This window comes from Glandiceps talaboti, chromosome 8, assembly GCF_964340395.1.
Source record: "Glandiceps talaboti chromosome 8, keGlaTala1.1, whole genome shotgun sequence".
Lineage (NCBI taxonomy): Eukaryota > Metazoa > Hemichordata > Enteropneusta > Spengelidae > Glandiceps > Glandiceps talaboti.
In genome coordinates this window covers 13,382,005-13,454,093 of record NC_135556.1, presented here as the reverse complement: position 1 = coordinate 13,454,093, position 72,089 = coordinate 13,382,005, and the positions used below count along the sequence as shown (strand labels likewise).

The following is a 72,089-nucleotide window of genomic DNA, read 5'->3' as shown; positions in this document are numbered from 1 at the left end:
ATTTATTCATTTTGATGATTATTTTAAAACTAGTGTATTTGTTATGTTGGTTGGAACTAGTATAGGTGCTTGGCACCTGTTTGTCCATTAATTCCCATTACAGGCTATCTTTTGTCGTTATGTTTTGTATTTGTATTGTTTGTTTGTCGGTAGTGTTTTGGTTTGACTTGCCTGTGATGAAGCGTTATAAATAAATAAATAAATAAATAAATAAATAAATAAATAAATAAATAAATAAATAAATAAATGGAAATAATTTGTTTGTTTTTTGTTCATGTGTTTTACAGTTCATAGCTGTTAATAATTTCGATCGGTATTTGCTTGCTCTCTACCTCTGACCCAATTATATGTGAATAATCAAAAAAGTATTCGAGAAAAATAACGGTAAAATCGCGAAAATCGTGAAGTCTCGCAAGAAATAGTGGATGCGGATTTTTACCAACAAAATAATATTTGGTCTCGGTGAATGTAGTGCGTAGGGATCTCAACTGGTAGGCGTTAATAATACACGCAATCCTGAACAAGCGACTGATTTTCAGTACAGTCATATACCACAAAACCGTGTCCACGTTTCCACTTTGGCTTCAAGTAACCTATTTATGTTACAAAATACGTAAAAAGTATCCCTGGCCGTTCAATCAACCTTACATGATATCTCAAAAGCGTAACCTATTAATTTGATCAGATAACTTCCTTTAAATAGAAATTCTACTCAATGTGAGAGAAATAACAACTTTAAGTACTATTAACAGGAAGTGGTAAAACTATATTGACAATAACTGTAATGTATTTTTTATAGTTCTTTTTACATCCTTGTTTGAAGGACAGGATTACATTCGAGCAAATATTCTTAATGAGCTAATGTTTTAATTCGTTGATTCCCCTAAGCATGAGTTGTTCCCGGGGCTTTCTAAATCTAAATAATTTTCAGGACAGTGAGAAGGAAATACTATTTTTGAAATATGCTGTGTACGTGGTGCATGTACATATATACTATTACTCAGGTACAGAATATGGCCCAGAGTAGTCTTCTGTAGAATGCCCCAAGGTTTTACAAAAGCACGTTGTGAAAGGAAAACATCATTTTTCATCTAAATAACCCCTTTGCAGTGTACATACATACATACATACATACATACATACATACATACATACATACATACATACATACATACATACATGGTTAGTTAGTTAGTTAGTTATTTTATTCACTGTACTTTTTTAGAAGTAGATACACAAAACCCAAGGCTATGGTACCGCTAACATAAGTTTAACACACTAAAGTAAAAGTCGATAAGTACAGACGGTCAACCAAAGGCAGATGGTACATAATTATATTACATGTAACAGTTCAGACCTGGAGTCAAAAAACACTGAAAATTTAAACACTTTGGATTTACGACAGTGTATATGGACATTTTCATATATGGATGGGGGACAAGCTATAATAAGCAGTTTGAGATTATCTATGGTCGTAGATTTTAAGAATGTCTGATGAGATTTTGACCATGGTAACAATATCCGTTTTACAGAAAAAGTCTTTTAATGAAACAAAGCTGAAACAAAATACATACATACATACATACATACATACATACATACATACATACATACATACATACATACATACATACATACAAATGTACACTTGTGGCGGAAGGGTAGGTGTTAACACGTACAGGACGGGCAATTTTCAGCTTAAAATATGTAGTGCAGTAGGCTACATTTCGGCGTTTAACATTTTGTAATAAGCAACGAAAATGTAGATTTCGCCAATTGAAATTATTAAACGTTGAGAAGTGTAGCTAAAAATGTATCTGAATATAATAATCAAGGTGTAGAAATGAGGTAATCGCCTAACTTAATTATGATTGATTTGTTGACTAATTAACTATTCAGGAGATTGATTGACAGCTACGTTAACATTGATGTTAGCCATTGAATTGAATGACGTGGCAAGGTCTGCTGACAGTTGTATTTTGTCCATACCACAAACATCATGAAAGAGGTGAAATATTGTAACAATTCGATAACAAGAAGATTGGCATTCAAAGTCTAGTGCAAAATCAATTCAACTATATAAAATTTGCAAATGTTGAAAATACGAATTAAAAAAGTAAATCCATCATCCATTATACCACGGCAGCCGTCTGAAAATCTATCTACCTACCTACCTGCCTGCCTGCCTGCCTGCCTACCTACCTGCCTGCCTACCTACCTACCTACAAACCAACCTGCCTACATACATACATACATACCTACACATACATACATACATACATACATACATACATACATACATACATACATACATACATACATACATACATACACACACACATACATACATACATACATACATACATACATACATACATACATACATACATACACACACACACATACACACACATACACACATACACACACACATACATACATACATACATACATACATACATACATACATACATACATACATACATACATACATACATACATACATACATACATACATACATACATATATATCTTCCCACATATATATCTTCCCACACATGAGTAATGCAGTGTATGAAATCATCGTACAAGTTTCTTCGGTCAGTAGGGGAAGTAAGTGCTTAAATAACCCAGTTCCATAACAGATCAGCTGATCAGAAGATTACAAGCTTAAGTTTCTCATCAATCATACCCATAGAGAGTTGATCCAGGACACTGAAATGACGGTGTAGTCAATATATCCAGGTCATTCAGGGTCATTCCCCAAATCGAATAATGTTGACGTATCGATCATTCCGTAGACTGTAGACGTGTAAGCCAAAGTATTGGTCTTAAGACAGTCTACATAATTGGACCCTAAAGATTTGGGTATTAGGCCCCACAACGTTAAGAATAATTGCAGGGTTTTGTATCTTCAGAATAGTAAGATGTTAGCTAATGGCATGTTAAATGTTTGGTCAAGGCTTCGTATCTGATCAAGATTCAACACACAATGATTGTCACGAGTGATGTTTTAAATCAAAGGTAACCATTCGTAGCTTTAGTGTGTGTGTGTGTCTTTTTCATGTGTTCCCATAACCAACTGAAACAGACATGATCATGATCTGGGGATGCAAGTACATTTCAAATGACGTGGTTTCTTAAACACGTTGAGTATGAGTTAACACTGCTGAAACATGTATAAAATCAAACCCCAATATTAATTTTACCATTCGTTACAGAAACAGTAACTGTACTTAAACTTCTACACACTGTACATAATAGGCAATGTCGCATTCTATCTATTCTGTCTGTTCAATATCAGCACGTGCCTATACAGGGCCGTAGCCTGACCAAATTGCCAAGGGGGGCAGAACTTTGTCTTGGTGCAATCATGCATTTGAAATTTAGAAAAGTGCTAATTTACATAAATTTACATGTCAACGGGTAACCTCACCCATCACATTGGGTAAGTAGGTCGATTTCATTTTTTCACAATGCTTGACAAGGATAAAACAAACCATATATAATGACAGCAAAATATTTCAGTTCGAGTTTAGATAGAACTTATTCAGTCATCTTGATACTATCTCATGCAATTTGTCTGCGTAGCTACAGTTAGGAAATGTACACAATTTACGGTTAAACAAATGGTGTAGTTCCTCGCACCCTCTCTTCTCAAAAAATGTTAAGCCCCGCCAATTGAAACTCAAGCATTATTTTAGCCACCCCTTCTCAGGCTTCTGTCACCTACACTACAGTGGAGATATAAAATCATATGGTACAATGATTGGAAGGAGACAACTCCAAAGGTGAAAAAAAAGAAAGAAAATAAGACAGTGTAGGAGGCCATTTAGAGGCATAAAATATCAAACCATAGACATAATCAAGTACCAGCATTGAACAATTATGCTATGTATTACATATTATCTGGAAGTGTATTTTGTAGTGGTAAAGCCGAAAGATATTATGCGGATGTGCACATGGTATATGACTTCTCCTGAAGTTTAATTTCATTAAAAAAAAAACGAATAAAGAGCAAAACATTTCAAGACTTTCAGACTTTTGATGGCCCAATGGTCGTAAACTTTTGCTCCATTCTTTTTAGTGCACATTGGATATTTAACCTCATTTCATGCTTGTATGCAACATCAGAGTCAAGTAAACCGCTGTATAAGATATTATATAATTTGGAATAGACTCAAATGTCTATTGTTACATGTACTATTCAGAAAATAAAAGAAATATCCTTAATTTTGAAACAAATGCGAAGCCCGCATGAGGATATTTTGCCCATCACCAGAAAAACATATATGGGTAGGTTGAACAGCTTTTTCATTTTTTCTGGTCTAATGTCGTATCTTTCAAAGTAGTTGCCGAAAAGATGTCACATTCAAGGTAAAAAATGGATGGTGCTTTCTCAAATAAGTAACACAACAAAATGATCATTTTCTTTACCCAACTCCCAAAACTGTTATGGCCTCGTTTATGTCGAAACCCAAGGTGAACTCAGTGAATTCTCCTTGTCATTATCATTATAATGAAAAATGAAGTTAGGATTTTGATGTCGAAGGTACAGCTCTGTTTACAAATTCAAGGCCATTCTTTCCATAGCAAATTGTCGCTTCAAAATGAATTGCGGAATAACGCTAGTGTCAGTGTGCAATGAGATAATTATATCAAACAACATTTTATCCAAAGACAACGTCGAACACAATTATTGAAATAAATATCTTCAAATAGTGGATCTTAAACTGCGTACCTAGTTTAATAGTTTTTCAGGGCCATCAAATATTCCAAAAAGAGATCTACCGTTTTATCAGCATGAGATAATATAAGGAACAAGATGTAAATGAGATCGAGCGCATCTTCGGAGTCACGAGTCACTGCATGCAGCAGGCAACCTCATGTTGAACGACTTTTCCGTCTTTTTTTTGAGTTTCACTCTCTGACATTATAATTGCGACTTGCTATCTTCAAATGAAGGAGACTTTCAAGACTACTGTTACTCGCAGAAAATGCACAGTACATGTGCGCACTTCTTTTGTGCTTTCCCGCGCAAAAATATTTTAATTTGCTGCAAAATGTTACAATTTTTAACTGGACATATTTTAATTCAAAGTTAAGCAAGCATACAATAGCGATATAAGATATATATTAGCCATGAGTCAGTGTACAGTCACTTTAGTGAACTATCCATTGAAATCGGGCATGCTAGGAATCACGTAAATAACGATTTTAATAGCATCGCTATGTATTCAAAAAGTAGCTTTTTTTCTTGCTTTTTTTCCAAAATCTCAGGGGGGGCAGCTGCCCCCCTTGCCCCCCCCCCCCCCGCAGGCTACGGTACTGCTATAATTAGCAAAATAAATACACACGTAGATGGACAGTGATTGTGAAACATTTTACCAATTACAATTGGGATAAATAAATATACAATTAAAGTGCAGGGAGGATCAACAACATCAACACTTTGTTACAAATTGAAGAAGAATCTCTCAGTTTGAATGCCGTTAAGAAACACAACGATGTTTTGCGAGTTTTATTTGTTGAGGGAACTTCAATAGGGTCATGATGTAGATGTGTTCGTGCTCCCTGCCTGCAGGCGCGTTCGTGTTCACTGCCATGTAGATGTGTTCGTGCTCCCTGTCGTACAGACTTGTTTGTGTTTACTGCCATGCATATAGATGTGTTCGTACTCCCTGGCAAGTAGATGTGTTCCCTGTCAAATCTGATATTCTAGTATTCTTACTTAATGCATTTCTTGTAGACAAGATACCGGTTATGTGATATGTCCCCTTCCGTTTCATTATTTGTATATTGTGTATTACAAACTCGTGAATAAACGTTTATTGTGTCCAGTTCGCTGTTCTAGATGTCATATCATAGCACTAAGACACAGCTCATATCAAACCAAGACGTGTCATTTTTACAGCTAAAAAAGTTGTTGGTTTAGTGTTTCAATCATGGCAGATACGTTTTTGACACAAAGATAGACACATTTCAACTCTAGATTAACAATAACAGAGACACAACAAACACAGCCAGATCCTTTGCCCAATCACATTAAACACTGATAAGCATTGTTATTCTTTCACAGTACAGTCAAAATAGGCTTCTGATGAAAACAATACACATGGACTTGATGGTTTTGGTGGCTTCAATTGTTTATTTTCTAACTGATAATCAACATATAATATATCAGCTTGACTACTTCTGCATCCCAACATTGTTTCTTTTACTAGAAGTTGTCAGAGTATCTAAAAAAAAATGACATGTTACAAGAGTGAGACACTAAACCAACATAATTTTAGCTGTAAATCAAATCAAAGATGTGATGAGAGTTATCCACATTTGTTTTATTGGATGAAGTGAATTTGCCAGAATGTTAAAAAAAAAAGTAATGTCAATTTTGAAATGCTAGAAAGTATAGGTATTTGATAGCGTAGTAAAAGTCGTAAAATGGTGATAATGACCCTGCCAATGAGTCATGTCGTAAAACTAAGACAACTGCCACTCTTCCATTGAGTTAAACATCGTAAACGTAGTGCCAATGACCACTCTTCATCAAGCCAAACGTGTTCGAGAGCACATAATCGTTAAAAACTAGACATCTTCAAGAGCACATCTTTCATCACGTACGTACACAAGGATACCGTGACGAACATTGATCGTCTGACGGAGATTCCACTATTAAAAGCAGACGACTGAAAAAATACACATGAAGTAGAAAGTCAATGAGTCTGTGTAATTTGATAGACGAACTTAGAGATAAATTATGCTCTATTTATTCAAAGGTAATTCATGCATTCTTCCTTACAGCAGTGCCACATTTATACAAAACACACGCAAATTCACCTCAATCAGCGTCTGGCAATTTCCGCACACTGCCATCTGGACATCAAAAGAAAATCCAATGTTATTTCCCTCTTTATTGGCTGAAATTTGACGTTGATGAGAGAACGGCAAATTGATCATAATACAAAAATAGCAAAAATAATCGTTCCCTGTACGTTTTCCCGCCTTCGTTTTAGGTAAATGATAAACGCAAACGAAAAATTTCATAGTAATTCGTTGATGTGTACACGACTGGAATGGATCAATGCTTACACGTACTGTCAAGAAGAGATGTCGAATAAAAAACGGGAAATCGATGAACAAAGCAGAAACCTTCATGTAATTCAGATTTGTGACGTAATGTTCGTCACAATCCGTTCATATCAAAACCATTTAATCGAATTACTGTAAGTAGAATGACACTCGAATATTCTTTGCAAATTTAGAGGAGCATTAATTCCCACTCCTCATTTAATGATGCAAGAATACTACAGACGGAATGTAAACCAATAATCAGAAGGAGCGGATGGCGTCAAGAATTTTCCTGATTAAGGAGAACCATTCCAAATCATCGGGGTCAAAGGTCACGATGGATCACTCTGTCATAAAAAAGGCATATGACAGCTATCGGTGTTTTTGGAGTGTTTGTTTATTCGTCAACATTTAAAGTATTTTCAGGTTATCAACATTTATGTAAATTATACTTAGTTGTAGAGGTATTTGGAAAACGAGCAAATCAAATATTTATTTGTACAAACATCGCTCACATTCTTTACAACTCGAGTCGGCCGCGACGATCGATGAAAGATAGGGGACGTGAACCACGATAATGTCGTCGTAGGCGTAGATACGATATCCAGACTCGTTTGCCGGTTGAATATACAACATTTACCGTACGTAATGCAACGACGAGACAGAAGTAAGGACTCATTCATTAGCTAACATACTGTGACATTTCTCTCTTTTGTCTTAGGGATTCGATATTTAGATAGGATTTTAATGTGATATCGAATTTCGATTTACCTGATTGTGCTTGAATAACTCGACTGAAAGATGTTTTACCATTTGAATGAATCGCTTGATCTACCCTGATAATCATCGAATCATTTCTGTTGTTAGCCTACTCAGAAAATCGCCATCGGCTCCCTCTACTACGAACACAATGTACATCACCTATGCCTAGACATAGTGAACGCGAGCAACACATTTCAGTGATGTGAATGGCGTCAAAAGTACCCTCGAGTTCAAAGATGCAGTTATTCATTTCAGCTTTTAACTATTCCTACTGTAAACGATGTGTGTATTTTGCTCTTATTGCAGTTCTCATCATTGTGCTGATCGCAACCTCGGCTGGGCAGGAGAGCTCCGGTAAGTGGAAAACCTCATTTGTTTAAAATGTGAAGATACCATATCACATTAAAGAAGAAGGTTTTTCCTCATTTATCATTTGTTGGCACATGGTATGTCAGACAAATAGTGGTAAAGTACACACTCCCTTTTAAGACAAAGACATTTATCTTGCCAATGGATAAACATATATGCCCTATATATATATATCCTGTAATTTTCCCCAAAGAAATGTACACTTTAAAAGGAGTCTGCAACTGTGCATATGTAATGAAAGAGATTCAGTGTCTTGCTGCATATATCACCTATTAAACGAGGAGTCAGTGTATAATATATCAAAACAAGTGCCAATTAAGATGAAGTACTCAACATTTCTAAATTTTGCTGACTAAGGGAATAATATTTCTTTGTCAAGCATGTTGATCAGTGTAGTTCAACATGCATTCCTCAAATCAGTGGTTATTTTCAAGAAAACTTAATTCAATAATATATCATTTCTATAATAACGAAATAATACGAACTTTTCACTGCAAAAATCTTTGAATCAATAGCATATTGCTGATTAAGAAAAAGTAAAATGCTTTTAAATGAAAAATCATCTGTGTCGAAAAATTTCAGTCAACATTTTTTATGTACAATCATATTTGGAACAAAGTTGTAAGCCATATTAAAACCACATCACCCTTTCACTACAATCTTACCTTTAATTTAACAGAAGTATCAACAAAGTTCAAAGAATCTTCAATCTTTCAAAACTAGCTGGTTTATTGCTCCAAGGTAAACGATATGGTGTAACGAGGTGTATTCCAGGTTTAGTTTATTTTCATCACTACACATTATTACATATGGGGTGGCGATGACAAACCGTAACACCATATCCCAAAAGAAACAAATGAGTGTGATGAACACAGCTTACAAGATGAACGCAGAACAAAAGCGTTAGAACACAGGTTACTTTTAAAATACACTAGACATAGCAAATGTGACCTTCGGAAATGTTATCTGTGAAAGTTGGATCTTAAAATGGTATCCCGAGATGTTTGAGAGTGTTTTATCTAACGCCGATAGCGCTACATGTCTAGTGTTAACACATACACATACACATAACCGTATCCGTGGGGTGTGACAAACACCGCGTCTTGACTTTGTAATAGTTCATTAACACGTACACCCTTCAGATTTATATGGATAATCTGATCGCAATCTTTACACTTTCGTCCACATTTCGGTCACACTAGGAGAAAAAATTATTGCGTTTATGTACTGTAGATCAATTCCGTTTGTTTGGATTCAGTTTGAAAGTTCTGTCCATGTTTGTCTTACTTTATTTGACAGTGGGTTAAGCCCTTACAGATGTATAAGATTAACTTGGCATAATGTAAAAGGAGATAGGTTGATGGTCTCCCAGGATGGTCTTAAACAAATTCACCTAATGTAAAGGTTGCTAAACAGTTGAATAACGTTCACACATTCAGAGGTCATTTTCAAGTCACCAAACAAAGTTTCAATATGTTATTTTATTATTTCGATACAGAGTTATCTATCGATGGTATGGTTTGTTTTCAATTCCTTGATTAGTTGGTTGTTGGTTGGTTGGTTGGCTGGCTGGGTTGAGTCTCTGACTGACTGACTGACTGACTGACTGACTGACTGACTAACTCATGACCGACCGACCGACCGACTGACTGACTGACTGACTGACTGACTGATTGAGTTGATTGCCTAATAGAACCGTCAAATATTCATAACGGGGTGACCGATCTATTTAGCAATCAATCAATACATATAAACTACAAATTCCTTTGATGTAGTTATTTTGCTGTTGTTGTTGTTGTTGTTGTTGTTGTTGTTGTTGTTGTTTGTTTGTTTGTTTGTTTGCTTGCTTCTTTGTTTGCTTTTCTTGTTTATCTGATTGATTGCCATGCTATACTTCTAAGAAACAAAACGTGTCAATCACAGATTAGTCCTATAGCTACCGGAAGTTTATAACATAAAGACTTCAACTGTATGTATCAATCTATGGGTGTTGCTACAACGGTCATCGTGTCGAAGAAATACCAAACAGCTTGTTTCTTGGTGTAATATATTTGTCGTTCAATCATCAGCTAAAAGTCTGTGGAGCCTAGAAACAAACCAGACAGTTTTCCAAAGTAATGCATTTAGCTCAGACGTCAAACTAATGCTTCAATTTGACGTCAATTGAATTCCCGTCTTTTATTTATGCAGATTGGTTTCCACTGAAAATTGCATTTTCTATGATCAATTAAGAATGTTTTATTTATACCATTAATTAAAAGAGCATTTGACCCCAAGAATGTATATGTATTGTTTTTGTTGTTGTAACATAGAATACTACAACAATTGCTGACTTATTTACTAAATCAAAGTCATGGAAATTGCATGCAATTTGGTAAAATCATCTGTATTAAGTACTCAGTTGACTTCACTGCTCTAGCTCTAGAAGAAGGAACATCAGGCCAAGTTTGAGGCGTTTCATATGGCTGGGATCCTACTGAGATCACGGTTGACCGAGGTCAAAGATATCATATCAAAGAAACCATCTGAATGATGAGCAAGCGCAAGCAAAGATCGATATGTGGTATTCTAGCTATGCACATGAGATGTGTTTTTGGTTTGCAAGATTTGCAGACAAAAATGGAGCACTCTTGCCCACAGAATAGCAATGTTTATATCAACGGTTCCATGTCCTTGACTTGTCACACTGACCTTGATATTGTGTCCCAGTAGACCTTCTTAAGGATGGGTTTTTTAATGAGCTAAAGTAGCAGAGAAGTTTGTTTTAATGGCCATCTTATCCAATGCAGTTTCTGTTTCAATATTATTTCTGTTTGTCAACAAAAAAGAGATGGTCTAGAATTATGAGTTTTTGCATTTTTCCAATTAATTATGATTGAGAGGGGGGTATTATTATCACATTACAATCCTTAAAACATTGACATTCAACATTCATGCATACATACATACATACATACATACATACATACATACATACATACATACATACACACATGCATGCATGCATGCATGCATGCATGCATACATACATACATACATACATACATACATACATACATACATACATACATACATACAAAATATATAACGGTGCTAGGAGTGTAGTACAATGAAATGCATATGGAACTTGTAAGTCAGTCCGTATAAATAGATGTAAAATCCGACGATTCGAATAAAAATTCTTTTTCAAGGTATTATCAGCGAGCTTAAGACATGTTAGGTAAACACCTGAACACATCTTAATATTAACATTTAGATGTGTTCAGGTGTTTACCTAACATGTCGTAAGCTCGCTGATAATACTTTGAAAAAGAATTTTTATTCGAAACGTCGGATTTTACATCTATCTATACGGACTAACTTACAAGTTCCATATGCATTTCTACATACATACATACATACATACATACATACATACATACATACATACATACATACGTCTGTGTCTGTCTGTCTGTCTGTCTGTCTGTCTGTCTGACTATTGTCTATGTATGTATGTATGTATGTATATTGTGTGTGTGTGTGTGTGTGTGTGTGTGTGTGTGTGGTCATAAACTTTTAACACATCATGTTATGTCAATATATTATACGATGACGATGAGGATGATGATGATGATGATGATGATGATGATACATTTGAGCAATCGACTAATTCTGATTATCGGTCCTTCACCTAGGCAACTGAAGATAAATCAGTCTACATTATGGACTTAATATGATAAGTAATTTGATAAAAGATTCATTATACAAAGACACTGAGTCTTCATCACGCATCTTGACGTTCATCTTAATTAGTTTAAGTAAGATTTCCGAACCTGACTGAAAAAATAGATATAAGATAACGCGAGCAACACACAGTCCTTGTCAAAGATAATTTAATGTCAGTATTCTTACTAGGCATTTTACTATAAAATCTAACGACGGTATTTTATGACCACTTTTGATAATTGCATCAATTTCTGATAGAGCATCGTAAAAGTCTTGAGTACTAAAAATATGAAAACAGGTAGTCTGCACTGCTCTTGTTAGCCATTTTGTCGATTTGGACAATTCTAATACATTAAATATCATGTTTGTAAGTTTCGTACTAAGGAATAATAGCTCTGTTTATTTAGATTTGCAAAGGTTTGTAGTTAATATGTTTCCTATATACAGATATACTATCATTTTAATGTGGTTTTCAATATGTGTTTTAACGACATGGACTTTCCAAAATATCACTAGGCAAATGATCCCATTTATTATAGTTTATCCTTTATATTCATCCGTACACTAAGCTGAAATTTCAAAACATTTAATGCGAAGATCTGTAAATTTACAGTTGTATGTGTAACTATAACCCCCCGCATCCCAAACAAATTAAGTCTCTCTTTCAAAGCCTGTATGTACGCCTGCCTGAATGTAATCGGTACTTCTCTGCAAAAATCATTTGGATCAACGACTCTAACTACTTTAGTACAGAGTGGCAACATTAAGGAAAGCAAACTTACGAAAGTAGGACGCTAAAATGGCATTTTAATGTGAATAGACTGTCTAATAGAAATTGCAATATGCTATTTGCTTAAACAACCAGAATTAAATAATGAGACAAATTTTCTCCTGTTATTGACAGTTTATGTGATGTGTTATCTAATTTATCCTATACGGTAAACACAGCTGTTTAATATTTGTCTCTCTGTCGGGATTCCGATCGCAAGTGAGTGACAGTTATGCCCTAATGAGTTTGTCCAGCAGTGCGAACTCGTCGTGCTTGTGATATGTGGCCATGGTATACAATGATTCAAAGTGGATGGCATCAAATGGTGATTTATCTTGTCTGAAGTTGCAAATCCAATGCATCATATATAAATAGTTCAACAGCCAAAATTGGAGGCAAAATTATACGTTCATCAGTCGTCATAATGGCTACTAAGTCGTATCCTTACTTCTGTATTCAATCATGTTACCTTTCTACTTTTTGTTCCTATTTCGAATCACACCATAATATACAATTTTGTATTTATACCTCCTTGAAATGGAGACGTTGAGACGTTGTTACTTAAAATGTAAGGATGGTAAATTGAGACATTAAAGCTTTGTAGTGATAGATTTGGTACAATTTCAAACAACCTCAGCTTCGTGAATTTCGAATTTTTACGAAAATGAGTCTCTCATGTGAAACTTTGACTTGTTTTGGCATTTTAGCCACAGATAATATCAACAAAATGAATTGTAATACCGAATATAGAGTACCAGGTGGTCTGTCACATATTTCCGTTCAGTTGTAAGGAAATAGAATCCGATTACAAGTGTTTTGAAAAGAATAAAGATTGTTGATCAGAAATGGTTCCAGTGTCCTCATAGATAGACTCGATGAATAGAGAACTTGCAAACCCGCCATCTTGAATATCCGGAATGGTGCATTGTGGGAAATACGATGTTTAATATGAACTTATTTCTTTTTTAAGCAATCTCGTCACATTGTTTGTAACCACAAATAATCTTCGTTACCCTGACAATTGTAGGAGGGTTATTCTATCGATCGACTAAAGGTATTACAAAAACTATAGATAATACTCATATTCAATCCCATAGTTCATTGTATCTGAACATGCTCAGTATGGACTGCAAGTTCCATGTTGACTCATTGGCCATTCCTGTGAGTCCGATATAGTGTGATCAAATTTGACTTGATTAATAGGTGAATGTTCTTTTTACCTCATTTGTATTGTTCCACAAAGTATGATGCCTTCTCTACCCTCACTAAGTGTACTAATAATGGATGGTCGTTAGGGAGTAGAGGTATGGGATTTATCAAAGGAGTTTCTACCAAGAATCGTGACATAATGATTCTGATAAAATGCTAAAATACCGACAAATAATTGCAAGAGGATTATTGCCAGGTTTTATTCCCGCCCTGATATTGCTATTCGTCTGCTACTTTGATTCACTACGGAATGCTGACAGCTTTTAAAGTATGATGTGTCTCGGAAACCAATTTCCAAAGTTCATAAAATCGTTCTACACTTTGCCATATGAAAGTTTGTTCCAGACACTTTTGAAATTATAAAAGAGACTTCATCATCTTGTTTTCGATAATTGTGATCCTTTGATTTTCTCATCCATCCATAGTGTTCAGACAGTACTCAACGGCCACAGTCGCTTTCAAAATTATTCAACTTTCATACCACTTTGACATCTTTTTCCAAATTTATTTTCTTCACCGAAATAACTGCAAAAGCTAAGGATATTTATTTTTGAGGCATACACAACGTGAAAGTGGTCAATTGATTGATTGGTTGCATTAATTGGTTGGCTGATTGACTGACTGACTGACTGACTGACTGACTGACTGACTGACTGACTGACTGACTGACTGACCGACCGACCGACCGACCGACCGACCGACCGACCGACCGATCGATCAATCGATCGATCTATCATCGGTGGATGGATGGATGGATGGATGGATTGCTGGTTGGTTGGTTAGTTGGTTGGTTGGTTGGTTGGTTGGTTGGTTGGTTGGTTGGTTGGTTAGCTGGCTGGCTGGCTGATTTATTTATTTATTTATTTATTTATTTATTTGATACATTTCATCCATTCATACATGCATTTATACATTCATTCACTAGTTACTTGATATATTGGTCAACATAATATTATTCTGTATTGTTGTCTGGAGTTACACAATATATACATTAATTTTTCATCTCCATAGTTTTTCCTAAATTTCGACAAATACTAACATAGGGAATAGTCTTGTTCAACAGCCTGTCAAATTTATTGCAGAATCTTTCTTTGGAGCTCATATCCCGAGCCATACTACATAATTTAATTCCCTATGTATGTATCATTATCCATATTTGTATAATGTCATAAATATTTCATATCAGTGATATTACTGTTTTTAGGTCTTCATTTGTGGACAACCGATGAAGATAATATGATAATGTCAGCGAAATACGTCAATGTAAAATAGTTTGGTCGAAAACAAGCTTAAGCCCTACAGGAGTGATGTCTAATCCGATCGTGTGTGTGTGTAATGCAACCTTTTCAAGTCTAACCTGATAAGGTATTACGAAGAAAAAATAGAGCATAACTTGATCTGACAATATTGTAATGTGATATCCGAAAGAAACAAAGCCTTACTAACGTCATCAAAACAAATGGAACTCGAGAGCCTTTCAAAAATATGTCTATTCTAACAACTCTTGCGTTTTCAGACTCAATAGTGTTTATCGCATGCAATGAAAACAAGATGGCGTTCAGTGATGACAGTGAGGCTATGACCAGTGATTGTCTGCGTATTTTATGTTGCATACTTCAGAGGTCACCTTGCTGGCTCAATCGTTTTAGCCTGGATACAAAAGCAACGCCTATCTTTATTCTCAGGGTCAAAAGGCCTGTCAACTCTCCGAATCATATCAGGTATACACGTCAATCGGTGTAAAATAGAACTCTTATTTTTACAAATAAATTAGTGTATATTATTTGAAATTTGGCAATGGTTTTGCAACGGACGAGAAATTTGCGGTACACAACGCTGTAAGAATGTACAAATAAAGTTTACGTAAAGATCATAGAATGCTATGATAATTTTTGATGTGACTATTCCCAGTATGTAGAATTACATAGAATCGGTGTAGTTGTCAAGGAAATGGTGAATGGCAGCAACAGGAAAAGTATTAATAGGATGTAATACGGTTTGGAGTCTTTTATTTAAACTTAAATTTTTGCTACCTTATTTTCAATTTTGTTAACAACCTTCCTATGATTTCCTACTTAACATTGAAGTTATTCATTTTAGGGAAGTAGCTCATATGTGGCTCATAAAATGTTATATGTCTTTCACTCAACAATTTATTGTAGTATTGTTAGTAGCTAGCCTACCTGTAGACTTGAAGAACAAACGCTAGTACGCTATTTCTGCTATCGTAACTGTCATTTTGATTTTTATGAATTTTCGCTCGTCCTTCCAAGTATACTCTGATTCTTCAGTTACGCTGGTCTCGAAAGGCAATGGGCGACTCTGTTAAGGCTTTAACCACATTTTGTTTTGACAAATCAGTTTATTCGCATGATTTTCAAATGAATACTTTACATTGTACGAGATAATATGTATTTTGTTTATTTGTTACACACATAAAAAATGAAACTAAAAGAAACAACATATAAGACAATATAATTATACACGACAGGATAGTGAATATAAAAATAAATGATACTAAAACGCGCTGATAATGTGATAAGTGTGAGTAAGTGGTAGCTGGAAGTAAAACTAATATGTCTCAAGCCACCCACAAGAATATATAACTTTGAAATGCAACTGGACAGTCGTATGAACCGGGGGTGTCACTACTGAGATATCAACTGTAAAGGCCTAATACAAAAATTTGTGTGGTTCCGATTATGCTCAATTTTGAATAGGTGGGGTAGGCAGATTTTTTTAATTATATATTGTGTGTGTGTGTGTGTGTGTGTGTGTGTGTGTGTGTGTGAGTGTGTGTGTGTGTCTAGTTTAGGATTTCCAAATAGTCTCTGTGTTGTTTATTTCTTCCTATCAGATGTACAGCCATTATAGATTGGAAGAACAGTTTTATTTTGTCAGTTTCCACATCCACTATTTCTCGTGAAATTGTTTTCTCAAATACCTAAGAAAATGTTTAGGGTCGGCAGTGAAAAGCTAGGAGGGGTCGGGCAACCGGAACCAAACAATTATTTTTTTAGGCCTAAACAGTCGAAATCAAGACGCCGTAGAATGTATACCAGAACATATGTAGGCAAAAGTGTGACCCATATAAACAGTATGACATGCTCCAGATTAAAGAATCGCCATCTGAAGTTAATAAAGGGCGAATGCATTCATGTGTACCGAACCCTGACAACACACGTCGCCGTTATGCCTATACATAGGGCAAACCTAGGAGAATGTAATAAACATATGGTATTATTTATCTTATACGTTACACAACCAACGGGGGTGACCTAAAATAAGGTAGTAACGCCACCATCCTAAGTGTCAAATTGGTTCAACACTGAAGTAGTATACCTATCGGCAAAAGGAATCATACTAAACGACAATTGTTGACAGCATCTACCGGGCTATTTACAATCCTGTATAATTTCCAACCAGAGCACGTTGTAGTTGGATATTTATCTTCTTTTATTTCCGCTTTGAGACCCTTTATCTTTGAAGACGTTTGACATCAAAGATGGCCGCTTAACGTTGTCTCTGCTTAAATTGTCGGGATTATACTTGATCAAACGAATTATGCAGAAGGTGTCTCTGCATGAAGAAGATTACAGTGCATAAAGTTTGATATAATACCAACTGCAGATATAATCTAATGTTACTTTCTACACCCTTGAGTTTAATTTTGTGAATTTCTTAAGGTAGTCGAGACCCTTTACAGTTGACGCTACGAGTAGACGAATATCTCCAGAAATCTGTTTGTATATGTTATGATGAAAATAAATACGCAGTGCACGAGTTGTACAAAATGTTATGCTATCCACCTGGGAATGTTGTTACGAGACACTGCTAAAAGTATTCACGAACGCTGTCCAGCTTGCTGTCTGGCTTGAAAATACGAAGTCGCAATACTACTTTGAAATATATTCCATGTAAACCGTCTTAATGAATTATGAATAAACACTACTGAAATCAGTTGATGGGATATTCATACTTTAAGGAGTAAAAAATTTGATTGATCATTTTGCATATTAAAATCTATTTTTGGTTTTCCTACTTGATGTACGTGATTACGTGTATGTTACACCAAAGTAGATCGCTGAATATTCAGCTACAACATATGGCACTTTGGCTTCAAGAAATGCCTCGCTAATAGGCCATTCCAGACTGCAAACAGGAAATTGAGAATACAGCGCCCTCGTTCAAATTGGGGGTATCATCACCTCATAATACTATAATTTCTAAAGAGCTTTGTCCCTTTGTATTCTATAGAAGTGTAAATCAGGGATGCTTTTCATATTGTTCAGACATCAAGGAAAGCAGAAGTGTTTTATGATTAACCGAGTAATCTATACCATGTACACCCCAAGGTACACACAGACAGGAAGTAGAGCGCCACCATGGCAAATTTTGGAAAGGCCTATTAGGATATAATAGAACTATGAACTAAAGTTAACAAACTAACGGTGACGAATTTCACTGAAAATCAAACTTCTTAAAATCATTCAAATCTTTGCCATAATTATGGAAGCTTACTTCTCGCCCTTTTGAAATAATAAAAGAAATTTGGGGGTTCCGCCGTCTTCCAGAGATATAGGCAATCTTTGTATTTACCCACAGACTTAACTCGGTATTCGGCAGCCATGTTGGATTCTAAAATGGCTTAAGCTGATGACATATTGACCCCTATTTCAACCATTTGTACGGTGACCCCAGGTTCTTTCCTTGATTTTAACTGCTATAGTTTTCCTAATCAAAATAATACTAGGTAGATAGCAAACGTTTAAACTGTTTGCTGTCGTTGTGTTGTCTATCCTTTAAAACTGGTGATACACATATAGATAATCCTGCACTTGTTTTTCAAATCATAAATCATAACTCGCATCTATCTTCCCGAGTTAACTGTCAAACAAGATGTCTCTCGAATCCTCCGGTGAATTAATTTCATTGTTTGTTACATTCTGCATTCTGGTGTAGACGAGTCGCGCATGCGCATATGTGTGTTACAGAATCATTGGAGGGGGTTTAATTGAAGTACTCACAGACCAGACTTCTTTCCTAGCTGATTCCTTTCATCTCTTTCAAGTCTTTTTTAATTAGAGAATGGTAGCGTTTCATCTGCATTACAGATTGTAGCCTGTCGGCTTCAATCAGCCAATCTGTCGCACATAAATACACAAGCAATCAGCCCGTCTCACCATTACAACAGATTGTGTTTGAGTTTGTATATTGATGCCATACTAGAATTTGTAGGTCATGAATGCACTCGGCATCAATATATCTTCCCCGAGCCTTATAAAAAATATCTTGTTTTTTCACCCTTGAATTAAAATCATTTTTTGAGAAATCGAAATCATGAAACATTAATAGTCCGTCATCATATGATGGAAATCTTCATGTAGGGAGTCACGTCTAAACCATAACCAATGATTTAGCTTGTGACCATGAAATACGTTAGTAATTAAATGTGCCTCTCCATGATTCTAAAATATCAACTGGAAACTACTCCCAGCTGTCTGCTTATCCAAAACACCACTCGTCCATTATCCAAAACACCTGTCCGTTATCCAAAACACCTGTCCGCTATCTAAAACATCCTTCATCACGTGGTCAGTTCGATACAGGTCAGAGCAAAGGTTAACGATAAAGTATTACCATATACTATGATTTGCAGGTGATGACCAAGCACCCGTGGACTATGTACCAAAAGGATACAGAATGCTGCCAACATGCGGTGGCACATGGCAAGGACCAAGTGGTGACACTATAGCCTCTCCAAACCATCCACACAAGTATACAAACAATGCCGACTGTGTTTACATAATCAAAGGTACGTACAGTAACTTTTTTTGAAATGTTCACTTATCGTCTGCCTATAACGCGTGATACATATATGTTGCCAACAGTCATTTGAAACAGTCACATAGCCATAACACGATAAAGAATTGAAGCCTTCAGTAATTACACAATTTTCTTTTTCTAAAACATGGCCCCTCCGTCTTTTTAATTATTTCAAACGTGAAATGTCCGACGTAAAAATAGACACAAGTCCCACAATCAATGGTAAAGACTCGATCCTGCCGCTGCCACAGCATTGATAATTTTAAAGCCACTGGTTGTTGTCTACTATACTACTACCACCACCACAGTGAATGTGTGTGAAGGCACTGCATTAATTAATTCCCGTGATTGGATCTACTTGTCAGAGCTAGCTGAAGGCCAGATAGAACTCCCAAAGACCAAACGAGCATATTACCAACATTGGACCGAGGTCAACACCCCCTTTACTCTACATTGCACCCTCAATATCTTACCACACTGTTCTCAATCACTCCTGTGAGACCAACTCATCTGCTAACACCACAACTAACAAGTAATTGATTAACTGCACAGTTGTCAGATGTGACGGTACAACACCGATGATGTGACGTGGTAGAAGTGGGACATCAAATATCACAAAACAATTCAATGAGTCAAAGTAGAATTTTATCCTCTCCTAATTCCGTTTCCTAAAATATAGCCTCTCCGATAACCGAGTTCTAAACTCATATCCTCCCCTCCCATTCCCCTGCCCCCCCCCCCCGGCCTCCCACCTGTAATTACTGAAGGCTCCCTAATGTTTCGAAATGTTCATGGCCAAGGTCTTTTCCAAAGGGTAACACATGTCGTTATATCTCAGTCTACTATATATTGCAATGCCCACATAGTGATTAAAGAAAATATGGAATAATCACTGTCTTCTCCCGTCATATGACTCGTATCTTTATGTTAACAAATATCATCTTGGTGGCTGCTACGATTTCATTTCTCATCATGTTCATCGATCATATCTCAGAACGACTCATCATTATCATCTGGGGAAAAAACACTTACGATTAGAATGATGGGCATGATGAATTATAGCGAACAAACATCCATAAGCGCACAATGTCACACAAGCTCAACAAACGAACATCGTTCATTTAGGTCAAACCCCATCTCCCCAACCCCTTCCCTCCCTCTAAACGAACGTTCACAAGTACGACATCAAAAGTTTATATATTATGTTAACTGTGCTGAACACTGTAGCGGTCACACCACTATGATCGATCGATGTAATGTAAAATACTACTAGAAACAGGGCACCATATATCTCAAATTATAATTAAATTTTGATCAACTTAATAACATCTCAGTAGTAAATACAAAAGCTTTTATCGTTGAAGGAGTGAGCCTCCCGTCGAAATGGGGTTAGAAGTGCGAAAATGAAGTTCCGCAATCGCATTGACGCCAGACCCCTCTCTCCTAAACGAATGAAGTTCGATTGAGCTTCTGTGACATTGTGCGATAGTCCCTTTACTATAGAATTAAAGGACGCGACGACCTTCATTTTAATCAAAAGTCCAATTTACCCGTCTCCCTATGATAGTACACTTTAAAATTGTTGCAATACACGACTTACATTTGGCATTTATTTTAAGTCACTATTTCATCCAGTCTGTCATATACAACGTGACATACCGGCCTATCAGCCAGCACTCACTGTTTTGTTGTGTTGAATAGCGCGCGCAGTCACAGATAAAAACTGGTCTTACAGTCTAAATTTAACCCTTTCCCTTTGACCTTACAGCTGAAAAAGGTCATATCATACGACTTACTTTTGCCAGTGGATTCACTATAGAGTCTTCCGATTCGCAAGAATGTTCTTTCGACTACCTGGAAATTCGAGATGGCAGGTGGGGGTTTACTCCCCTAAAAGGTAAATTTTGTGGAAAATCGCATCCTTTCAGCATAGAAACGACAGGCAGGTATCTATGGATGAGGTTTGTGACAGATGATACCGTTGCGGAATCTGGGTTCATTGCCAATTACGAATTCATTCCAGGTAAGGGTGTTATTTGGATGTTTCAAATTATTTGCTAAAGTTTCTTTCACACTCATAATCTAGTCTCACTTTTGTATAATCTTAAATTGTGACAACACGACGGCATGCGCATGGTGTTGAGTAGTGGTGGTGGTTTTTGGGATGAATAAAAGTTTATGTAGTGCATTGTGTTGGAACGCGATTTGTTCCTGACATGCGCATCGGACGATTATTGAACTTTAAAAATGCTATTTTTTCATACTATATCATTTGGATTTGACAAAGATCTCTAAGTTCACCTTAGTTTGGCCAGTGATGATGCCAAGATATTTATTTTAAAAAGACATTATTCGCTGAGCAATGTCCATATTCTGTGGGATTTGAAATGCTGCGTATACATATAGATAAAGGTGACCGCATGAATACAGTAGGTAATTCCGACATATGTACCACCAACATTCTTCCAAAAAGATGCATAGACGGAGATGGCTACGGGTTTTATTACAATATGTCGAAAAATATACTTTTATCAAATGAATGGCCTTGTAACATTGAGATTTATAATGTTTTTATTGTATTTCATACTTTCCAGTGAATACATCTGCAGCAAATCGTCAGTCAGGTTCGTAATCATATAAATGTAATTATAATTGTTTGTGTGATATCACGTATTTTATACGTACTTTGGTTGTCTATAAATTGCTGAAAATCTCATTACAATTCTAGTTGTCTCGGGTGATGATATCGATACTATAACTATACACACACGGAGCTTACTGACGACAGTGAAGTCAAATTTCTGTCGACGATAGTCAGATATCTGACGATAGTAGTCAATTTTCTGACGACAGTAGGCAAATTTTTGTCGACAGTAGACAGCTTGCTGTTGTAAAAACGTCCACTGACAGAGACATGTATATTCATGTATAAACAATAAACTACTTCCTTGGGATGGTAATACCCCTTACCAACATAATATAAACGCACGGGACGTAACCAGTTGACTACATATGAGTACGAACGTGAGCGGGTGCGATTATGTTCTGAATTCGTCAAGACATGGGGTATACCAGCCCCCAAGAGGTGGTTTATTGATATTATATTATATTACATTACCTTACATTACATTACATTACATTACATTACATTACATTACATTTTAGGACAGGACATTAGAGGACATGTCGACAGGACAAGACATTACAGTACAGTACAGTACAGTACAGTACAGTAACATCACATCACATGATTCACATACTATATTATATTATATATTATATTATATTATATTATATTATATTATATTATATTATATTATATCTGTATACACGAATTCTTATCAAGAAAAATATGTGGTTGATTTGTTATAGAATGTATTATCGAGATAGAAGGCACTGAAGGCGAAATCAATTCTGTGTCAGTACATCGCTCTAAGACATCAATAAATCTGGACTGCACATGGCAAATAACAGCACCTCTTAATCACAAGGTACGTTATATGCCTGGACATGTGTTGTATACCACAAACAAGCCAGGTTGAACGCTCTACTTACAACAACAAAAATAGAAAAGATATACTCTCAGCTGGTCGTTCTGCGTCACGACAATTGCAACTTACATCTACCTCATTGGTTCTGCGGCCCTCGAAATATGAATCAAACATTCCCAATCGCCATTCTTTTACCGTATTTTTTATGAATTATATATGCTAGAGGGGGTGTATTTTAACTAATTCAAATGACGGTGTTCAGTCAGCCCGAAAAAAAACCGCTAGTGAGCTAAATGTTGTTTTCACCACACATAGAGAATCGTAGAAACAAGTCCCCTTAGGTCAGTCGTATTTTCTTGGCTGAATTTATACCCAAACAGGTATTAAGAAATAAAGACCAGAAATAGTCACATGCTCACAATGTTTGAGAATGTAAAGCTGACTTTACTCTACGTTTATTTCCTAATATTGTTTCCTTCTTTTGGTTGTTGCAGCTACTTCTAACTTTCGATAAGTTCACTCTGGATCGACCGAATTTTTGTACTCAAAATAGAGTGGTAATATACGACAGAGTGAGTGTAGAATCATATCAGGTGCAACAGTATTGCAGTGGAACAGCCCCCGACGTGATGTCAGAGAGTAACCGTGTCTTCATCAGATACAACACAGGACCTAATAGCGAAGAAAGTAATTTTAGTTTACACTTCACAGCTTTCACTGACCGTAAGTAGAATAAACTATTTGCCTTCTTTTCGTCTTGGGTGTGTATTTGTGAGATATCTACTTGTACAATTCATACAATAGCTAATTAAGCAGAAGGGTGCATGTATGTTTACAGTTGAATATTCGCCATGTATGTGTATATGTATGTGTTTGTCTCTGCCTGTCTGTCTGTCTGTCTGCCTGTCTGTACATGTAAATATGTTATTTGCTGTGTTAGCACACATGCATAAACTTATGTTTCTTCCACATTATGGTTATAAAACAATATTAAACTTACGGTGGGTTAACGCCCTTTCACAAACTTTATGCCCTGATGAGAATACAATCCACTGCAGCCTTTGTAAGCATTCACATGGCAACATCTATACTACCAGGTGCCCATTAACCGATTCACAATTGATATATAATGATCGAATAATCTGGAAAAAGAACACATATCAGGGAAATTTAAATGGTTCTTTTTGCCCAAAGAAATTATTTGTTGTATATATATTTATCTGTGAGTGTGTGTGTGTGTGTGTGTGTGTGTGTGTGCGTGTATTTACGCCTGACTCTATTTGTCTGTCTGTCTGTCTGTCTGTCTGTCTGTCTGTATGATTGATTGTAATTTGGAACATCTTTACAAACACTGACGTCCCCGTTCTGTTTTATTTGACAGTACCGTGCAATGCTTCTTATTTTCAATGTGGGAATGATATGTGTGTAAACAATACCTTGGTATGTAACAATCGACAGAACTGTTATCACTATGCTTGGGACGAAAAGAACTGCCGTGAGTATTTTCTTGTGCTATCGGATTCTTTTGAGGGCGCACTTCACATCATCATTGTACATGTACATGTATAACGTTTGTGGAATCCTCGTCTCACTAATAACTAAACTTGTGCAGTCCGTCAATTTAAGACTAACATAACATATAAACATTCTTACATCTTGTCTTTGCAGAAGCGAGTGCCTGTGATAGCAACCCTTGTAAGAACGGTGCTTCATGTGTGTATAATGGTACACGTCATTATTTATGTGAATGTCCCGTTGGTTTCCATGGTGATAACTGTGACGAACGTGGTAAGGTCTAAAACATATACTAGTGTTTTGATAGTGTACCGGACACATGGGAGTTGCTATCACAGTGCTAAACATCCAGACAACCCATACCACACGACACACGAACACAGACACGGAGCATGTCGCGTGTCTCTTTTATTATAGTTGCATGATTGTTCATTTTCCAGGGTGCCTTCTTTCTGTATGGAGTGGCCTTCTTTCTGTATCTCTGATCTTCAACAGGAGTGACAAACAATGCATGATACAGAGTTTGTTTTTAATATTTACTTTGGTATTTCTATTCACAGTTTCCTTCTTGCAAAGGCGCTCATCATTCCATGATCCAACCACTCATCATTTGTTCATTTCTTCACCAACCATAACATCGTCAAAATATTAATTTGTTCATTTCTCTCCACGTCATTACTTCGTCAGATTATTCATTGTGTTAATTTCTTCTCTTCCCACCTCATCCATGGAATATCCACAGAATATTAACTTGTTCATTTCTCCACCATCACTACATTCTCAGATTATTTATTTTTGTTCATTTGTTCGCCCATCGTAACATCATCAAAATTTTAGTTCATTTTGTTTCATCTCTCTCCCCATCATTAATTTCATCTCCTTTTTACCACATCCACGGAATATTAACTTGTTCATTCTTCATAACAATATCGTCAAATATTAATGTGTTCATTTCTCTCCACATCATTACATCGTCAGATTATTCATTTGTCCTTTTATCAATTCTGCTCTATGATTTGTGGTGTTCCCTTTCTCTAGAATTGTTGGTGTATGGGAAACAAGTCACTTGACTACGCTTAACACCCTACTACTACCACCCCACCCCCACCCCCATCCCCATCCCAACTACGTATGCCATTATCTCCACAAGTCGCTAGTATATAGTTATAGATTGTTGGGTATTTGGAAATACTAATAATGACGGTTTCTTAATTTTCATCAAATTTTCAGCCAAAGAAGGTCAACGTTCACCTCTGATGGAAGCTTATGCAGGTGCGTTGTTTGGAGCGTTGGCAGGAATGATTGTTTTAATCATAGGACTGGTCATCATCATTTCTTGCCGTAACTCTTTGCGACAAACAAAAAGACGGGCATCCATACTCGATTACCGGCGACGAAGCTTAGCTGCACTTAGCGCCGGTTTGGGATCTCAGACCGATGGGACCCAACATCGTCTGAGTTTGCCAGGAGAGTTCAGCGGAACGGCTCTTAATCGCCACGGTAGTATTCGAAGCCAGTACACTGACCCTGGAGAATATCACGAACTTGACAGTTTCACTGCTAAACTTAATCAGTCTCGGAGACCTTCGAGTTCGAGTCGACGATCTTCGAGTCCAACACGAAAACTTCCGAATTCACATGGATTTAATTGTCCACAACCAACAACACTGCAGGTTCCTTTGAAGAGCGAACGGACTCCAAATGCTGTGACAGAAAACCAAGTTCCAGCGGAGGACAGTATAATCCCACCACCGTTTACCTACGGAGACAGATACGACCCTGTGCCAACAAACTACAACACACACCCTGGAGGGACCTACCCACCTTCTTCTGGTGGGTCGTTTGGCCAGTATTCGGCCCAATACTATGAAGCTGGCGACCAATATTTCGGGAGAATCGACACAGCTATATGAGACAGCACCTTTGGAGCAAATAAAATGTGTCTTCCATCCAATATACTGATAACTAATTAAATTACAATCATAATATTTGTTGTAAACACTTATCAACTACAGATACGTTATACTGTAAAGATGGGGGAACTAATGGGGGGTACGTCAGTTCTACCATCAATGTAGTGGTAGCGGGTTATTTATATGATGCAAACATCGGACGACCACAAAGGATAATTGACTCGAGGGAATCGCCAATTAACTGTAGAGACTTGAACGACAATTTGGTAGCAAGTCATTTTCCAACATTGACAGTCTTGTAGAAAATCATGATTCTTTTTTTTTGAACAATTGCAATAATTCATTATAGCTTTATGGTGTGATAACAAGCCAAGCTGTAGAAATGTGAGTGCCTTCAATGTGATATTCCGTTTCCTCATCTGATTACAGTGAAAAATGAACAAGCAGCAACAAGAGAATGGGCTAAACGATAGCTTAAGGGTAACCCTATTTGTTTCCTGTTCATCATTACCCGGCCGACACAAATTTTCAGATCCGATATCAAATTTTAAAAAAAAAATAGTTTCGTCCGCCCTTGATATTTTACTGAACAACGCCGTCTCTGACAAGAATAAGCAAGTGTTTGGACTGTCGACGTCTACAATTAAATCGTAGCGGTGGCGACGACATTTGTTCATTTCTTTCGTGACGGAAGTTATTCAAGTAGGGTTTGAGAACATGCCAATTGTGTAGAGAAGCTGGGAAAGGGTTTGTTACCAGGGAATCCAAAAAAAAAGAAGATAGAGAGGAGGAAAAGCACAGACGGAGAAACGTGAAGAAGATGATTTTTTTTAAAAGACCGACCCACAGTTGCTATGACAAAAGTAATGGGAAACATAAGTTAAAAATAGGGACACCCTAAGATATAATAACGGTCGATATGAACCTCGTGTCAAAAATATCCTATTGTGACTGGAATCCGAAAAATCAAACCACGAGTTTAAAAATTAACCAATCCAAACAACATGTGAATAAGTTGAGAGCATTCGACTCAAACTGCAAAGTGTCAGTCTGGCTCACTCTATAATTGATGGCGCTGTTTAAACCTGTACTAGCTGTAACTGGATATGATTTTTTTCGATCAGACAGCCAATACATTTATTGAAAACTCTTAAAATACCAAGATATATATTGTTTAAGTCTGTTATTTGTCTTTTATTTAATCTATAAATAGTAATAACATGTACTTGAATCATGATTTATTGGGTCGCTCATATTTTGGCGTTGACCCAAAACCTTTTAATTGGATACAAGCATTACACTATATTATGTGTACTGCTCAACACAGTGTTTACCCATAGGGGATTCAATACATCTGATGGTGAACAATCATTACAAGTAAGTCATTTTATCTATTAAACAAAACAGTTTCAAAAAACGGTCACATTGCTGCTATTTCAGCTATTTGTGACGTCACTGTGGGAATCATCTTAATTATGACATCAGGGATTATTTTGATCATTAATTTCGGACTCGGCACACTTAGGCATATTTTGATAGGAGGTTATTTTTATCAACAATTTCTACATAGTTACGCTAAAATACTATTGTGGCCTTTTCATTTATTGCTGCTCGGTTAATTTTCATTCTGTAATTCGCTTGAGTTTTGTCGTAATACAATTTGACGAAACTGTTACATGCATTATAATTGAAGAGCTTAAATGTGATTGTGTCCAGATGAGTTTCATTTACAACTGTGCTAAATACGCATGAAGTTATCTTAACATAAATTATAATTTTGAAATAAGGTAGGAGGGGTAGATGGTCAACCTGGCAATCATTCTCTGCACAGTCTGTGAACTTGATAATTCAGACTCAGTATTTTTATCTAAGTCTCATTATCTGTTGCTCTTGGCCATGATGAAAAATCTGCATAAATTAGCATATTTTGAGGTTACAAAGAATACATTTCCGTACATGGCTAACTAGATCACACCTAGCTTATTTGACCAAATAAGCATATTTTTACGCATCGTGTGAGTTCAGCTTCGACACATGGTATCCATGGGAAACACTGAGTTTTAATTACTGGGTTCGCAGGCTGTGTGGTTAAGCTAGCATTAAGGAGAGCTGAATGTCAAATACCACATTTCCTGGACAAAAATGAAATGGAGTAGATATTGATTTCAGTTTTAGTTTGGCGTGTAAAGTTCAATATTAACGATATTTGTATGTAAGATATTCCACATCACTAAACCGTGTTATATATCTACGGAAGGGGTCTATTTATCAGTGTGCAAATATAATAAGTTATTTATGGCAAAAACGAGCAATCAACTAATATTTTTTTAAATGAAGATTTATTGGGGGTTTTATATTTTGAATTATACGGCGTGTTTGAGTGGGTAATTATAGAAATAATTCGTGTATTTTGTGCAGTATTGATTTGGCTTTGTCTAAGTAAGTAATGATTTGATCATTCGAAGTCATTCGACACCATCATACTGTTTTCCAGAGCTTCATGATATTGCAATTCCACCCATTTGTTTCAAGGGTTCAATTTATGACTATTTACATACAGATACATAACCTACCTGTAGACTTAAAGGACTAACGCTACCACACTGTTTCTATCCTAACTGATATTTTGATTTGTTGAATTTTCACTCGTCCTTCCAAGTCTGCTATGATGCTGGTATTAAGCCACGTCCCACCACACACATTTAATGTGTGTAAAACATTAATGTAAGCTTGAATAAAAGCTTATATAAGTGTGCCGACCGGTCACATTTCTATATACTTGTTCTCATGACGACACCTAATTGTGGATATACCATGTGACCTCATTGCGCGATTTAAATGTGGCTAATTATGTATTCGACCAATCACGTCCTATGGTGAAATGCCATTCGATACCAACATCACTGACGAATCATAGTGTTCAAAAAATGAAAATGTCAGCTGGGATAGCGGAAATAGTATCGTAAAGTTAATAGTCCTTTATGTCTACAGCTAGGCTAACATACACACAAAGTTGCAGAGAATGTGTAGATGGAGTGGCTGAAATTTCTGTATTTACAACTACTCTCAAGAAGATACCCAACATCATGCCAGATTTTTTCCACAACAATAAAATAAAAATATAATGACCTGATATAAAACGTGGTGTGGCTCAATATAAATCTTAATCACGTTGCTACATATTATGTCTGCTGGTTTGCCAAAAGAAATGTACTAACGTAGTCTCTCTTCATCGTCTGACATGACAAAAATCTTACCAACTAAAAAGAAAAAATGCTCGGTCCAAAAAGAAATAGATGTAAAAAAGTTGAAGTTTCAGATGTACATGTAAGTCGTCGCAAAATTGTCTGATCAGAAATTGTTATATTTTCTTTGCGTGAGGTACCATCATTATCCTTTGCAGATTTTAGCCAAGTCATATATATACACAATATATAACAATATATACAACAATATATACTTTGTTAGCTATGGCCATGTCAACCGATTAAAAGTAAGAACTGTCTTTTGTTAGACCACAACACGTAGCAATAGCAACGTTAAAGATTATTCTGTATAAAATAACCCCTGCAACAAACTTGAAAATTGTGCTTTATATGTCAGTTAATTCAAAGCTAACTACTGAACAGCACATGATAAGGGTGGCCCTATTTTTTTCTTTTTCTCATTACCCGACCAACTCAAATAGGGAACTTGCAATCCAGACTGAGCATGCTCAGATGCTCAGACGCAATGCGCAAAGGACCATGTGATTATCTGTGGTTTTCGTAATACCTAATCTGGAGCTACTGATAAAATTAATCTCTCACAATTGCCAGGGTAACTATGAATTGATTATTTTTGGTTACAAACAATGTATCAACATTGTTTATAATACTAATTGATTAGTATTTATTATCATATTTCCCATGCTGCAACATTCAACATGGCGGATTTGCAAGTTACCTATTTTCAGCTCCTACATCAAAATAGCAAAAAATATTTTCGCCTGCCTCTAATATATTTGCGGAACAGCGCCCTCTCTGACAAGAATAAGCAAGTGTCTCGACTGTCGACTTCATCTTTCTACAGTCATGGCGGCGGCGACGACGACGACAACGATTGTTCACGAACAGACCATTTCTTTCATGACAGAAGTTATTCAAGTAATGGAGGCTTTCGAGAAGCACTGGGTTTGTGGTTTGAATAAATTAAAAGGCTGAGAAACATGAAGAAGATGATTATTTTTTACTGTCTTTTTTTATTCAACCGACAGACCCATACTTGCTTTGAAAATGTAATGAGAAACAAAACCAATAAGGTCACCCTAAGTAAGTAAAAAAAGGCAAGTATTTCCGCAATTGTGTATCTTAATTTCACTTCGCTAGTTTTAGTTTTACAATTCCATTCAGTCCTTTTTTTCCATTTACTTTCTGTCCACCTATTCTGACGTTTCTTATTAACCTTTCATCAAGTTTCATTTTCACTAGTTCCGTTTACTAATTTTCCCAGTTGATTTAGTACATTTCATTCATATCCACTGGTATTTATTCGTTTTTAGATTCATGGGGAAGGTCTCCTTTGTGCAGGGCCGACGCACCTCATTGGGAGCAAGTTCTTGTCATTTTACTTGAAACACGAATTTCCTAGATCTTCCTATTGTTTTCGCGTGCAAGGGGTTGATGACTTCATATGGGAAATGGTTTTCTTCTCAGTTAATTATAAAATCTAGCCTGCCGAAGATTTGTTTCAACTTACCTGGGTTCCTATGTATGTTAAGTAACCCTGGCTTAAACGTCCAGCAAAGAAGAAAACTATTGTGTAATATTAATTTTACTCTGTACATCTCGAGATATATAACCTGTAACCACAAGAACTTTCCCTTCTGGTGTGCAGAAACATTTATGGTGCAATTGCAAATTTCTTCAAGTTGCACAAGTCTCTTTTAAAGTGATTGAATTATATACCGTCACTGGGTGAATTCTTCTTGTTTTATTTGTAATAAGATGGGCGAATGTATTGCTCGGTTCGAACAACAAATATATCACAACTTGCATGGGTTTCAAGAATTAAAAAAAATGCAGTAAAATTCATAACATTTAGAAAAATTACCTAAGCTTTTAACGAAAATCCCAAATACATGTGTGATGTTATAGATGACCTAGGTCAAAGGTTAACTTGTGTGCCAAAATGCATTTAAATTAGTTATCTGAATCGAGTTGATCAAAGTCACTGTTTTCTATAAATAACATTTATGGTGCAATTAGCCATGATCTTTCATGGCTAAAATGAAAATAAAATATATGACAATTCTATAAGTTAAACTCTGTGTGGCATCGTTATTATTCATTTGTGTACGTGTCTGTGTACGTACGTCCTCTAATGTTGATACACTTCATTCATTATAGTGGTTCATACGTCTAATATATGTGTAGTAGAGGCTGTGCATGTGTATGTTCGTTTGTGCATGTGTGTGTGTGTGTGTGTGTGTGTGTGTGTGTGTGTGTGTGTGTGTGTGGTGAACATATCTGATTCATTAATATTCTTACAGCTTGAATCTCTTTACCTTCCACAATAAATTTCTTTATAATACTTTTTATAAGATTTCTAATGCCACCGTTCAGACGTCGTACCATGGAAGTAATCTTCTTTATAGCAGTCTTATGTGATCATGTATATTACTATATATCTTGCATTGGTCAGATCAGTTTTGACATTGATCAGTTCTCTGGATTGCGCGATTGTGCCTGTGGAGTTATCTTTCTGTAGTCATATTCACCGTTCAACTCTGTCAACAATTTCCTTCCACTGTTTTCTATTCTGCGGTATATTTCCTCCACCAAGTCTCTTATTTTCTTCTCTTCTCTCTCAAAACACTCATCCAGTGACGCTGACATCTGTTGCACAATAATCTCACTGGTTGTAGCTTCATCTTCTTTCAACCTCATCTTCTCCAACATCTTTACTAAGTATCTCTTGTAGTGATCAGCGGTGTCTGACGACAAAGACATGACCTTGTGTTTAGGTTTGGAATATTAATGATCAACCACTGTACACTCAGAACAAACTGGATCTTCACAGGTATCACAGTTGTTAGGCCTAACTACTGGGACTCATATATATTGACATGGTATTGTGCTAAGTATGTAACACGTTACAGTTGATACTGGACACTGCACCATGCCATATGGCTACAATATACATTGGTAGTTTCCAGATGAAACCAACGTCAGTTAATGCAATGTCTACATAGTGAAAAACTGTACTCAATCGTTAAATCATACAGGTGTTGTACAGAGTCAGTAAGGATGCAAGGTGGCAATAGTTTTTACATGCAAATTAATTAATAATACTCTTTTTTCTTCGAATTGCCTTCGTCTAGGTTTCCGTAGTGTAGTGGTTATCACGTTCGCTTTACACGCGAAAGGTCCCCAGTTCAAGCCTGGGTGGGAATATTTCTTATTTTTTGCAAACCCGTCTAAAACTCAGGGTGTAGGATAGATAGCTTATTGCTTTAAAAATCACTCGACTATATAGGTTAGTGAAGTAAAAAAAAAAGCACACATTTTTATTGCACACAAAACTACATAAATTCTACAAACACGGTAAATAGTTTGTTCTATAGCAAGACAGAGATATAATGTTATTCAGTGACTTTATAATTCACGTAATTCAAGGCTCCATAACATTTGAGCACATATTTCAAGTATTTTTTTAAAACTGTGACCGTATAGCGAAGTTTCCGTAACACGCGAAAGGTCCCCAATTCGAGCCTGGGCGTAAACAAACATTTTTTATTTAGAATATATATTAATAAACAATATCAGAATAGTTGTAATTTCATAAAGATTTAATCTTATATCATTAATTCTGATATTGTTTATTTGCCATTTGAAAATATAAGCTGATTTGGCATTTCAAGAAGATCTTGTATAAAAGAGATGACATCTTTTAGTATCATGTTCCTTTGAAATGTTAATTTTATCTATGGCTTTTATATTCCATTCGTATATTCTATTCAATGTTTAAACAGTTGTTGACCATTCTTTCCCATCCTTAGTTTTCATTTTTAATTCTCTTTTTATGAGTGCACGTGGAAAGCCAATTCCAATGCATTTGCATGCAGATGGCAATTAGGTGTATATTATAATATCACTGTTTGAGATGTGCAAGAAATAACATTAGTTTGTTAACTGACCACGGGTGTCAATGTCAATGTCAATGTCAAGAGATCAAAAGTCAAAGGTTCACATTATTGACACTTCTCTGAATCTTATGCTCGCAACTGTTAAATGCTGTTTGTATTTCTCTGTATTTGGCATCACTGCAATCAATGTGCAACATGACAACAAAACATACTTCTGAAATCAGCAAAGGATTGTGTATGTTTTCTTCTAAAACGTAACACCTAAAATATTTCTTGTCACAACATATACCTTAAAACATTTGTACAACTAACTTACAAATAATTTTACATTCTGTCAGTAAAGCAAAAGGAAACAAAAACAAACATTGTCCTTCCTTCTCATTTCGAGTGGAATCTCTATAAAGCTACTGATTCTTGCTTGGTAATGAAATTATTAGAAGGAGTCAAAGTTAATAAATTCAAACAACGATAACTATTCTCAAAGTTTCTCTTTTAATCAATGAACTCTAACAGTTTCCGTAGTGTAGTGGTTATCACGTTCGCCTAACACGCGAAAGGTCCCCAGTTCGAGCCTGGGCGGAAACAGGTACTAATCTTTTAGATAAATCGCTTCATAAGAAAAATGTTGTACTGGTGATGAATTCATCCAATCAAATGGTACCAGGATTTCATAGATTGAACAAACGTACAAGTTTGAGAATCTTGTTTTAATAGTCTCACCAATCTTTATATTGTTAATTTTCCCTTTGTGTCGAGGTTCAGCGAAAACTGTTATGTATTCGTGACATTGAACAAATATTCACATTATATCAGACTCTGATCATGAAATGATAAATCATTTTATAGGTACAGCTACTAGCATTTACGATTTGACAAATGGAGCAACTTTGATGTAATAGTTTGGGTCGTCCAAGTTAGAGAGAAATAATGCCAACCTCCCATTTGTAATGTATATATATATATATATATATATATATATATATATATATATATATATATATATATATATATATATATATATATATATATATATATATATATATATATATATATAAATGAGTGGACGTACACAGATTAATACTCTTCTCAACACGTAATAAAGTTTACGAGAGCACGCCATCCACGCTAAAACTTTCGACAGTTAGACTTGACAAGTACATGAACTGTAAGACATTACGTATTAAGCCTAACATTAAGTGCTGATGTGTTAGTAAGGGCATCTTACCCTAGACATTGACTTTAGGTTGACCCCCTGGTTAAATTTGTTTCTTTTGTATATGTAAATCAGTGAGTGTTTATGTTTGTTTCCTTCGCATTTTGAAACATTGGCAACAACATAAATTTCCGTAATTGTTAAGTATTGCACCACGTGCCACAGATACAACAGAACAACTTCGCAACCAAAAGCTTTCAAAATTGAAAGAGAAATAAAAAAGATGTTTCCGCCCAGGCTCGAACTGGGGACCTTTCGCGTGTGAGGCGAACGTGATAACCACTACACTACGAAAACTGTTAGAAAAATGTTCTCAGATCAGTAATCATATTTGTAGTGTACTCATTTAGATCTAATCGTGTCATTACCGAACAAGGAAATGTCACTGGAACTGAGGCAGTGAGGGGGGGGGGGGGTAGTGCAATTAGTTTTTGTTAAATATTTAAGTTACCTGTTCAAGGGAATGTTTAAATATAGTTACTTTTAAAGATTAAAAGACATTTTATAGATATTTCGAACAAGGATACTGCGCAATATTTAGCTAATGGGTGAGTTTATTTTTTATGAAGCAAAACAATTTTCGTAATGTAGTTGTAAAGTTCGCCGAAATTCTCAGAAATCGTCGATCTTCGAAATCATGACAAATTCGAAAATATGAGGCCTACTTTGACAATGGAAATGTTTTGTGATCTTATTCGAGTGCAATTAAAAGTTTGTTGCACGATTTGCTGGTTGTGCTGACGACATTTGACAAAAGGAGGTAAGTGAAGTATTTCGCATATTATGAACATGTTTCGGTTGCATCGATTCTCTTTTGTCGTTGGTTTATCATGACTTACAGCGCATCTCTCTCTCTCTCTCTCTCTCTCTCTCTCTCTCTCTCTCTCTCTCTCTCTCTCTCTCTCTCTCTCTCTCTCAACAATATCTTGCTTCATTTAGCTTGAAGGAAATAAACCATTTAAACAACAACAACTAGCCGCAGACACGTGACGACTGGTGTCTGTATTTAATGTATGTACGGCATGTGCATATTATTTCATTTCACTTAGACAAAAATTTTCATCTAATCTTGCTATCTTAAAGTGTAGCATTTCAACTTTCTCTCGCCCTTTGGTTCCGTTTTTTTATAAAACACGGAAAGTGAAAAGCAATCTGCAACGCGCTGTAGTAATGTATGGTAACACCCAACTATTATAAAACCATATTTGTACTATGGTCCCATCATTTCAGCGTTTGCCAGAATGATGTATATTGCAACGTAATTTCAACAATGTAATACACAATTAGATAGTCACACGTTGGGAAAATATTACTTTTTGAATGATACATGTGTTCATAAGAATTTAATACGTACATATTGTAGGAGGTAATTTCCAAAAAGTATTGTAATAATATCAATTTTTATTAATCTAAAGGAAACCTAACTATGTATCGGCGTTTCCGTAGTGTAGTGGTTATCACGTTCGCTTTACACGCGAAAGGTCCCCAGTTCGAGCCTGGGCGAAAACAGTCGCAAATACTTTTTGATAAAGATAATAAAAAAAATTGTGTGATTTCTGTTACATTCAATTTTAGAATAGGTAGGGTAGGTAGATTTTTTTTTTGATTTTTTTATATATATTTTTTTCATATGTGAGTCTCTAGTTCAGGTAGTTATGTTTTCCGTTGTTTTCCATATGATCTCTGTGTTATTGGTTTCTTCCCATCAGATGTACAGCCATTACATATTGGAAGAAGAGTTTTATATTGTCTTTTTAATTTGATGCCAGTTTCCGCATCCACTATTCCTTCGCGATTTTATTTTTTTTTCTCGAATATTTCTTAACAAAAGTTTAGAAAGACTATGGTAACCGGAATTTTTTAGGCCTTAGCACAATAATAATGCAACTAGGATCGAGATGCATTTTATCAAGAAATATAGAACCCATATCTGATTCAGTGGAAACGTGTACGTACCGAGAATGGAAGACTTCTGAAGTTCTTCACCAGATCACCACTGATGTACTGGCTGTAGAAAATCCCTGACATGTAGATGGACTTCAATCAATGGTAGCTCATCAATCGATATTATATGTACGTAATAAGTATCCAAAAGCTTTGACAAAAAGTCTTATTATTGCTGACAGCTTCATTAGACGTAATGCGACGTGGCACATTCGACAGCACTTGGCTTTCGCGTTGCCACGGGTAATATTGATCTCGCAGAGTGTTTGACATCAACGCGAGACTTCACGATTACTGTTCATTCTGGATCACAGAGATAATTCATTAAATATAGTTGGGTGAAGAGTAACAGAATATGTGCCGGAAATGTATCCTAAAGTAATTTGACCACGATGTCACAAAGTTTTTGTGGAGTTCTATAAAACATTCGTGATTCGGTTACTCATAACTTCACCCAACTATGTTCGATTCCACTGAATCTATTCTAAAACACTCTGCGATATCAATATTACCCGTGGCAACGTTCGTCCCTGGTTCGATGAATCGTCTCTGTGTTCCAGAATGAATACAATTCGTGAAGTCTCGCGTTGATATCAAACACTCTGCGAGATCGCTATTACCCGTGGCAACGCGAACGCAAAGTGCTGTAGAATGTGTCACGTCACGTCACGTTCCATATTCTTATTTCTGCTATCGATTTGTATCGTGTATTATGTACAGCGGTATTATAATAATATTATATTATCACCTTGACGTAGCGTCAAATGAAGCTGTCGGCAATAATAAGACTTTTGTTTGAATCTTTGGTATAAATTATATCGATTGAGCTTCCATTGATTCAAGTCCATCTACATTTTCAGGGAAATTGATTATCTGAAGCAAGTTTGTCAGTGGTGATCGAGTGAAGAACTTCAGTCTTCCATTCTCGGTACGTACATGTTTCCAGTGATATAGATTCTATATTTCTTAATAAAATGCATCTCGACCTACTTGCACTATTATTTTGCTAAGACAATGAAAAAACCGTATTTATCAAAAATAAATCTTTTCAACTGTTTCCGCCCAGGCTCGAACTGGGGACCTTTCGCGTGTAAAGCGAACGTGATAACCACTACACTACGGAAACTTCCACGAATACTCAATTTACAAAAAGTAGCATAGTCATTTGATTTTCGGATATATGTAATACCTATTAGGGGAATCGTGGAAAGCAATGACAATTTTGAACGTTTTGACTCGTATTTCGAACACAGCAGAACCAGTGACGTAGACACGCGTTGTCATGACACAGACGAGGTGTTGTCGTGACGTAGAACGACCAGGGTATGTATATTCCATTTGTTCAACTTGGCTTGTTCATGGTGTAATAGTTCGACTCTGCTTCCATTCAGCAAGGCCTTCATATATTTGATATATCAAATGAATCTACTCTAATATTGTACACACGGCAATTCTTGATCATTGACATTGCGTAATTCATTTTGATAGAACATATTAATCAAACACTGGAGAATTGTCATATTTGCCTGTTTTCTTCTTTGCTCCTAACTACTTTATTGTCGGGCAATGCTCTTATTAGGGTTGCGGCTCATTGAATCCTAGGCCTTGAATCCTAGGCCCTGACCTTATATAAGTTGTTATGTTTCGCCTATAAAACACTACCACCTCCTGTTAAATTGGCTCTACCCGGGGCATAGGATTCAATGAGCCGCAACCCTAATAAGAGCCTTGTCTGGTAATGAAACAGTTAGGAACAAAGAAAAAACAATGCGAATGTGACAATTCTTCAGTGTTTGATTATGTTTTATCAAAATGAATTACGTAATTTATCAGCCATCACGGTGTACAATATTGAGAGCTAACAAATTTAAATCGTTTAAAAAATGGTCCAGTTGCAGCTGTAAGGCGTTCTCCCCTGTGTTTCCATGGTTATCTTATTACCATGTCAATTATGCTATCTGTATGGTGACATCTAGTAGTCTGTGATGATATAATGGCCGAAACAATACAATATTACTTAAACTATGGGACCATCATTTAAAAGAATGTATTGCAGCGTGATTTTGAAATGCAATACAGATAGACATTCATGGGAGATATACTATTATTCAGTGACTTTATTATTCGTAATTCGAGGGGCCATAACATTTGAACACATATTTCAAGTAATTCTTAAAACTGTGACCATATAGGGAAGTTTCCGTAGTGTAGTGGTTATCACGTTCGCCTAACACGCGAAAGGTCCCCAGTTCGAGCCTGGGCGGAAACATTCAACCAAAACATATTTTATTTAGAATATCTATTAATCTTGAAATTACAAATTTGGAAATATAAGCTCATTTTGCATTTCAAGATCTTGTATAAAAGCGAGACATCTTTTAGTATCATGTTCTTCTGAAATGTTAATTTTTTCTCTTACTTTTATATTCCATTCGTATATTCTTTTCAATGTTTTTAATCAGTTGTTGACCATTCTTTCCCATCCTTAGTTTTCATTTTCATTTCTCTTTTTCATGAGTGCACGTGGAAAGCCAATTCCATTACATTTGTGTGTATATGTATATTATAATATCACTGTCTGAGATGTGCAAGAAATAACATTACTTTGGTAACTCACTATGGGTGTCAAGATCAAAAGTCAAAGGTTCACATTATTGACACTTCTTTGAATCGTATGCTCGGATAAATTGTCAAATGCTGTTTGTATTTCTCTGTATTTTGCATCACTGCAATCAATGTGCAACATGACAGCAAAACATACATTTTGAAATCAGCAAAGGATTGCGTATGTTTTTTCTGAAACGTAAAACATAAAATATTTCTTTTTTTCAAAATATACCTTAAAACATTTTGTATAACTAACTTACAAATATTTTTACATTTTGTCAGTAAAGCAAAAGGAAACAAATACAAACGTTGTCCTTCCTTCTCATTTCGAGTGAAGTCTCTATAAAGCCATAGTTTCTTTTTTGGTAATGAAATTATTAGAAGGAGTCAAAGTTAATAAATTCAACCACGATAACTATTCTCAAAGTTTCTCTTTTTATCAAAGGGTACCAGGTATTTCATAAATTGAACAAACATGCAAGTTTGAGAATATTGTTTTAGTAGTCTCACGAATCTGTATTTTATCAATTTTTGTTGTCGAGGCTTAGTTACATTGAACAAATATATTCGTGACATTGAACAAATATTCACATTATATCAGACTCTGAAATGCTAAATAATTGTATGGGTACAGCAACTAGCATTTACGATTTGACAAATCGAGCAACTTTGATGTAAAAGTGTGAGTCGTTCAAGTTGAAGACAAATTATGCCTACCTCCCAATTGTAATGTAAATGTATTAATGAGTGGACACAGATCAATACTCATCGACATCTACTTTACATTCAGACTGGATATCAGGAAACATTTCTTTTCTCAACACCTAACAAATTGTACCAGAGCACATTATTCACGCTAAAACTTTCAACAGTTCGACTTGACAATTACATGAACACTTGTATTGTAAGACATTACGTAATAAGCCTAACATAAAGTGCTGACATGTTTAAGTAATAAGGAATCTTACCCTAGACATTGACTTTAAGTTGACCCCCTGGTCAAACTTGTTTCTTTTTTATATATAAATCAGTGAGTGTTTATGTTTGTACTGTTTCCTTCGCATTTTGCAACATTGACAACAAAATAAATTTCGGTAATTATTAAAATTGCACCAAATGCCATAGCAACAACAGAAATCTGTAAACATTCTAACTGTGTAAGCAACCAAAACCTTTCAAAATTTAAAGAGAAAAAGAAAAGATGTTTCCGCCCAGGCTCGAACTGGGGACCTTTCGCGTGTGAGGCGAACGTGATAACCACTACACTACGAAAACTGTTGGAATAGGTTCCCAGAAAGGAAATTTGTAGAATACTCATTTCGACCTAATCATGGTGTCATTACCGAACAAGGAACTTGATTTGGTTAATAGAAATGTCACTGGAACTGAGGCAGAGAGGGGAGGGGAGTGCAACTAGTTTTTGTTAAATATTTAGAAGTTGCCTGTTCAAGGGAATGTTTAAAAATAGTTACTTTTAAAGATTAGAAGATATTTTATAGATAATTCGGAGAAGAATACTGCGCAATATTTAGCTAATGGGTGAGTTTATTTTCTATGAAGCAAAACTATTTTCGTAATGTGATTGTAAAGTTCGCCGAAATTTTCAGCGATCGTCCATCCGTAATCTTCAAAGTCATGACAAATTCGAAAATATAAGGCCTACTTTGATAAAGCGAATGTTTTGTGATCGTATTCGTGTGTAATTAAAAAATTATTGCACGATTTGCTTGTTTTCACAGAAAGGTTTCACTGTGCTGAAGACAGTAATTGACAAAAGGGGTTCACGATAGTATTTCGCATGTTACGAATATGTGTTTCAGCTACATCGATTCTCTTTCGTCGTTGGTTTATCATGACTTACAGCGCATTGCTCTCTCGCTCTCGCTCTCTCTCTCTCTCTCTCTCTCTCTCTCTCTCTCTCTCTCTCTCTCTCTCTCTCTCTCTCTCTCTCTCTCTCTCTCTCTCTCTCTCTCTATCCTAAAGTAATTTGACCACGATGCCACAAAGTTTTTTGTAGAGTTCTATAAAACATTCGTGATTCGGTTACTCATAACTTCACCCAACTATGTTCGATTCCACTGAATCTATTCTAAAACACTCTGCGATATCAATATTACCCGTGGCAACGTTCGTCCCTGGTTCGATGAATTGTCTCTGTGTTCCAGAATGAATAGAATTCGTGAAGTCTCGCGTTGATATCAAACACTCTGCGAGATCACTATTACCCGTGGCAACGCGAACGCAAAGTGCTGCAGAATGTGTCACGTCACGTCACGTTCCATATTCATTTTTCTGCTATCGATTTGTATCGTGTATTATATATGTACAGCGGTATTATAATGATATTATATTATCATCTTGACGTAGCGTCAAATGAAGCTGTCGGCAATAATAAGACTTTTGGTTGAATCTTTGGTATACATTATATCGATACCAGTGATTCAAGGCCATCTACATTTTCAGGGAAATTGATTATCTGAAGCAAGTTTGTCAGTGGTGATCTGGTGAAGAACTTCAGTCTTCCATTCTCGGTACGTACATGTTTCCAATGATATATTTCGTGATAAAATGCAACTCCACCTCCTTGCATAATTATTTTGCTAAGACCATGAAAAAACCGTCTTTATCAAAACTAAATCTTTGCAACTGTTTCCGCCCAGGCTCGAACTGGGGACCTTTCGCGTGTAAAGCGAACGTGATAACCACTACACTACGGAAACTTCGCTGAAGATGGAACTTTTCCGTCACTTGAAATAACAAATTTGATTCCGCTTGTCTTTTCATTGATATGTCCTACACGTGCTTTACTGTAATAGAAAACATAAAAAATAGACCGCCTATGAAAATCATTTATAATTCATTATCTTTCTCCTTTATTCAGTTTGACAGGTATGAATCACACACAAAAGAGATGTTTCGTGCATTAAGACAAAACATAGCAAACTGAACCATTGAGCTAATAGGTAACACTTTGCAATGTTGGCGTCTTCTTCACAAAGCACTTACTAATTGCAATGTTGTCAAGTATCACGAACAAGTCATATGAATCTACACACTTTCACATTTATTGGGGGAAGTGCAAGAAGGCGCTTGTCACTTCTCCTAATTATAATGGTTATATTCTTATTTTTCAATAGGTAATATCAGATGCAGTCACTTTCACATGCACTTCGAATACTATTATAAAGATAATTCCTCAGTTACAGTATATTTTTGTTTACTTCGACTCTTCGCATGTATGAATATGATATTGATAACATCTATTACGAAAACACTACCCGGGCATAGGATTCAATGAGCCGCAACCCTAATAAGAGCCTTGTCCGGTAATGAAATAGTTAGGAACAAAGAAAAAACAATGCGAATGTGACAATTCTTCAGTGTTTGATTATGTTTTATCAAAATGAATTACGTAATTTAAAAGCCATCACGGTGTACAATATTGAGAGCTAACAAATTTAAATCGTTTCAAAAATGGTCCAGTTGCAGCTGTAAAACGTTCTTCTCTGTGTTTCCATGGTTAGCTTGTTACCATGGCAGCCATGTTATCTGTATGGTGACATCTAGTAGTCTGTGATGATATAATGGCCGAAACAATACAATATTACTTAAACTATGGGACCATAATTTCAAATAATGTATATTGCAGCGGGATTTTAAAATGCAATACAGATAGACATTCATGGGAGATATACTATTATTCAGTGACTTTATTATTCGTAATTCGAGGGGCCATAACATTTGAACACATATTTCAAGTAATTCTTAAAACTGTGACCATATAGGGAAGTTTCCGTAGTGTAGTGGTTATCACGTTCGCCTAACACGCGAAAGGTCCCCAGTTCGAGCCTGGGCGGAAACATTTAACCAAAACATATTTTATTTAGAATATCTATTAATCTTTATGAAATTACAAATTTGGAAATATAAGCTCATTTTGCATTTCAAGATCTTGTATGAAAGCGAGACATCTTTTAGTATCATGTTCTTTTGAAATCTTAATTTTTTTCTCTTATTTTTATATTCCATTCGTATATTCTTTTCAATGTTTTCAATCAGTTGTTGACCATTCTTTCCCATCCTTAGTTTTCATTTTCATTTCTCTTTTTCATGAGTGCACGTGGAAAGTCAATTCCAATGCATTTGTGTGTAGATGTATATTATAATATCACTGTCTGAGATGTGCAAGAAATAACATTAGTTTGGTAACTCACTATGGGTGCGGGTGTCAAGATCAAAAGTCAAAGGTTCACATTATTGACACAAGTTCTTTGAATCGTATGCTCGGATAAATTCTCAAATGCTGTTTCTATTTCTCTGTATTTTGCATCACTACATTCAATGTGCAACATGACAACAAAACATAAAGTGCTGACATGTTTAAGTAAGGAATCTTACCCTAGACATTGACTTTAAGTTGACCCCCTGGTCAAACTTGTTTCTTTTTTATATGTAACTCAGTGAGTGTTTATGTTTATACTGTTTCCTTCGCATTTTGCAACATTGACAACAAAATTAATTTCGGTAATTATTAAAATTGCACCAAATGCCATAGCAACAACAGAAATCTATAAACATTCTAACTGTGTAAGCAACCAAAACCTTTCAAAATTTAAAGAGAAAAAGAAAAGATGTTTCCGCCCAGGCTCGAACTGGGGACCTTTCGCGTCTGAGGCGAACGTAATAACCACTACACTACGAAAACTGTTAGAATAGGTTCCCAGAAAGATTTGTAGAATACTCATTTCGACCTAATCATTGTGTCATTACCGAACAAGGAACTTGATTTGGTTAATAGAAATGTCACTGGAACTGAGGCAGTGAGGGGGGGGGGGGGGGTAGTGCAACTATAGTTTTTGTTAAATATTTAGAAGTTGCCTGTTCAAGGGAATGTTTAAAAATAGTTACTTTTAAAGATTAGAAGATATTTTATAGATATTTCGGAGAAGAATACTGCGCAATATTTAGCTAATGAGTGAGTTTATTTTCTATGAAGCAAAACAATTTTCGTAATGTGATTGTAAAGTTCGCCGAAATTCTCAGCGATCGTCCATCCGTAATCTTCAAAGTCATGACAAATTCGAAAATATAAGGCCTACTTTGATAAAGCGAATGTTTTCTGATCGTATTCGTGTGTACTTAAAAAATTGTTGCACGATTTGCTTGCTTTTATAGAAAGGTTTCACTGTGCTGAAGACATTAATTGACAAAAGGGGTACACAATAGTATTTCACATGTTACGAATATGTCGATTCTCTTTCGTCGTTGGTTTATCATGACTTACGGCGCATTTCTCTCTCTCTCTCTCTCTCTCTCTCATTTAGTTTGAAGGAAATAAACCATTTAAATAAACAACAATTAGACGCAGACATGTGACAACTATGTTTTGGTGACTCTATTTAATGTCTGTACGTGATTAGATCGAAATGAGTATTCTACAAATTTCTTTTCTTGGAAACTTTGTGTAACAGTTTTCGTAGTGTAGTGGTTATCACGTTCGCCTCACACGCGAAAGGTCCCCAGTTCGATGCCTGGGCGGAAACATCTTCTATTTTTCTCTTTAGATTTTGAAAGCTTTTGGTTGTTTACACACTGTCATCTAGAATTCTAGAACACTTTTGGTTAACCCGTCTGTTATTTTGTCCGAGGCGCAGCCGAGGATAAAAGAACTGATGGGTTAACCAAAACTGTCCGAATAAAAACAGTAAATGTCCGAGGACACGTACTATAACGAAGTTATACTGCGAATTTGGCGAGTTTTGTAGTTTTCAAGCGACTTCCTCCCTGGCAATGAACGCAGCAGCACGTTATGTAAATTACAATTGATGGGACTGTTTTACAACACGTTGTCATTTGCTTGAATTGAGAACACTGAGTTTAGCCAATCAAAAATAGAACATTTTAGTTTAACAGGTGGTAGTATTATAATTAGACACGCGTGTGTATTCGGGTGTGGCAGCATTGTGTCTCGTAGTCAGACACCACAGTCGAACCGTCGTCGAAGTGTTCGTTCCCTCGTCTCGTATTATGTCGCTCCAAAAGTCTGTAGTCAATTGGAACAGGGAATATTTTCTATCCCAGGTCGACGTAGATGATGCTGAAGATTTTAAGTTAACTGACATACAAAAAGAATTTCGGTTTCTACCTCCGGTTGACAACACCAAAGTGGAGGAATACCAGCCACTCGCAAGGCGACACGATGGGGTGTTACTGTATGGAAAGAAGTGCAGGTAGGATCTACCCTACGTCTTTCTGAAAGCGGTTCCTGTGAGACTGTTGAATGTAACACTGCATCGAAGGATTCGATTGTTGAATCGTCACCAGTTACAATAAATGTAGTCAAAGAGAACACGAAGATTCAAATTACATTTTGAATTGTGTATTGTATTTTCATAATGACTGGAATTAAATGCACTTCACCTGGTTTCGAGCTTCTTTGTTTTCATTGGTTGTGTACTCCTGTCAGATTGTTTCTTTTTGTATTACCTCGTTAACATTGATATATTCCCAATTGTTGAGAATAACTAAACTGCGGACTCTTTCTTTCTTTGGGTTAACTTGGTGTGGACTCTTTCTTTGTTTGAGTTAACTTGTAGCGGCCTTTTTCTTTGTTGAAAGCAGTCCGATTAACTTGAATTTATAATTAATGAGTGAAAAGTGTACGGTAACAGAAAAAGAGAGCATGGTTTGAACAATAGAGACGAGCCAAAAAGTTGTATAACTGTCGAAAGCTGTAGCATGGATGACGTGCTCTGGTACACTTCTTGAGACTATTAAAACAAGATTCTCAAACTTGCAGGTTTGTTCAATCTATGAAATACCTGGTACCATTTGAATGGATTAATTCATCACCAGTACAATATTGTTCTCACGATCCGAAGCGATTTATCAAAAAGCATCTTAACTGTTTCCGCCCAGGCTCGAACTGGGGACCTTTCGCGTGTTAGGCGAACGTGATAACCACTACACTACGGAAACTGTTGGCGTTAATTGATAAAACTTTGAAAATAGTTATCGTGTTTGAATTTATTAACTTCAACTCCTTCTAATAATTTCATTACCAAACAAGAAACTAGTTTTATAGATACTTCACTCGAAATGAGAAGGAAGGACAACGTTTTGTTTTTGTTTCCTTTTGCTTTACTGAGAAAATGTAAAATTATTTGTAAGTTGGTTGGTTGTACAGAATGTTTTAAGGTATATGTTGTGACAAGAAACATTTTATGTGTTACGTTTTAGAAGAAAACATACACAATCCTTTGCTGATTTCAGAAGTATGTTTTGTTGTCATGTTGCACATTGATTGCAGTGACGCCAAATACGGAGAACTACAAACAATATTTTGACAGTTTATCCGAGCATACGATTCAAAGAAGTATCAATTGTATCAATTGAAGCTGTGACATTTGATCTTGACACTCATGGTCAGTTACAAAAGTAATTTCTTGCACATCAGTGATATTATAATATATATCTGCACACAAATGTATTGGAAAGAGAAAAACTGAACATTTCAAAAGAACATGATACTAAAAGATGTCTCACTTTTATACAACAACTTGAAATACCAAAGCTTATATTTTCAAATTTGTAATTTAATATCACTGATGTGCAATGCAAGATTAATAGATATTCTAAATAAAAAATGTTTGGATGGAATGTTTCCGCCCAGGCTCGAACTGGGGACCTTTCGCGTGTTAGGCGAACGTGATAACCACTACACTACGGAAACTTCGATACATAATCACAAAATTACTTGAAATATGTGCTCAAATGTTATGGACCCTCGAATTACGAATTATAAAGTCACTGAATAATAGTATATCTCCCATGAATGTCTATCTGTATTGCATTTCAAAATCACGCTGCAATGCATTATTTGAAATGATGGTCTTATAGTTTAAGTAATATTGTATTGTTTCGGCCATTTATCATCACAGACTACTAGATGTCACCATACAGATAACATAATTGCCCTGGTAATAAGGTAACAATGGAAACACGGAGAAGAACGTCTTACAGCTGCAGCTGGACCATTTTTGAAGCGATTTAAATTTGTTAGCGCTCAATATTGTACACCGTGATGGCTTTTAAATTACGTAATTCATTTTGATAAAACATAATCAAACACTGAAGAATTGTCACATTCGCATTGTTTTTTCTTTGTTCCTAACTATTTCATTACCGGACAAGGCTCTTATTAGGGTTGCGGCTCATTGAATCCTATGCCCCGGGTAGAGCCAATTTAACAGGAGGTCGTAGTGTTTTATAGGCGAAACATAACAACTTATATAAGGTCAGGGCCTAGGATTCAAGGCCTAGGATTCAATGAGCCGCAACCCTAATAAGAGCATTGCCCGACAATGAAGTAGAACTTAGGAGCAAAGAAAAAAACAGGCGAATATGACAATTCTCCAGTGTTTGATTAATATGTTCTATCAAAATGAATTACACAATGTCAATGATCAAGAATCGCCGTGTGTACAATATTAGAGTAGATTCATTTGATATATCAAATATATGAAGGTCTTGCTGAATGGAAGCAGAGTCGAACTATTACACCATGAACAAGCCAATTTGAACAAATGGAATATACATACCCTGGTCGTTCTACTTCACGACAACACCCCGTCTGTGTCATGACAACGCGTGTCTACGTCACTGGTGCTGCTGTGTTCGAAATATGAGTCAAAACGTCCAAAACTGTCATTGCTTTCCACGACTTCCCTAATAAGTATTACATGTATCCGAAAATCAAATGACTGCTACTTTTTGTAAATTGATTTTCGTGAAAGTTTCCGTAGTGTAGTGGTTATCACGTTCGCCTCACACGCGAAAGGTCCCCGGTTCGAGCCCGGGCAGAAACAGAAGTTGGAAACATTTTGATGACATTTCATTCGCATCTTATTGTATACATGTAACGTTTGCAATTTTAGGCTGTTGCCATGACACGTGACTGTAATACACTATCTGTATGTATCGTTTATGTAGTGTTTTCGTAGTATATGTTATCATATTCATACATGCTAAGAGTCGAAGTAAACAAAAATACAGTATACTATAACTGAGGAATTATCTTTGTAATGGTATTCGAAGTGCATGTGAAAGTGACTGCATCTGATATTACGTATGACAAATAAGAATATAACCATTTTAATTAGGAGAAGTGACAAGCGCCTTCTTGCACTTCCCCCATATATGTGAAAGTGTGTAGATTCATATGACTTGTTCATATTGCAAATTAGTATAAAATGCTTTGTGATGTAGACGCCAACACTACAAAGTGCTATTAGCTCAATGGTTCAGTTTGCTATGTTTTGTTTTTATTTGTTTTAATGCACGAAACATCTCTTTTGTGTGATTCATACCTGTCAAACTAAATAAAGGAGAAAGATATTCAATTGTAAATGATTTTCATTTTTTTTATGTTTTTTATTACAGTAAAGCATGTGTAGAACGTATTTCCAATGATTGAAAAGACAAGCGGAACCAAATTTGTTATTCCAAGTGAAGGAAGAAAAGTTTCATCTTCAGCAAAGTTTCCGTAGTGTAGTGGTTATCACGTTCGCTTTACACGCAAAAGGTCCCCGAAAGGTTCGAGCCTGGGCGGAAACAGTCGCAAATACTTTTTATTAAAGATAATTTTAAAAAAATGTGTGGTTCCTGTTACATTCAACTTAGAATAGGTAGGGTAGGTAGATTTTTTTTTTCATATATATATATATATATTTATATGTGAGTCTCTAGTTCAGGTAGTTATGTTTTCCGTTGTTTTCCGTATGGTCTCTATGTTATTGGTTTCTTCCCATCAGATGTACATCCATTACAGATTGGAAAAAGAGTTTTATATTGTCTTTTTAATTTGATGCCAGTTTCCGCATCCACTATTCCTTGCGAGACTTCACTTCGCGATTTTATTTTTTTTTTCTCGAATATTTCTTAACAAAAGTTTACGGTCCGCGTGAAAGACTAGGTGGGGGTCGGGTAACCGGAATCAAACATTTTTTAGGCCTTAGCACAATAATAATGCAACTAGGATCGAGATGCATTTTATCAAGAAACATAGAATCCATATCTGATTCAGTGGAAACATGTACGTACCGAGAATGGAAGACTTCTGAAGTTCTTTACCAGATCACCACTGATGTACTGGCTGTAGAAAATCCCTGGCATGTAGATGGACTTCGATCAATGGTAGATCACCAATCGATATTATATGTACGTAATAAGTATCCAAAAGCTTCAACAAAATGTCTTATGACAGCTTCATTACATAATGCGACGTGGCACATTCGACAGCACTTGGCTTTCGCGTTGCCACGGGTAATATTGATCTCGCAGAGTGTTTGACATCAACGCGAGACTTCACGACTACTGTTCATTCTGGATCACAGAGATAATTCATTAAATATAGTTGGGAGAAGTTATGAGTAAGAGAATATGTGGCCGAAATGTATCCTACAGTAATTTGACCACGATGCCACAAAGTTTTTTGTGGAGTTCCATAAAACATTCGTGATTCGGTTCCTCATAACTTCACCCAACTATGTTCGATTCCACTGAATCTATTCTAAAACACTCTGCGAGATCAATATTACCCGTGGCAACGTTCGTCCCTGGTTCGTTGAATTGTCTATGTGTTCCAGAATGAATAGAATTCGTGAAGTCTCGCGTTGATATCAAACACTTTGCGAGATCACTATTACCCGTGGCAACGCGAACGCAAAGTACTGTAGAATGTGTCACGTCACGTCACGTTCCATATTCTTATTTCTGCTATCGCTTTGTATCGTGTATTATATGTACAGCGGTATTATAATAATATTATATTATCATATTGACGTAGCGTCAAATGAAACTGTTGGCAATAATAAGACTTTTGGTTGAAGCTTTGGTATACATTCTCGGTACGTACATGTTTCCAGTGATATAGATTCTATATTTCTTGATAAAATGCATCTCGACCTACTTGCATCATTATTTTGCTAAGACCATGAAAAAAATCACCTTTAACAAAAAGGATACTGTCGACTGTTTCCGCCCAGGCTCGAACTGGGGACCTTTCGCGTGTAAAGCGAACGTGATAACCACTACACTACGGAAACATCGATACTTAACGACATTTCCTTTAAATTAATAAAAAATTATATTATTACTTAAACAATACTTTTTTGAAATTATCTCCTACATTTCTACGTACTAAATTCGTAATGAATCCGTAAATATGTTTATCATTCACAACGTAATACTTACCCTACTCACGACTCTCTAATTAAGTATTACATTGTTCAATTACTTTGCATCTGAAATTATAAGGATCCTTATAATAGTTGGGTATTATCACACATTACTACAGCGCGTTGCATATTGCTGTTCACTTTCGGTGTTCCATGTCACAAAACAGGAACCAAAGAGAAACTGGAAAGGCTACACTTTAAGATAACAAGTTTGCATGAACTAATGTACCACATACGTATATCGTAAATACATTAAATGGAGACACCAAAAGAGAGAGAGAGAGAGAGAGAGAGAGAGAGAGAGAGAGAGAGAGAGAGAGAGAGAGAGAGAGAGAGAGAGAGAGAGTGAGAGAGAGAGAGAGCGAGCGAGCGAGCAATGCGCTGTAAGTCATGATAAACCAACGACGAAAGATAATCGATGCAGCCGAAACATGTTCGTAACATGCGAAATACTATCGTGAACTCCTTTTGTCAAATGTCTTCAGCACAGTGAAACCTTTCTATAAAAACAAGCAAATCGTGCAATATTTTTTTTTAATTACACACGAATACGATCACAAAACATTCGCTTTATCAAAGTAGGCCTTATGTTTTCCTCGAATTTGTCATAACTTTGAAGATCGACGATCTCTGAGAATTTCGGTGAACTTTACAACCACATTACGATAATAGTTTTGCTTCATAGAATATAAACTGACACATTAGTTAAATATTGCGCAGTATTCTTCTCCGAAATATCAATGAAATTTCTTGTAATCTTTAAAACTAACTATTTTTAAACATTCCTTTGAACAAGTAATTTCTAAATATTTAACAGAAAAACTAGTTGCACTACCCCTCCCCCTCACTGACTCAATTCCACTGGCATTTCTATTAACCAAATCAAGTTCCTTGTTCGGTAATGGTGTGATTAGATCGAAATGAGTATTAAACAAATTTCTTTTCTTGGGAACTTTGAGTAACAGTTTTCGTAGTGTAGTGGTTATCACGTTCGCCTCACACGCGAAAGGTCCCCAGTTCGAGCCTGGGCGGAAACATCTTTTATTTTATCTTTAAATTTTGATAGCTTTTGGTTGTTCATACACTGTCAGGTAGAATTTTTACAGATTTCTGTTCTTGCTATGGCACATGATGAAATACTTAATAATTACAGAAATTTATTGTTGTCAATATTGCAAAATACGAAGGAAACAAACATAAACACTCACTGATTTACATATATGAAAAAGACAATTTTGTGAAGGGGGTCTAAGGTAAGATGCCTTACTAACACATCAGCACTTAATTTTACGCTTATTACGTAATGTCTTACAGTTCATGTACTTGTCAAGTCTAACTGTCGAAAGTTGTAGCGTGGATGACGTGCTCTGGTACACTTTATTACGTGTTCAGAAAGAAATGTTTCCTGATATCTATTCATGACTGTAAAGTGGGTGTCGATGTATATTGATCTGTGTACGTCCATTCATTTATACATAATTATACATTACAATTGGGAGGTTGTCATCATTTCTCTCTAACTTCAACGACTCAAACTATTACATCAAAGTTGCTCGATTTGTCAAATTGTAAATGCTAGTAGCTGTACATACAAAACGATTTAGCATTTCATGATCAGAGTCTGATATAATGTGAATATTTGTTCAATGTCACGAATACATGACAGTTTTCGCTGTGTCTCGACACAAAGGAAAAATTAATAAAATAAAGATTCATGAGACTCAGACTATTAAAACAAGATTCTCAAACTTGCACGTTTGTTCAATCTATGAAATCCTGTTACCATTTGATTGGATTAATTCATCACCAGTACAATATTTTTCTTATGAAGAGATTTATCAAAAAGTATCTTAACTGTTTCCGCCCAGGCTCGAACTGGGGACCTTTCGCGTGTTAGGCGAACGTGATAACCACTACACTACGGAAACTGTCGGAGTTTATTGATAAAAAGAGAAACTTTGAGAATAGATATCGTGTTTGAATTTATTAATTTTGACCCCTTCTAATTATTTCATTACCAAACAAGAAACTGTAGCTTTATAGACATTCCACTCGAAAAGAGAAGGAAAGACAATGTTTGTTTTTGTTTCCTTTTGCTTTACTGACAAAATGTAAAATTATTTGTAAGTTACTTGTACAAAATGTTTTAAGGTATATCTGGCGACAAGAAACATTTTAAGTGTTACGTTTTAGAAGAAAACATACACAATCCTTTGCTGATTTCAGAAGTATATTTTGTTGTCATGTTGCACATTGATTGCAGTGATGCAAAATACGGAGAAATACAAACAATATTTTGACAGTTTATCCGAGCATACGATTCAAAGAAGTATCAATTGTATCAATTGAAGCTGTGACATTTGATCTTGACACTCATGGTCAGTTACCAAAGTAATGTTATTTCTTGCACATCTCAGACAGTGATATTATAATATATATCTGCACACAAATGTATTGGAAATTGGCTTCCCACGTGCACTCATGAAAAAGAGATATAAAAATGAAAACTAAGAATGGGAAAGAATCGTCATCAACTAATTAAAAACATTGAAAAGAATATACGAATGGAATATAAAAGTAAGAGAAAAAATTAACATTTCAGAAAAACATGATACTAAAAGATGTCTCGCTTTTATACAAGATCTCCTTGAAATGCCAAATCAGCTTATATTTTCAAAGTTATAATTTCAAAAAGATTAATAGATAATGTTTCCGCCCAGGCTCGAACTGGGGACCTTTCGCGTGTTAGGCGAACGTGATAACCACTACACTACGGAAACTTCGATATATAATCACAGTTTAAAAAATTACTTTAATTATGTGCTCAAATGTTATGGACCCTCGAATTACGTGAATTATAAAGTCACTGAATAATAGTACATCTCCCATGAATGTCTATCTGTATTGCATTTCAAAATCACGCTGCAATACATTCTTTGAAATGATGGTCCCATAGTTCAAGTAATATTGTATTGTTTCGGCCATTTATCATCACAGACTGCTAGATGTCACCATACAGTTAACATGATTGCCATGGTAACAAGGTAATGAAGCATGGAAACACAGGGAAGAACGCCTTACAGCTGCAACTGGACCATTTTTTAAACGATTTAAATTTGTTGGCTCTCAATATTGTACACCATGATTGCTTTTAAATTACGTAATTCATTTTGATAAAACATAATCTAACACTGAAGATCAAGAATTGTCACATTCGCATTGTTTTATCCCCTTGTTCCTAACTATCTCATTATCGGAGAATGCTCTTATTGGGGTTGCGGCTCATTGAATCCTAGGCCCATGTAGAGCCAATGTAACAGGAGGTCGTAGTCCCGGTCGTAGTGTTGATTACAAAACGTTATATAAGGTTAAGGTAGGCCGTGACGGGGCGCCCTCACACATCTGTCAACCGCTCCTGTAAGGGCGGAACGTCACGACGTATCTTGCAGTCTACACACAGAAGTTTAGATGTAAAATACAGAGAATTATGAACGGAGAAATCACGACCTATGTGACAGACTATTCTGTATTTAGCTAAATATTGTACTAAGATTATAATAAAACTTATCCCAATGAATCTTTTTCTAATAATTAATTAATAAATACATGATTGTCTTGTTGAATGGAAGTAGAGTCGAACTATTACACCATGAAACAAACCAAGTTGAACAAATGGAATATACATACTCTGGTCGTTCTACGTCACGACAACACCCCGTCTGTGTCATGACAACGCGTGTCTACGTAACTGCTGTGTTCTGCTGTGTTCGAAATACGAGTCAAAACGTCATTGCTTTCCCCGGTTTCCCTGACACATGTATCCAAAAAATCAAATGACAATGCTACTGTTTGTCAATCGGGTATTCGTGGAAGTTTCCGTAGTGTAGTGGTTATCACGTTCGCCTCACACGCGAAAGGTCCCCGGTTCGAGCCCGGGCGGAAACAGAAGTTAGATACATTTTGATGACATTTCATCTTATTGTATACATGTAACGTTTGCAATTTTTAGGATGTTGCCATGGCACGTGACTGTAATACACTATCTGTATGTATCGTTTATGTAGTGTTTTCGTAGTAGATATTATCATATTCATACATTCTAAGAGTCGAAGTAAACAAAAATATACTGTAACTGAGGAATTATCTTTGTAATGGTATTCGAAGTGCATGTGAAAGTGACTGCATCTGATATTACCTATTGAAAAATAAGAATATAACCCGAACCATTATAATTAGGAGAAGTGACAAGCGCCTTCTTGCACTTCCCCCATAGATGTGAAAGTGTGTAGATTCATATTCATATGCAATTAGTAAGTGATTTGTGATGAAGACGCCAACACTGCAAAGTGTTATTACCTATTAGCTCAATGGTTCAGTTTGCTATGTTTGTTTTGATTTGTTTTAATGCACGAAACATCTCTTTTGTGTGTGATCCATACCTGTCAAACTGAATAAAGGAGAAAGATATTCAATTTTAAATGATTTTCATAGGCGGCCTATATTTTTATGTTTTTTATTACAGTAAAGCACGTGTAGAACGTATTTCCAATTATTGAAAAGACAAGCGGAATCAAATTTGTTATTTCAAGTGACGGAAGAAAAGTTTCATCTTCAGCGAGGTTTCCGTAGTGTAGTGGTTATCACGTTCGCTTTACACGCGAAAGGTCCCCAGTTCGAGCCTGGGCGGAAACAGACGAGAACGTATTTTGATAAAAGTAATATTTTGTTAAAAGTAATTTTTTGAAATTATTATGATCATTTAAACCGAACACTTTCAAAATATAATTCTTTAAGTTAATATTGTATTTAAAAAGGAAAAGTACAAGTTAGACTTTGACCATAAATGTTCATCAGCTCGGTAGATCAAATGACTAACACGGGTTTAATATACCGTTCATTTGTTTTAGCATTGATCTTTCGATCTGTCCGCCATATCGAAAGAACAACGCTAAAATATTTTTTTAACCGCTTGTGAGTTACGCTATATACAAGCTAAACTTCATTTTTACAAACAATGACTTTTTTGCACACAAAATATAAATTAAGCACATTGGCCTTAAAATAATGTAATTCCAAGAAATGCCAAGTTCTACCAAATCGTATCTTTTAATGTGAGGGAGAGCAATACACAAATTCAAGTGTCGGTCAATTTTACATATCCTAGCATCCCCACCCCCATCCCACGATTAGTGAAATATAAACAAAATTTAGTTCTTTATGAAATCATTAAACGAACGGAGAAAAGACCTCACAATCCCTACTTGATGTTTGAACAATTAAAATTGTGACTTTTGGATTCGAATTAAGTACTTATAACACAAGCGACCGAATTCTACTTTGATCGTTTTTTCTAGCCGAGTTGGAAACGTTCATGGCAGATCACTGGTGATTTGCTACGTTTTGTTCTGGTGCGGTTTGGTCTGTGTCGTCATCATCTATAAATGACAAGCGATAAATCATATATGTCTACAATACTCGAATTAGAAATATCGCAATTTGGTGGGGCAATCAAATGTGGTTGACTGTCAAGAATGAATGACTCCTGAAGCAATATCATCGATGATGCACTTACATTAGAAAGAATATTTCTGAATTAATTGTTCTGAAACATACTTATGAATGTGTTTTTCCACTTGACAACGACAGGCTCAATTGCCTCCAGATTGTACGTAATGATGTTCGTAATGTGTATCCCAACATCATCAACTGTAACAAAAGTTTTATTATTTCTGAGAGACGCTATGTCAAGTGAAGGTGATGCTTTGAAGATCGAAGTAATACTGCTATACGGCCAATTAATAGAAATAAGAATTTGGAACGTTGTCAATCGATCGTGGAGTTGCCACATGTAAAGATCTCGTAGAATGTTTCACACCAAACGCGAGACTGAATTTCTGGGTTGGCCATTCAGAAAGAATTATACAATAACAATTTCTTCCAAAACGTTGTTGCTTCATGACTGTGTTAGGTTCCATGTTGGAATAATAAAACCAATGGATATTTATTACACAACGTCTACATATCTATGTCAAAATCTGTATTAAATTTAGCCTAAACCAGTGAAGTTTTGCCGTAGTGTAGTGGTTATCACGTTCGCCTAACACGCGAAAGGTCCCCAGTTCGAGCCTGGGCGGAAACATACTATCAATTTTTGATAAAAAAGAGTAATTTTTCATGGTCCTAGCAACATAATAATGCAAGTAAGAACGAGATGAATTTCATCAACAAATATAGAATCCATATCTGATTCACTGAAAACATGTACGTACCGAGAATGGAAGACTTCTGACTTCATTCAACTACCATAGCTCCATCGCTATACTGTACTGTACTGTACAGTACGGAATATAATATCCACAACATCAACAAATTAAAGGTATTATTATTGCTGAGACTTTCATTCTGACGCTATGTCGCAGTGACAATTTGGAGGTCAAAGTAATAATGCTGTACACCAAGCGATAGCAGAAGTAAGAAATGGAACGTTGACGTCAATATATTGTGACGTTGCCTCTCGTAATGATTCCACAGAATGTTTCACATCAACGCGAGACTTTTCGCATTATACATGCATTCTGGAACATATTGACATTTCATCGGATACGCTTACAATCATGACAATAGGGAACTTGCAATCCAGACTGAGCATGCTCAGACGCAAAGGACTATGGGATTATCTGTGGTTATCGTAATACATAATCTGGAGCTTCTGATAAAATAAACCTCCCACAATGGTCAGGGTGACTATGAATTGATTATCTGTGGTTACAAACAATGTAACATTATTGTTAACTATGCTAAGTGATTAGTATTTATTATCACATTTCCCATGATGCAACATTCAACATGGCGGGTTTGCAAGTTCCCTATTGGGTGACTTTATGAATCGGGACAAATAATAGTAACAAAGTAAAATATATAGTTATCCAGTTTTGACGATTATGTGGCATGTAACAGATACGGGAGGGCGTAGCCCCACCCACCCTGGCCCTACCTCCCCTATTCTTTGACACATAATCGCCAAACCGACTCCAATAACTATATTTCTTTTCTTTTTTTAAATTTTGCAAAGTTTTGTTAAAAAATTATATATATTTTCAATAAGTGCAGTGTGTAATCTTGTTTGCGCTTTTATTTATTTTAGCAAATTGCATAGTTGCTGACAATAACATCATGACAAAACTGATCAGTCCGAGGAATTCGAAATTACTGATTATTTGCTAGAAACTTCATTTTTGTAGTAGTCTATATAGTACCTTACGTTAACAAAGACGAATGTATAATAGCATATTTTCCAATGATTGAAAAGACCAAATAAACATATTTTAAGACCGTCAATGGAAAAATACATTCTCAGTGAAGTTTCCGTAGTGTAGTGGTTATCACGTTCGCCTAACACGCGAAAGGTCCCCAGTTCGAGCCTGGGCGGAAACAGTCGAAAATGTATTTTTTTTAGTAAAGATGATTTTTTCATGGTATAATAGCGAAAAAGTAAATAGGATCAATATTTACTGTATATTTAATGTTGTAGATTACTGTTCGTTGGCTCTATTTGTTACAACCATGTAGAAACCATAAGAAATTGCATATGCTACACTTAGATAACAAGATCGCCACTTCAAGTTCATGCTACCTTTATTAGTCTGAATGAAATGCAACTTAACTGCGTACAGACACGCTCGCACCAATGCTCGCATTTGATGTCTGGGTGGTACCTTAGTCCATAACATTTAGACAACATGTTGCAAGAAACTATATCATTCAATCTGGCTATCTTAAAGTGTAGCATGCGCATGTACAGTTTCTCACAGGTTTCGGCGTGTTTGTATCAAACAGAGCCAGTGAAGAGTAATGCGCTGTAACACCGAATGCATGACAGAATCAATGATCGTTCGGCAAGATTAGTTCATTTCTAGATGGGAAGATGGCGACCACCTGTTGCATGTTATTAACTCACTGTATTATGAATAGATTATTTAAGATTTGCACACACCAAGTAATCTTAATCAAACAATATACTCCATCGAAGTTTCCGTAGTGTAGTGGTTATCACGTTCGCCTAACACGCGAAAGGTCCCCAGTTCGAGCCTGGGCGGAAACAAGCAAGAATATATTTTTTACAAGGGAAATAATAGATGATACGTACACTTCCGAATCATTACACACTTGATTATCAGTGTGTAATGTTGTATACGAAATCGCACCCCCTCCCCCTCACACACACACACACACACTTACATATTAGTTTTCCTAACACGAATCCTGTTACTACAAATGTATCAATATACGTTCACAAGAAGATAACTATACTAGAAGATAATATTTCGATGCCCCTCCATAAAGGTATGGGAAATATATTCAAGTCAATACGTTGTTATGTATTTTAGTAGCCTCGAGTAGACACTGAAAACAACAATCTGAAATGCCACACGCCCCTATGGCGCCCCCATGCGGTGGCACGCACGATGTTACATTGAACGTTTTCGAGACAATTCGTACTTCCATACACACTTACTCTAATGTCGATGATTCTATCGATTCAATTTTTTTTTCATTCAATGAGGAGGCAATATCAGTAACTCGTTATGTTTTGTTTCCCACCTGCTCGTAAAGGGAGGATGCGTCTAGTAAGTTCAAGTCCTCTGTATAATCCATGATCCATAAGCCCGGGCCGCGGGAGATCGAGAGTGCGCTAGAAGGAAGAAGAAAAGTTTGGCCTGGCTTGGCGTTGTCATCATTTTCAGCAGTTTGTAATTTTTCTAATCAAAACTGTCCCCCTAGATATCAGATAATCAGTACACGATTTGTTGTCTTAAAAAGATCTTAAAAGTGTTTTTCTTTCCTTTACATTTACATTTACATTTACATTTACACTGAAACACGTGCACTTTCCCTTTGTACTCATGAACAGCCTTAACAGCTGGGGTTGGAGATTTGACTTCTGTACAAATTAAAATTTTGATAATTTTGATACATATATGTATAGTTTCACATTCATTCATTCATCCATCCATCCATCCATCCATCCATCCATCCATCCATCCACCTATCCATTCATTCATTTGTTTGTTTGTTTGTTCGTTCGTTCGTTCGTTGCATTCATTCATTCGTTCGTTCGTTCGTACATTTCATTCATTCATTCATTCATTCATTCATTCATTCATTCATTCATTTATTCATTCATTCATTCATTCATTCATTCATTCATTCATTCATTCATTCATTCATTCATTCATTCATTGGCTAAATCTCCCTATTACATACCTTCATGAACATTCTGTGTACCTGCCACGAATAATGACTTATGTGCTGCTTTGGTATAAATACTATAATTATATGTTTCAACTGTGACTTCGCCGTGCTGTTGCCATGCCCCAGGGTTGCCGGTTGTTGCGTCGAAATTACAGTAAATACTCACCTGCCTTGACAGTCCCAGTTACCCACAGTGCCTTGCTACTTCCGTGTCTCCAAACGCCAGACTGCATGCTAGACTGAGCGGCTGTGTACGCGTGCGACTACGAGTACGTCATGTCCATTCATACATAAATCATTCAACGGGCTCAACTTCCCCATACAATTTTATTTTAGACAAACATAGCCATGGAAAACGAACTAACGTGTTGCATTTGCTTGGAATTGTTAGAAATTCCTCTAATACTACCGTGTTCGCACAATTTCTGCCGGAAGTGTGTGCGCAATCTGTTGGCGAATGGCGATGTTCTCCGGCGAAGTTTCAACTGTCCGACTTGTCGATGCAGTGTCCGACTAGACTATCGCAAAATAGAAGACTTTCCAATCAACAGAGTCCTGGAAAATATCGTTGAGCAGTACAAGAAAGATAAAGAGAGAGAAGCAGCGAATGATGGCGTCCACACCAGAAAACCTCTGTGCTCGGAACATGGCGAGAGCATGTTGTTTTACTGTTTGACCTGTCAGGTTGCCGTCTGCTGTTTATGTAAGGAGACTGGCAAACACAGTGTAAACCACACCGTGAAATTGCTGGACGATCTTTGTGTGAAAGAACAGGTAGGAAGAGACGTTTTCGTTGGCTTTTGTCATTTGTTTGACGGGTCACAGTCATGCGGCCTCGCGGCAAAGTGAACTGTTTGAAAACATTCTAACAATCACTTGTGAAATATGCTATAGAAGTAGGAGGCCATTGCAAAATAACGTTTTTTTATAAACTAACTTATATCACATTACACCTACGTTTAATATTGGATATTCAATTTCATTTGGAAACTGCAAGAACGTTATGACTATAAATATTGAAATTAAGAATTGCAAATATTTATATTTAGCAGTTTTTTGGGGAGGGGATCGGGGAAGCTGATATATATTAAAAGTTTACAAAAGAATAAACTTGTTTGTGATTCTGACCATGGTCAAAGTATAAATGTTTACCCCTTTACATAGTATTTATTCAATCTGTTTGACTAAAGATTATAATTGTCCGTGTAGCGTTGAAATGTAAATACGGAATTCAAATGGTATGGAGACACGTTCTCGTATCAAGTACACCCTTAGTATAGCGATAACGTTGCTATCATCCAGTAAATCAAGTGATCTGTTTCTTGAGCTAGTCAAAGTTCATTTTTAGCAACCATTCACACACTCCCCCACAAATCCTGCATGTCTTTTCGTGTAGACTAGATATAACGATAAAGGGACATTGTCTTGATTAAGTCAACAGCTCAGCTGTATCTGGAGGTATATTTGCTGTCCTCCCATTCAAACAAATTACTCAGACATTAGGCAGACATAGAGTACTGTTGAAATGCGGGTTGTTGAAAAGTGCTCATCCATGGAACTTTGCCTTTGTCCGTCCTTTTTCCACATCACTGATTTTTTTTAAATACTTAATCAGGGGTAACTGTCGTGTAGCCCAATTAGCCAATTTATAGAGTCCATGAACAGCTCCCGCTCAAAAGGATGGATAATGGGTCAGAATTGTTGGCGTTCAGATCAATAGACATGGGTGTGTAAGTGATTGGTGTGTATTATGTGTGAGCTACTGGCAATGTCAAGTGTCGTCCTGTTGGCAGACGGAGTTAATTCGGATTTGATTTTGATAAGGGAATATTGTCTGAATTAATTCCCATGCTCAGTCTTGAAGCAGAACTGTGTGAATTGATCCAGGTGTTGCCAAGCATTTGATGCCATCCACAAAAATTTGTAATCATGAATGGATTATTACTGAATTATACTGAGAGGTTTTTTACTCATTCTGTATCAACTGTGTGTGTCTGTGTGTACACAGCATGAAGCTGCTATCATAAATTTTTTCAATACTAGTTCAGAGCATAGGTAATAATAGCGTCCCACAGTCCTTGTTGTTCAGTCAGTCTCACCATGGTCTCACCATAAAGCCATACATGGGTATAGTGTATGATATCACTGCAGCAAGCAATCTGACACTTCACTCCTTTCATGATTTTTAACATTTGAAATGCTGTTGGGTTGTGCACTTGATGTTGTTGAAATGAGATTATGTTGACACCCAAAATATATTATAATATTATTATGTTTGATTACTCCAATTTCCAAACATCAGAGCTTGTGTACATGGATGATGGTACATAAACTTCACACCTTTTTCCAAGCATAGGTATAGTGTCGTTTGATCCATATGAAATTATCTCAAAAAGAAAACGTCATAATTCAAAAGAGTAAAGGTGAAGGAGTGGTTTGGTGTAACTGCCAAACTATTGTCATTCTATAAACATGTTCATTCATGATATTATAGATTGTAGTAATCCAATACATACACGACTAGTGTGTTTGATTTGGAGACAAAGGAAAGCTCTTAAAATCCCCCCTTCTCAGTAAAACTGTTATGCCATTGTTGTGTTTGGACAGTTGTATTCATGTACACAATGGGAGATGGACACAAGCCACTGATCTGAGTAAGTAGTTGATACAAACAATGAAAACACTGAACACTAAAATCCTTTCAAATTATTTTAACCGCCAATTATCTGTTTGTTGAGGAACATGAAAAAAAAAAGAGATTTAGGTATTCATGGCTCATAAGTTGTATGCAGTACTGATATTGTGATAAACAACTATTTGATTTGGTTTTTAGAATAAAAATATTCACCAGTTTAGGCTAGTGAAGCAAGTGAATTACACAAGCATTCCATTACTATGAATTAATTTAGTGTAGGCTGCCCAATTTTTCTAAAATTGAAAATTCCATAATTTCAGATAATTCAACCCGTATACTCAAGTTACAAATAACAGTTATTCTGAGCAGTAATAAATATTCTGACTTAAAAAGCTGCACTAGTACTAGTAGTGAACATTTTTTTGAAAATGTTTGTTAATCCAAAAAAAAATAAAAAGAATTGTTTCTGGTCAGGACAGTTTGTCTAGTTCTGTCATACAAACCTGTCATACTCAACTGTATATGGCAGTTACTGTTCTTTTTATTTAGTACTTTAGAGCAAGTGTGTATGTGGGGCAGATGTCATTTGCTTGTTCATGATTGGCTCTGCAGTTGTCTTCACTGAAGTAGCAGGGAGGGTTATTTTTGTGTTTCCCACAGATCTGCAGACTGCATGGGCTGAACAAACACACAAAAATAAAAAGACTGACAAGAGGATATTTAAGTGATGCACGCCATTACAATTCTGCTGATGCTAAAAGTAACACCTTTTAGCACCTTCTTACACCTGTACCCATATGGTGAATAACGCCACCAGCCTATGCTTTGGGGCTATGTGTAAATAAAACTTGTTTGTCTAAACTAAGCATCTTGCTGGAACTCGTTGACACCTCTCAATCCGATAATGGTCAGTAGTTGTACCTCAGATCACAGACAAGAAACTGTGTTCCTTGCCTGTGCTCAGATGTTGTACCATGGATCACAGTCCTGCTTGCAGACGGTGCACACGTTTCGCTCAACACCGTCCTACGAAAAGTAACCGTCCTATAGCGAGTGCGAAAACAAAATACTTTCGCACCAATAACAAAATAATTACATATAATTTTTTTTTTATAAAGCTATCAAATATTAGAAATCGGTCGAATATGTACTCATTTTACATCTTTTTGACGATAGTAGTCGCTGGTACGATCACAAAAAGTGTCGAAATCGGAACTTTTCCAGTTCCGACTGATTTCAAAGTCCCGCCTTACAAACTCCGCCACATTTGATCGGGCGTCCACTTGGGCATAAATTTTACGATTGAACTTATGATTCCGGGATTTCTGGTCCTCCGGACTGGGACTAGTACTTTTGTAGCCAAGTCGAGGTAAAATTACTAAATAGTCGATTTATTGCTGATATTTGAACACAGATGCGTTAAATCTTTAGTTACTAGCATTTCAGGTAAGCCCAGGTTTCACAACTGTAGGCGACTTACTCCGTATGCAAGTAGGGCGACATGGACCCTCAGACCACTAGTGGTCAACCGGTCTGAGATGGATCATAGACCCTACGAAATGGATGTAGCCTAGTAGAAATGTCTATATTTGTGAACAGTAAGGAATGTCTCTCAGATAGACTGTGTCCATGACTGTACAATGTTGTGTCAATCAAGGCCTCTTCGCAGGTTTGTGAAAATGATGCTGGGGACTAATCTCCATTTCAAAAAGGGAAGTTTTTCTAACTGAAAAAGGTGTTTGTCCTGAATGTTCGATAACTTGCATTTCCGTCATTTTCTCGTCTCTGTTAATTTTAGCGACGAAGGGATATGATATTCCATAGAACGCCTTTTGTTTATCAATTACAAACAATAGCATGTGAAGGGCGATATAATGTTGCCTTGTCCGAGAAACGGGAAGTACACTAGCTGTTTTCACTTCACTGCTCACACTTACATTGAAGAGCTATGTAGTCAGTAATCTTGGCTAGTCTATTCTATTGTCAAACAGAATTTTCCCTCAAATTCAACATCACTGTCAGAATATATTCGAGAAAGGTTTACAACGTTTAAACTTTATTCATCCTGGATTCAATAGCAAGTGTACATTCTTTGATCACGGATTTGCGAGTGCAAAACATTATAAAAGCACGGGACTGCAATTTTGTGTTCCATGTCTGTGTAACCTCAGATCACTGAAAATATTCATTAGTGGTCTGAGTCTGAGTTGGAACACATCTCCGTTTATAGTGCTAGTTGTGTGTATTCACTAAGCCGTTTCAATATAATAATCATATGGGCGTTTTATTTTCAACATCACGCAAACCATTGGCCTCTTTTCATGGTAGCGATTAGTCTATCTGCTAGACCTCGGATGTTCTTCCGATACAAATGAAACACGACCGAACATCGCTATCGAGGATGGAACATCCAAGGCAAGCCCTCACTGCGAACTTCGTTCGCTTCAATAGTAATTAGTATCGAAAGAAAGCACGAACATCTAGCAGCAAGACTAGGTAGCGATTTGACAGACGCCAACAAAATCGAATTTTAGACTCTAATATTACTCTTCGCACGTACAGAGTACTTTTTATAGGATAATATCATAAAAAGTGAATCAGAGCCACAAGCATCTAACCTAGAGTCTAAAATTAGATTTTATCCGATAATGGATATTTGTGTAATGTCGCGTCTTCATGGGGTCAGGTGTAAAAAAGACGGGTCAAAGTTTGGAAATGTGCACTCAGAGAACTGCGACACAACTGCTGACAGAGAGTTCTCAAATCATATTTCAGAGCTAAGGTGGCTATTGTCCTGCGTGTTCATTATAAAACGGCCAAGTTCGCGTCACAATTTGTAAAATAACGCTACGACATTATACTAAACAATAAAGAATAAATAAGCCTTTGAAGTTTCTGTGCTCCTACTATAAATACTTCCTATGAATCTGGCCACAACTACTCATGTCCTAGTCTAGCTGCTAGACCTCAGGTGTTATTCCGAATTTACAATACGACAAGGATGGGCGTTCGTCATCACGGCGAACTTCGTCGGGAGAAAGCCCGAACGTCTAGCAGCAAGACAACTTTCTATAGTGGTCTGAGCGCACCATGCATACAATGAAAAGATGGAAAAGAAGATTATGCAAATACCCGACACTTCTTTATTTCTGTTGATATAGATGATGAGGCCAATTAACACATTTCTACCAGCTTAGCATATTAACTAACCTCGGATTTTCGAGGTTGGGAAGTTCTCAATTGGTCATACTTTAGCATCGGAGAGAATTGTAATGCTGACCAGAAACTATTCTTTCTTTTAAGTTTTATTTGGTCTTAGATACAGTAACTGACTCATACACTGTGAATACTAGTAGTAGTAGTATTGAATCACAAATGGGTATTTTGGTCTATCAAAAAATTGTGTCAGAGTATTCTCATGCATGGATACAGTGGCATGATTCTTAGATGCAGTTATCTGCCAGCAAATTAATTTTTATTTTTTTTATATCAATTTTTATATTTTATATTTTTTAATTATTTTTATTTTATGGGGTGGGGGGCGTTTGGCCATCTCATCAAGTATGAGTAGTTGACAATATTTAAGTGTCTTGATAGAGAGATATCAAGAGACAAACACATGTTCTAGAAAACGTGATATGAATTTTGAGTATGTATCTGTGCCTATTGATTATGAAAAATATGAGAATCAATAATGCATGGCATTTTTCCTCTTATATTAGAATCATAAATAGTTGTGTACAGACACAATAAATACCTTTGTTGGCCCAAAATCAGCTGCGAATCTTTAATTTTCTTCGAAATCTTACATGTAAGCTGAAGAATCAAAATTTAATATTTATATATAATCCACACATTCATGTAATTATTATCCTCAGGTTTGCTAAGGTTGGGGAACCCCGGTAACAGAAAGGGAGGAAAGGGGTAAAATAAAAATGGCAGCGTTTCCCCATAGAGTCTATGGTAATTTTGTTTGGGAACCCAGATAAAATGACATGACAACCCCAATAGATTTTACCTACTTTATACCGCCCTCAGCAAAAACACTGATCCTCATGCATCCATTATTCAACACTACAGGTTGTCAGCATATGTTGTCTTCATTTTGTCTCAGCCTTGTTTCTTCAAGATAGCCTGTGATTCAATGCCAGGTGATCACATAGAGTGGAGCCCAAACATCATGATATATAGAATCATTCTTTTGTTCTGGATTAACTCTTTCTGTAGCTCTGCAAGACAACAATTTTTCTACATATATTAATCCTTAACTTTGACATTCATGATGTATTGTCATTTCTTATTTTTTCATGGCACAAATACAAGAGATAGGGAAACGTGTATTGGCACATGTCCCGGTGCATGTGTGTCTCTGATTTTGAATACAATATTCAGGATTTCCATCAATATTTCCCCAAAATTATAAGACTGAAATAATTGAATTTAGTACATTTAACAACCTCATGCTGTCATCAAAAGCTTTCCACAGAATCTCCTACCCAGCTTGTCACTGATATTATTTATTTGTGTTTACTTTACAGAAAATATTGAATGATAATACAGATGAACTACAAGAACTAGTTGTGAAAGCAAAAAAGACGCTGAGTTCAGAAGAACTAAATAAACAAGCTGTGGTAAGTTCAAGATTAGTCATTCATTGCAGAACTGATTATATTTATAACTTGAACATTTGCGGAATTTTTGTTAAAGGCAGTAAGCAGGTATAATCTACCTGAGTTCTCCTGTCATTTTGCCAGGGTTTCACACCAAAATGATTGTACAATGTCATGGAAAATATACCAGTCGCTCAATCCAGAGGTTAAAATACCAACCATCACAAACTAAAAACCTGTACATTAATATACATTGTTTTATGTTTCAGGATGAATTTGTGAAGACCACAAAGGAAATAGACAAGACTTGCAAAGAATTAGTAAGCCTGATAGAGAAGAAACAAGAGACTTTAAAAAACATGGTATCAGCTCAGAAAACTCAGTTTGAGTGGCAACAAAAAATGCAGAAAGATACTATTGAAAGAGCAGAGAAAACACTACAAAAGTGTGAGGAACTCAGAACACGACACAAAAACAGTCCTGTGAAATTTTTACAGGTATGTTACATGAAACAACTCATCATCTATAGTATCAAATCCTTTGTAGAATATCTGTTGATGATGGCGTCTTAAAAAATGTAAGGTATAACCTGCCGCAGCAGAAATGTTCCACAAATTCAAAAAGATTCAAATTTTGAGCAGTTCTGATGACAGCCTGTGCTATTGAAAGGGGAAGGGTAACTTGTAAATTCATGTCATTTGATAAAAATTTGGTGAGATAAAATTTGTTGATTTCGTTCAGTTTTACTTATTAGTACATGTATGGAGTTTGCATTGATCCAAACTTAGGCAGAAGTGACATTTGAGACTGCTAGGCAACTTCTGTTTTTATAGAAGTATGTAGTTGACAATTTGTTTGACAGAGGTCACCTTGCCAATGTCATACATCACTGTCACCTTTGTTCAGATCGATGCCAACTGAAAAGTGAAAATGAAAGAAACTAGCACATTTTGTCTCATTTGACAGCCATGTTTTCATTCGGTAAACAAAAAGTGAAATCACAAAGTTAAAGTGTTCAACACTGTGAAGTGTTTATGCAGTCAATGACATGTAATTAACATAAGATTAGTGGATATTATGAATTAGCCTTTACTTTGTCCATAAAGGTGAGTTGTGGAAATGCTTGAACATTTTGTGGTTAAAACATGTACTTAGTATATTTGCTTAAAAATCCAAATTATTTCATCAAATCGTAGACTGACAGATCAGCCATTGAGGGCATTGTTTAATCTCCCTGTCCCGAACTAGGACAGACTGATAAGCCCAGAATGATGATGTCATTACAATAATGGTATAACACAGAATGGTTTCTATTTTATGTGTTTTAATATAAAGTTTACATCTCTTTATCCTCATCAGGAATCCATGGAGGTAGGGATAAGGTAAGATGACAATTCCAATCACTATTCACTATAAAAGCACTCGCCACATAGAAACATTGTAAGGTCAGGTCAGGTCAATCATATCAACACACATGGTTGATTAATGGCGATTTGCGGGTGGTGGCCATGAGACAGAAAGATTGTGGACTCTCTGTAATCACTTATTACAAAAGTGTTTAGCTAATGGTTAACAGGAACACCAACAAAAATGAACCCTTCAGAGTAGCAGACTATCTGGTAAAGTTGATAGGCAGTCAAAGCCAAATGTAACATATATAGATCATTCATTGATTGGCTTGACTCATTATCAGGGTGATAGATTTAAATAAACATGATGGGCTAAACTTTCTAACTGCTATCACCACACACTGTGATGTGTTTCATCCACCGTGGTAGTTGTTGCTTTTTAAAATTCGTACAAACATTCATCATTTTTTAGGTAGGTTCATTTTAAATGCTGTATGGCATTAGATTGTTTACCGGAAACTTATATTCCATTTGTTTGTAATGAAATTATTGTTTTCTTATAATAGCCATGTACATTTCAAAACACTGCTAGTAAATTTCGCCTTATCATAAATTTGTATTCACATATTTTTTGAACCCGGCCAGTCATATTAATTATGAGTTTTCCAAAAATTGTCAAGACATTATGTACAAATTCAGCAAACTGAAACATTAGATACAAAGTCATTCTTAGTAAGCAATATTACGTCCAGGTATTCTTTTTTTAATTTTCTGTTATATTCTCTTCTGAGCAGCCTGAAGGCAGACATTGTTACGCTGAGGTCGACACAACAAAGAGAAACCCCTTTCAAGAGGAAATACTTACATTCACTGGCCATTAAGCATGCATTGAATTTCACCTTTCGTCTTGAAACCAGTCCAGGTGAGTTGATAATTCAGATCCATTCTAGAGGGGTAAAGTGAGTAGCATTTTTTATCTATGATGGTGAAATGTACTATATTATACCGTGTATAAGCCAAGATTTCTATTCAACAGAATCATCATTACATGAGAAGCCTCAAGGGAGATTTGGTGAAGTTGGAATTTGTTCCCCAGGTAAGACCTAGTGTTGCATATGTACCAGTGATTACTTGCACTGGTGCTAAGCACATATTACTGGTATTTGCACTACCATGCAATTATAGCATATAGCATATAACGTTATATAGCATACCTGTAGGCAAAGTATATGAAAATGAGGGCACAAATGTTCCTTGCATACAAAGTCATATGATTGCATGTTATGATTTTTATGGAAATTTGCTGTTTTGGACCAACATTTGTAATAATGGCAGAACCCCATAATGCATAAGTTCCAGTTTGTTTGTGATGTTTTATGCTATGGCCAAAGACAACACAGCAAGCACTTGTGCAAATGTCCCAAGTATGCCACACTTGCACTCACACACCATGGGGTTCTGTCATAAGTTACATCAGTGAATATCGTATGTTATTGGTACTTCTTGCACTGCTGTGCAGTATTGAAGACATGAGCACATGACATGTATACAAGTGAACTTGCTTTTGTTCCATGTACAGCATACAGTTTATGAACTTTGCTGTTTTGATTTAAATATTTGTAATAATAACAGAACCCCATGACTTGTGAGTGCAGCCGCAGAGAATACTCATGGAAGTGCAGCCACAGAGAACACCAGAAGCACTTGGGCTGAGTACACCACACCTGTACTTGTGAGTCATCTGGTTCTGTTATTATGGACACTAGTGTAAGTTTGTTTGCCTCACATGACTCATTGTGGACCAATCACTAGACAGCTTTAGATTGCAATGTCTTAATAATTTGTATGTCTTGTCTGTAGGAATGTTCCCGTGGTCTATTCCCGATTCTACACCCAAGAATACCAGTTCTAGTGATACGTCACTGTCTCCAGACAATATTTTCAAATTCAGTGCTTCATCACCAGATAGTGTCAGTAGTAGAAGAAAAAAACAAGCTCACAGATCTAAAACAAACCATCCAATGAAACCTATGCATTGGCCAGAACAAAAGGCAGCTGATACAAGTCCCACATATAAACCTGTGACCAGTCCACAGAGAAAGTTTCAGGTGAGGTGATAGCTATAGATTCAGGAAGATTTTATCTACCTTACTAATTTACCAACCTTAGCAAGAACACCCGGTCGGTATAACACTTTTATAAAATGACAGGGGAACATACCGGGTAGGTAAATTCACCAACTTACTACAATTGGTAGGGGGGACCCTGGCAAAATGCTTTGGAATTCTGGTAGATTTTATCAACTTACTATGCTTAACTAAAAAGTGGTGGGGAATCCCAGTAAAATGACTTGAGAACCCTGGTAGATTTTACATACTATCACCTTTAAGAAAACAGTGGTAAGGAAACCCAGGAAATGACAGGAAACTAAGGTAGATTTTACAAACTTGCCACCCTGAACAAAATCACTGGTAAGAACCCCTGGTAAAATGATTGGGGAACGTTGGTAGATTTTATATACAACCATGCATAATAAATTTACTGGTAAGGAAAAAATTGGTCACTGGTCAGTGGAAAATTTCAGGCCCTGTTGCCTTCATGTTGCTAGCACTATTAATTTCTATTTTTGGGTTTCTTACACTCTTTAAATTAGAAGGTTCATGAATTTCATTTTGTATGGCACGGTCAGTTTTAAACCTGCATTAGCTGTAACTATGAGTATTATATTTTCCGATCAGACAACCAACCTACAACGTATTCACAGAAAATTGATAAAATACCAATAATTAGACATTGTACATGGTGATCATACATTGATTTTATCCATAAGTAGTACAGCAACAGGTTGAAATTGTGATCACCGTTGAGGGCGCTGTTTTAGGGTGTAGACCTAAAAATCAGTATACATTGTATACTATGTGTACAGCTAAGCATATTTTACCCACAGGTGATTCAATACTATCCAGAGTGTATGATATTACAAGTAAGTCATTCTATATAACAAAACAGTTTCAAAAAAAGTTTCAGTTGCAGCTAGTGCAGATTTAATGATATCGAATCATGAATTTCATGTCTTTTTATTAACGCCTTTACAGGCAGCAGAAGATCATGATACAGTATGGAAGGAAGGCGTGTCTAGAAGTATTAATACACACCATCAGTGTATTACAGCCATGAAAGATTATGAACAACTCAGTTTAGAGGTAAATAGTTTAATAATTATATTTACAAACCAGAATCATTTCATAAACTCTCCTGTAACTTGCCTCATTAAACAAGCCTAAATCATGAATAAGTCATTTCTAGTTATCTGGGGAAAAAACAAAAGATTGTTTAGTTTGGCCACTAGGAGTGCTGTTTCAGAGTAGCTTTTGGACAGGAAGTGTTGTAGTCTAGTTCCTGACAGACTGTATTCTCTACTTCGTTATCTTCATGCTATGCCATCTAGTCAATCCCGTTACTCAGGGCGTTAATAGTGGTTCAACC

The 72,089-nt window shown here is 36.1% G+C and overlaps 24 non-coding genes across 24 annotated transcripts; 14 read left to right on the top strand and 10 right to left on the bottom strand.

Moving 5' to 3' along the window:
* The first annotated feature begins 32,991 nt into the window (after positions 1-32,991).
* On the top strand, positions 32,992-33,064 carry Trnav-uac (transfer RNA valine (anticodon UAC)). Its single transcript has one exon. It is a non-coding gene; the product is annotated as a tRNA-Val (tRNA).
* Positions 33,065-34,268: 1,204 nt separating this feature from the next.
* Trnav-aac (transfer RNA valine (anticodon AAC)) lies at positions 34,269-34,341 on the top strand. The gene has a single exon. It is a non-coding gene; the product is annotated as a tRNA-Val (tRNA).
* Positions 34,342-35,193: 852 nt separating this feature from the next.
* On the bottom strand, positions 35,194-35,266 carry Trnav-cac (transfer RNA valine (anticodon CAC)). The gene has a single exon. It is a non-coding gene; the product is annotated as a tRNA-Val (tRNA).
* A 1,139-nt stretch (positions 35,267-36,405) lies between these two features.
* Positions 36,406-36,478, top strand: Trnav-uac (transfer RNA valine (anticodon UAC)). The gene has a single exon. It is a non-coding gene; the product is annotated as a tRNA-Val (tRNA).
* Positions 36,479-37,966: 1,488 nt separating this feature from the next.
* Positions 37,967-38,039, bottom strand: Trnav-uac (transfer RNA valine (anticodon UAC)). Its single transcript has one exon. It is a non-coding gene; the product is annotated as a tRNA-Val (tRNA).
* Positions 38,040-39,109: 1,070 nt separating this feature from the next.
* Positions 39,110-39,182, top strand: Trnav-aac (transfer RNA valine (anticodon AAC)). Its single transcript has one exon. It is a non-coding gene; the product is annotated as a tRNA-Val (tRNA).
* Positions 39,183-40,722: 1,540 nt separating this feature from the next.
* On the bottom strand, positions 40,723-40,795 carry Trnav-cac (transfer RNA valine (anticodon CAC)). The gene has a single exon. It is a non-coding gene; the product is annotated as a tRNA-Val (tRNA).
* Positions 40,796-42,167: 1,372 nt separating this feature from the next.
* Positions 42,168-42,240, bottom strand: Trnav-uac (transfer RNA valine (anticodon UAC)). Its single transcript has one exon. It is a non-coding gene; the product is annotated as a tRNA-Val (tRNA).
* A 1,069-nt stretch (positions 42,241-43,309) lies between these two features.
* Trnav-aac (transfer RNA valine (anticodon AAC)) lies at positions 43,310-43,382 on the top strand. Its single transcript has one exon. It is a non-coding gene; the product is annotated as a tRNA-Val (tRNA).
* Positions 43,383-44,152: 770 nt separating this feature from the next.
* Positions 44,153-44,225, bottom strand: Trnal-cag (transfer RNA leucine (anticodon CAG)). The gene has a single exon. It is a non-coding gene; the product is annotated as a tRNA-Leu (tRNA).
* Positions 44,226-44,990: 765 nt separating this feature from the next.
* Positions 44,991-45,064, top strand: Trnav-cac (transfer RNA valine (anticodon CAC)). The gene has a single exon. It is a non-coding gene; the product is annotated as a tRNA-Val (tRNA).
* Positions 45,065-46,425: 1,361 nt separating this feature from the next.
* Trnav-aac (transfer RNA valine (anticodon AAC)) lies at positions 46,426-46,498 on the bottom strand. Its single transcript has one exon. It is a non-coding gene; the product is annotated as a tRNA-Val (tRNA).
* A 681-nt stretch (positions 46,499-47,179) lies between these two features.
* Trnav-aac (transfer RNA valine (anticodon AAC)) lies at positions 47,180-47,252 on the bottom strand. The gene has a single exon. It is a non-coding gene; the product is annotated as a tRNA-Val (tRNA).
* Positions 47,253-48,314: 1,062 nt separating this feature from the next.
* Positions 48,315-48,387, top strand: Trnav-cac (transfer RNA valine (anticodon CAC)). The gene has a single exon. It is a non-coding gene; the product is annotated as a tRNA-Val (tRNA).
* Positions 48,388-49,058: 671 nt separating this feature from the next.
* Positions 49,059-49,135, top strand: Trnav-uac (transfer RNA valine (anticodon UAC)). The gene has a single exon. It is a non-coding gene; the product is annotated as a tRNA-Val (tRNA).
* Positions 49,136-50,552: 1,417 nt separating this feature from the next.
* Positions 50,553-50,625, bottom strand: Trnav-uac (transfer RNA valine (anticodon UAC)). Its single transcript has one exon. It is a non-coding gene; the product is annotated as a tRNA-Val (tRNA).
* A 1,096-nt stretch (positions 50,626-51,721) lies between these two features.
* On the top strand, positions 51,722-51,794 carry Trnav-cac (transfer RNA valine (anticodon CAC)). The gene has a single exon. It is a non-coding gene; the product is annotated as a tRNA-Val (tRNA).
* An 818-nt stretch (positions 51,795-52,612) lies between these two features.
* Positions 52,613-52,685, bottom strand: Trnav-aac (transfer RNA valine (anticodon AAC)). The gene has a single exon. It is a non-coding gene; the product is annotated as a tRNA-Val (tRNA).
* A 779-nt stretch (positions 52,686-53,464) lies between these two features.
* Trnav-aac (transfer RNA valine (anticodon AAC)) lies at positions 53,465-53,537 on the bottom strand. Its single transcript has one exon. It is a non-coding gene; the product is annotated as a tRNA-Val (tRNA).
* A 1,092-nt stretch (positions 53,538-54,629) lies between these two features.
* Trnav-cac (transfer RNA valine (anticodon CAC)) lies at positions 54,630-54,702 on the top strand. Its single transcript has one exon. It is a non-coding gene; the product is annotated as a tRNA-Val (tRNA).
* Positions 54,703-55,376: 674 nt separating this feature from the next.
* Positions 55,377-55,449, top strand: Trnav-uac (transfer RNA valine (anticodon UAC)). The gene has a single exon. It is a non-coding gene; the product is annotated as a tRNA-Val (tRNA).
* Positions 55,450-56,821: 1,372 nt separating this feature from the next.
* Trnav-aac (transfer RNA valine (anticodon AAC)) lies at positions 56,822-56,896 on the top strand. Its single transcript has one exon. It is a non-coding gene; the product is annotated as a tRNA-Val (tRNA).
* Positions 56,897-58,118: 1,222 nt separating this feature from the next.
* Trnav-aac (transfer RNA valine (anticodon AAC)) lies at positions 58,119-58,191 on the top strand. Its single transcript has one exon. It is a non-coding gene; the product is annotated as a tRNA-Val (tRNA).
* Positions 58,192-58,785: 594 nt separating this feature from the next.
* On the top strand, positions 58,786-58,858 carry Trnav-aac (transfer RNA valine (anticodon AAC)). The gene has a single exon. It is a non-coding gene; the product is annotated as a tRNA-Val (tRNA).
* Positions 58,859-72,089: the final 13,231 nt, after the last annotated feature.